The sequence below is a fragment of the Marmota flaviventris genome, chromosome X (genome assembly GCF_047511675.1).
Source record: "Marmota flaviventris isolate mMarFla1 chromosome X, mMarFla1.hap1, whole genome shotgun sequence".
Lineage (NCBI taxonomy): Eukaryota > Metazoa > Chordata > Mammalia > Rodentia > Sciuridae > Marmota > Marmota flaviventris.
The window spans coordinates 60,491,294-60,563,382 of NC_092518.1; the positions used below are offsets into that span (position 1 = coordinate 60,491,294).

Genomic DNA, 72,089 nt, shown 5'->3' on the forward strand with positions numbered 1-72,089 from the left:
TGATGACCAGTAACAGGAATGAAAAGATGACTGATATACTCAGTATCTCTCATGAATCTCACATAGTACTGAGTGAGAGAAGCAAGGCAGAAAAGAAAACATACCATGAAATACCATTCATATAAATCTAAGTATAAGCAAAACTATAGTATTTATATTTAGAGATGGGCAAAAATTTACCATTTATTCTTGTACATTCTTGTTCACATTTCTTTCTTCCCTCCCTGTTTCTTTTGTTTGTGTGTAATATAACTCAAAATAAAAATTTATCCCTACAAGTCCTAAGGAAAGGCCTGTGACTTTTCTGTGAGCAATTTTACAGGCTTCACCTTTGGATGTCCCTACCCCAAGTACAGCCAGGAGGTCTGTGAGAGAACCTAGGTAAGATAGAGGGGTGGGATAGAGACAGTTATTCTGTATGGCCCTACTGTGTGCAAAAACTGAGTTCCAAGGAACAAGTAGGTTTTCAATAAAGCATGTTTCACATGGAAATATATCTCATGATTCAGTATACTCCAAATCCCTATAATGAAGAACTCTAGAAACCCCCAAAGAGGCCAAAATGCCAATGTTGAAACTTCATGTGTATAAACCCCTATTATCTGCTCTAATCCAGGAGTTTTAGGAACCACAGACTGATTCCTGCCAATATTATTGAAAAAAGAACACTGACTTGAGTCAATACCTCCTTGGTTTTGGCCAAACTGTAATTTTGAGCAAAGTACTTCCTTTCTAAGTCTGATTTCTCATAAGCCAGAGTAATGAATGGCTTAGAAGACACTTAACAATCAACAAAATTAAAATGAATTCACAGAGTTGTTTTAGGAAAGCAGCTAGTACATAATAGATGCACAGTAAATAAATGGTTCCTTCATTTTATTACTCTGTGACCTCTGCCAGACCTTAGAAGATAAAACAGAAAACTCAATGTCAGATGACTTGAGAGGATATGTGCTAGTTTATTTTTAGAAGGACATACTTCAAAGCCTACAAATTTATCATTGTCAAAAGATGAAGACACTCCTGGAAACACAATATCAATCTGCCATCTGGTTCAAGTTCTCTATTGAATGAAAGAACAGGAAAATAGAGATCTCCCTGGCTGTGTACCTTCACCAAAATTATATTCTGTCATGTCAAAATCTACTTTGGGTAAATTCTCCCTACCTTCAATTCAATGTGGGACACAACTATATGAACTTAAAGTAATAAAATACTAATAACATTGAAGCAAACACCATTTGGTATATATTAAAATAGCATGATATCTCCTTTAGCTAATATAGTTTAGTAAAATGGTATTCCCATGCTAGTTATTAAAAGTCAGTGTAATATAAGAAACTATAAAAATACCAGGTGACTTCATTGAAACTGATGTGACACCCAAAAGATAATTATGGCTACCTTTCTTTTGTGACCTCAGGTATCAGCTGTTGGTGGTGATGTTGTGCCTGTTGGACTGAACCCCCTCATCAAACATCCAGACTCTACAGATGATATGCTAAAATTAATGTAAAGAACTTTGGTTTGTAATGTAATATAATGTAAAGGTCTTTGGTAAAGAAAGACCTCAGAGAGACTTGTTTGAACCCTGACTATTACACTTTCTGACTGGGTAGGCTTGGGCATGTCACTTCCTCTCTCATCTGTTTCCTCATCTCTCACACTGGAATAATAACCACATCTAATTCACAAAGTCATTGTGAGAAATTAATAAGATCAAAGTGTATAAAACTTGTAGCATCACACTTCACACTAATTAGGGACTCCAGTATTATTTCCTTTTTGCCTTGCTCACTAAAGTGTCTACCCCACTCCAGTGAATGAAGTTAGATGAAAGTTTTAACTCTCAGTATGCAGTTAAGTGAATCCTAAGATGCTTGGTTTCAGAATGACCCAGGCTTGAATCCCTATGGTCAGCTGTGTTGTGTCCAGCCAGAGGCCTTTTGTGGTATGGCTCATGAGCTAAAAATGGTTTTTAGATGTTTAGTGGGTTGTACAAAAAAGAATATGAGGAAGAAGTAAAAGACAGAATGGGGCACACAAAGCTTGAATATACTTACTGTCTAGCCCCTGACAAAAAAGTTTGCCAAACTCTGCACCAGTTTCCAGTTTAGTGAGGAAAGCATATATAGTAGTTAGTCAATGGCCATGTTACTTGTTTAAATACTTTCTTATTCCCCTTCTTCTAGTAACAGGTTCTTTTTAGCCTTGGTAGGCTTGCCATATTAAATATGGCATTTTTTTCAGACAACAGTGATTGGTACATTCCAAACAAGGCCAGAGTTCTTCTCTGAGATACATAGATTCTAGGAAAAAGCTTTTTTTCATTGATGTTGTTAAATCAAAGCTCTTGGCAGTCATAGTTCTTGCTATGTGGACAAAGTCGGTTTAAAGTAAGACATCATAAAAGGAATTTGTATAGATAAGAAAAAAAGAAAGAGAAATCAGAGAAAAAACAAAAACAGAGTTCCTGGTTCTAGGCAAAGAAGTCACGATTCTTGCAACTTTTATTTGAATTCCTTAAGTTGAAGTACCTTCAAGATTATTTTGGTAATTTCTTCCTCAAAGAAAGCCAATAATACCTTTTTTATTTAGTTCATTTTTGCCCAACATATACCAAGTTGGTTTTTTTATTGCTTATAACCAAAAGAATCCTGCTCCAAATAGACTACAGATTTGAAATCTGATACACCTGGTATCAAATGAGTATTCTATTTCCTAACTCTATGACCTTTGGCAATTTACATCATGTCACCATGGCCTCAGTTTCCACCTCTGTAATACTTGGACAATAGTAACTACATAATAGAGTTGTGAAAAGCAGATACAATAGAAACATAAAATAGTCACAGTGCAGTATGCAATCAATATATGCTCAGAAAACGTGAGTTGACTTCCCCAATGACAAGTTCTAATAGGCCTGCTGATCTGCAGGCAGGGAAAACCTTTATAACTCCTAGCTTCTTAGATGTTTTTGGATGACTCATGAGAGTAATAAACCTGACAGAACCCTGCCCTATAAATCAGACCCTGGACTCACCAGTCAGAATGACAGAATATCTTAGCAGCTTGGGCTTGACAAGCAAGCCACTGAAACTTCCCTAATCCATCTTGAAAAAAAGATAGTTTCCCCTTGCCACAACTACCTAGCCTCCTAAACTACATAGAATAGACCTCCCATGTTTTCTGGTAAATGAAATAGGCTTGTCAATTCAGAACCTAGCCCTACATTTAAGGTGTTTCTAGTCTCCTAGAGTGGAAAAAAAAGATCAGCAAAGCCCTTCTCCTTGAGGAGAGAAGCTTCAGGATAATAAGAGACAACTCTATAAGCCTTAAGAGAAAACTAGGCAGAATGATAGTAAGCAGGGAGTCTGTTTTCATGGGACATACACATCAGAGGGAATTGAACCGTCTGATTATTGAACCTTCTTGGTGGTGCTGCAGCATCATGGGATCATTTTTCACCTCACCTCACAAAGGGGAGCCTGACCTGAGGTGAGCCAATGTTACCTATTGGAAAAAGGCTTTAGGGTTGACAGGTGGGAGTAGCAGCTTGAGTCAGGTTAGAAGAGGATAAGCTGGAGCTGAATCTCCCACATCCAGAAACTAACCAGAAGGGTTAGTTTAGGTTCTTCTAAAGGGTGGAACCTATAAATGGAAAGGGCATCTGTATCCAGCTAATGTTATCCTGAGAAGACTAGACACCCAACAGAGAGGATCACAAGTGGGAGCAGTTAAGAGATGTTTGTTCTTACTTCCCTGTTCCCCTCTATTCTCCTAAAACCAAAGTATTTAGGTCTTTAAAGGTGAATCAGAGATAGATAGTGTCTCTAGAGCTTGACACTTCCCTACACACACACATACACACACACACACACACACATCAATTCCAAAATACTGGAGAAGGAGGAGGAGGGAAGTAGCATTCCAAATTATTGTCATAATTTTGGCCTTTCAAGCTACAAACCTAGCCTTTGATTCAAAAGGGAGCATATTAATTATACAAAATAGTAGGTTTCAATGTGGCATATTTCTATATGCATAAAATTCGATCAATGTCACTCCCCAATACATTCCCTGTCTTTCCCTCCTCCCTCCTCATATTCCCTTTCTTCTAGTCAATGGTCTGCCTTCTATTTCATGATATCTCTTCACCCACTCTCTTTTCCCCTTTAGCTTCCACATGTGAGAGAAAACATAGGACACTTGTTTATCTGGGTCTGTCTTATTTTCCCTAAAATGTAGATTAGGTCAAATTTAATAAGAAATGTGACAATATAGTTATGCAATCTGCCCAAGAAGACTTTAAGAGATTTGCTACTCAGCAGAGAGTAGGATTTGACATAGCCCAAAATGGTACTGAGGAAAAGCAAAACTTCTTCCCACTTATACCCTGCTGAGTGACATTGTTCAAATCTGTTGCATATGTACAATCATTTTCCTTTCTTAAAAACCTACACATGCCTCCCATTTCACCCAGAATAAAATAAGAATTCCTTATGAAGGTCCAACATGATCTCTCAACTCTTTATCCATTATTCCACTATGACACTGGTTTTCTTTGGTTCAGTTAGCCCAACTGATTTGTTTCATTTGACAATTGCTATTTTGTTTGTCTGCAGTCTTCTTCCTCAGATCTCAGAGCTATATCCTTATCATTAAGATATCAGTTCATGGGAGAGGTATTTGTGAATCATCCAATCTAAAATGGCCACTTCAGGGCTTTGTAGGTCAGGGGTAGAGCACTTGCCTAGAATGCAAAAGGCTCTGGGTTAATTCCACAGCAGCATAGACAAACAACAACAAAAAGTAATATGAAATGGCCCCTATGGCTCCTTCTTTCCAAAACTAATATTTGAAATTTTCTTGATAATATTTATGAGAATACTTGATAATATTTATTTTCTTGATAATATATATAATGTTTATCAGTCTCCCCTCTCTAGAACATAAACTCCATGAAGAATCATAAACTTTTTTATGTGTCCTTATTCACCAATGTATCCTCAGCACAAAGCACAGGGATCGCCATATAGAAGGCACTCAATAAATACTTGTTGACTAAAAGGATGAAATGCATATAAAATCATACTAGCACAAAATCTATGGATTAGGAAAAAAAACTTTCAAATCTTTTGGTTTAACTCCCTATGTAATATTTACTTCACATCCTTGCATTATTACACAAGTCAATTATTTCTGATTGGTTGAATATCAACACAAAAGGGAATTTTTACATCTCTGGGCTGCCACAAACAGTCATAGCAGCCAAGGACAACTTTGTGACAAGATTAGATGAAATAGACCTAATTTTCCCTATTCCTCCTCTTAATCACAACTTTAAAACTCTACACTTTATACATAAAACAAGTACAAGCAGACATTTTAAAAAATTGGCGAAAGAAAACTAGATCAAATTTTTTGGACCCAAGGAATAACAAAGTGGTGTGTTCCTTGTGCTTTGTTTTTGCCTCACAATGCCCAGATTGGATTCTGCAGAAGCTGACAATCAAAATGTGTCAAAGGGCACAGAAAAAAGCCTCAAGAACAGACAACCAAAGGATTCAGAAAGAAGCATCTCAGCAAGACAGAAAAGTTTTAAACGATTTTAGGTGTACTGTGACCAAACAGAACAGAAAAAAAAAGTCCGCACCCTCATATATGCCAGCAAAGACCATATGGATAGCTTGGACTTTCACCCTTTCCAGGATCAATTAACATACTTTCCAGGCTTTGAAGTGGTACCCCCAACTTCCTCCCCCACTGTTTGTATTTTTAGAGAAGGTTAAATGAAGAGTCTGGAATTTAACTACTACCCATACTCCCCATGCTGATGGGTCTCCCCACACTCTCTTCCTCCACTGCATTGCCAGTGAAAATCATGTGGGTGGCTTTTTTAAAAATTTTATACATTTTTATCTCTATACATTTTAGAGACATTCCTTTACCTCATTCTTTTACCTAAGGCAACACTAAACCAGTCTTATTTTCCCCATTTTTCTAATAGTTCCTCTGATCCATGAAGATAGAAATTGATTTGTTTCTTATACCACCTGCCTCTTGGGTCTTCTCTTCTGTTGGCTTAATATTCCCAGTGACTGTAGTAATTTCTAATAGTAAATAAATTCAGGTTTATTCCCTAATTGAAACTTTACTCTTATAACACATCCTAATTTGTCAATGGAGATTCAAGGTACTACATTACAGAGCTGGGCATGGTAATACATATCCATAGTTCCAACACTTGGGAAGCTGAGGCAGGAGGATCTCTTAAGTCCAGGAGTTCAGAACAACCTGTGGAACACAACAAGACCCCAACACGAAAAAAAAAAAAAAATAAGTGGGCATGGAGTAAGAAAAGGGGAAAGAGAAAGGGGAAGAGGAGAGGAGTAGAGTAAAAGAAACAAATTTTAAAAAAGAAATCAAAGTATGGCATTCCAGATCTGATGTAATACACTAGATAATGTTTAGGGGAGTTTCCACTTTGGATATATTATAGATAAGCATTGATATTGATATATCCTTATAATATGGCAATTAAGACAGGAAATTCTTTTTATTTATTTTTTTAAAAAATAAATGACAGCAGAATGCATTACAATTCTTATTACACATATACAGCACAATTTTTCATATCTCTAGTTGTATATAAATTATGTTGATACCAATTCATGTCTTCATACATGTACTTTGGATAATGATGTCCATCACATTCCACCATCCTTGCTAATCCCCTGTCCCCTCTCTTTCCCTCCCACCCCTCTGCACTATCTAGAATTCATCTATTCCTTCCATGCTCCCCTTCCCTACCCCACTATGAATCAGCCTCCTTATATCAGTTTAAAAAATTTGGCATTTGTTTTTTTGGTTTTTTTTTTTTTTTTTTTTTTTTTTTTTTTGCAGGGGGGATAAGCTAACTTAACATTATCTTACTGATGTCTCAGAAGTCTACATTGGAGAGATTACAGGAGAAATGGGAAGATATTATGTAGGCAGTAGGAAAAAACTTGGTTAATAGGGACACAATAGTAAGGGGCTGCCATATGAATTCAGTGTAGTTTTTTAGGTAATGCAAATAGGTGGCTTCAGAAGCCCATTATTAATCTCATTAGTTGAGATGATTAAAAACTGGATTAATTTGGAGGGACATGTAGATAGGATTCCAACATCAAATGGCAGGAGTATCAGATGTTCTTCCTTTGCTTCTCATCCAAACAATATGATTTGATGGTTCTAACTATCACATGTCATTCTAATGTCCCCTTTTTACTTTTTAAACTCCCTGTACAAGAAGGATCACATCAGTCAATTTCTGATTTTGGGGGAGTTCTTATCTCTTTGACTACTGCTGCTTCCTGATTCCAGTTACTCAGTCAGTAGTCACAATTTCTGAATCAGTGAGTGCTGACCCTCTGGAAAATCTAATAGGTAGATTAATTAATATGTGCAAAACCAGACACTTTATTTCCCACTCCTACAAAACTTGCTTCTCCTCCAGCCTTTCCATATGAATAAATGGAAATTACAATTCATCCACTTACTCAAGGCTAAAACCTAGGAGTCATTCTTCTTTCCTATTTTTCCCTTGAATCTAATACCCATTACATTAGCAAATCCTCTTAACCTTACCTCCAAAGCAAATATAGAATCCACCCATTTACTACTACTTTCATATGAGTCCAAACCAATATTATCTGTTGCTTGTAATATTGTGATAGCCTCCCAGTTTATCTTCTCCTGTTCATTCTTGCCCCCTAAAATTTATTATTTACATATAAACAAGAATAATACTTTTAAAGTGGAAGTTGGATGATGTCCCTTCTCTGACCAAAGTCCTACAGTATCTTATAAATACTCTCACACTAAAAACCATATCCTTTGCATGGCCTATAATATATAAGGCCCTATATAATATACCATCTTCCAAACTCTGACCTCCATTCATAAGATGGGCATCCTTGGGCTGGGGTTGTGGCTCAGACATAGAGCGTTCACCTAGCATGCACAAGGCACTGGGTTTGATCCTCCGCACCACATAAAGTAAAATAAAGACATTGTGTCGACCTATAACTAAAAAATAAATATTAAAAAAAGATGGGCATCCTTGTTACTCTTGAACATCCACCTTGTAAGCCCTGCAAATGAGGTGTTTCTAGCCTCCTAGAGTGGAAAAAACAAGATCAGCAAACCCAATCAAGTAGAGGGGCTTCATTATTCTTAAGATACAACTCCATATTCCTTAAGAGAAAACTAGGTAGAAAGAATATGATCAGAGAGACTTTTTAGTGTTTTGTTTGTTTGTTAGTTTTGACACACTTGGGGCTTTTTCCTTCTTTCTTTATTTTAAATATTATTTTTAGTTGTAGATGGACACAATATATTTATTTATTTATTTATATGTGGCACTGTGGATCAAACCTAGTGCCTCACACATGCCAGATGAGTGCTCTACCACTGAGCTACAATCCCAGCCCCTCCTCCTTTCTTATTGCTCAGTTTGGAATGAATATATTTATCTTGTGCCTGTCTCATGTTGCATTTTGGTGCACATAATTTATTTAATTAAACAAGTTCACAGATGGACAGTAATTTGTCTCTGCTGAATTGATCATGCCTTAAGTCTCACCCATGTTTGATTTACATGACTGGTGGGAACTAGTAGGAAGTTCTTAGTTTATTGGGGATGTGTTCTCAGAAGATACTTCTTGTGGAACGCCTTAGTAGTTCTTGCAATAGGGTTCTTATTAAAGCTTGAGTTTGAATCCATCTAGCTCTCTACTCCTGATTCAAGATGTAATCACTTGCTTGTTTATATCATTGTTGTGTGCTATGATATGATGGAGCTTAAAACTAAGTTGAGGCAGTGACATGCCCTTGAACCTCAGAAACTATGAGCTAAATAAACCTATTTTTTATAAGTAGCCTTTATCATGTATTTTTTTTTAGTAATGAAAAGTTTATTAGTACATGAGACCTTTAAGAGGTGATGTGGCCATAAGGGCTTCTTCCTCATGAATTAAGGTGATTATAAAAGAGGCTTCATGCAGTGTTCTCCAGTTAGCTAGCTGGCTTGCCCTTCTATATAACAAGAAAGTCCTCAACACACATTAGAAGTCAGTGCCTTAATTTCAGACTTCCCAGCTTATAGAACTGTGGGAAATAAAAACATGTTTTTTATAAGTCACCCAGTCTGTGGTATTCTGTTATAGCAGCACAAATGGACAAAGATAGTAAATAATGTTGAAGTTTTTAGTAGTTTTCACTGGTGGTGTGTATGAATTGTCTTGGTACATTTTAAGGAATATATAAATACCTATTATAATGCATAGTTTATATTAGAATAAATGACTAAATGGTAGTTAATCTTATTAAGGGTTTATTTTTTTTTTGTCAGAACAGAGGCTGTTCTTAAATCTTGCCACTGCTCTAACTGCATGGCGTTGGGTAAATTACTTAGCCTTTCTGAGCCTTAATTTGATTATTTTAACTAGGTCTGTAGATAGGTATAACTTAAGATTTCCCTGAGGCTCAGAAAATTCAGGGAAAGCATTGAAAGTTTTATTGTCAGGAGTATGCAATGAAAAAGACTTTAAGATTAATGTCATATAGAGTAGGAAGCTGGTACACTGGTTCCTGGGACTAGTGGTGGTCAAAGAGGGTAAGTGCTGTTCTCAATTCTTAATTTCAGGAATTCCTCAACAGGGGCAACATGTCAACTAGTAGTGTGTGGATGTTGAAGACTGATTTTTAGGTGGGCCTGGAAGAATGATTAGCTAGTGAGGCTGGTTTTTCCATAAGCGAAGGACTAGGGTGAGGGAGATGAATTTATCAGAGGGAAATGAAAAGTATGCATGGGTTTGCTGTTGAAGAAATCTTAAAATCTCTTGAAATAAAATCAGAGGCACAATAATTCGAGAAGGACTCAAAGTAGAGGGAAGCATTCCCCTCCACTCACTGGGAAGAATTTGAATATGTTTGGAATTTGAGGGGTGGGCATAGAGGAAAGATAAATAATAATGATAACAAAAGGGTAGGGATAATTGATGGAGTGTGGTCCATATAGGATAGGAGAAGAGTAGAGGCTCATTCTCTTCACTTCCAAGAAGAAAGGTTTGGATGAGTGAAGACAGAATGACTCAAGTATAAAAGGAGGAAGTAGAGGGAGTAAATGCATAAAATCATCTGCTTTCTTGATGAAAAGGATAAGCATCAATATTTATGGACTGATAATTGGGTGCCAAATAAGAAATTTATTAGGGTGCCAAAGTAGGGATTTTCCCCCTAAAGGTACACATTTTTTTTTTACCTTTCTGCAGAGTTTAGGAGGAACCTCTTCTTGGGAAGGAGAGAAGAGAATATACTACTCAAACTTGAATGGGTATCAGAAGCACTTGAAGCGCTTGATAAAACACTTTTGGGTCTACCTACCTCTGGAATTTTCTGATTCAGGAGGTCCAGGTTTGAACTAGAAAATTTACATTTAAAACAAGTTTCCAGGCAATGCTTCTGCTGATGGTTAAAACCATACATTTTTAGGGCCACTGCTATAGCATGTAGGAACAAGGCACACCAGCATCAAAGAGATCTGCCTGAGATTCTTGGATCCATTATCATTTTTCCGCTACATGAATAAGATCCTTGGCCTGTCTGTATCTTGATTTTCATCTGAAAAATAAGGATGATGATCAAAGCACCTATATCAGAAGACCTCTGTAAACAATTAGATATATGAACCATTTAGAACAGGACCTGATAGTGGCTTGGCAGTAATGTTGAGTGATCAAGAAGAGTTAAAATCCCACAGAATTGGGAAGCCTTTTTTTATGGCAAACTCTCTTCTCTGCCTTATTCTATCCCAAAGTCCAATCTTTTAAATGGCCTCATCCTCATTGACTTTGTGCTGACTGGTTTCTAGGGATATCTCTGGAGAGACCTGATCCTTGATGCTCAGTAGCAATTCTATCTGTGGCCTCTACATTTTAGCCTGCATTCACTTCCTCCTTATATTGTCCATTATAAATATTCCAGAGCAGTCTGTGAAGGCCCCAGCCTGTCTGGTTAACCTCAAGCTTTCCTTTTAGGAGTCAACTTGCATTTTACTGAGTAGAGTCCCAGTCTTGGAAAGAAATTGTGAATCTGAAAATGTAGCTGTAGAGTAGTCCAAGATATAAAGTCTTCTCTGAAGGAATTATTCTGAATCCAGACAGGCTGGAGGCATACACTAAAGAGAATGACCCTGGCTGCCCCACTTCAAGCTGGTAATGTTATATTAGTGAAGATAAATGGAGGAGACAGTTCTCTGGAGCCCTAGAAACTGACCTGTACCTTCACTCTGATTGTTAGAAAACCATCCCTAATATTGTGCCCAAATCTTTCTGCTTTTACATTTTATCTGCAGGTCCTCATGTTGTCCCCTGAAATCACTCATCTGCTCCTTCTACCCTGTGGCTGCCCCTCATATATTGGCAGAAAGTGACCAAGTCCTGCTGAGTCTTCTCAAACCAAATACAGTGGAAGTGGGGTGACAGTGCAATTGGTGTCTGAGTATTCCATCAATATTAAGGAGAATAAGAAATTTAATACCTGCTCTTTGGACACTAGATAAATCTCTTAGATGTGTATGAATCTTTTAGGTAATTATGTACATTTTAATGTTGCCACTCACCACATTTTATTCTTTTTTTCTTTTCCTCAGTTTATATCTGGCTGAGACCAGAGGATTGCGAGTTCAAAGCCAGCCTCAGCAAAAGCGAGGCACTAAGCAACTCAATGAGACCCTGTCTCTAAATAAAATACAACATAGGGCTGGGGATGTGACTCAGTGGTTGAATGTGCCCCTGAGCTCAATCCCTGGTACCCCCTCAAAAAAAGTAATGCTGGAAGCATCACAACACCTGATTTCAAATTATACTACAGAAGTATAACAACAAAAACTGCATAGTATAGGCTTAAAAAGAAATACAGAAACAAATGGAGCAGAGTAGAAAATACAACAAGAAACCCACACATATACAGTAATTTGATCTTTGACAAATGTACCAAAAGTATATATTAAAAAGACAGCCTTTTAAACAAACAGTATTGGGGAAACTTTTTATCCATATATAGTAGGAATAGAATAGATTCTTATCCCTCACCCTGCACAAAAGCCAACTCAAAATGGATCAAAGACCTATGCAAAGTCCTAGAAGAAATTATAGGGTCAACACTCCAACTTGTAGCCACAGGAAATGACTTTCTCAATGGGACGCCTAAAGATCAGGAAATAATGCCAAGAGTTATTAAATGGGATGACATCAAATTAAAACGCTTCTGCACAGCAAATGAAACAAGAATATGAAGATAAAACCTACAGAATGGGAGAAAATCTTTGCTAGCGACTGTTATGACAGAAGCTTAATATCCAGAATATATAAAGAACTCAAAAAACTTAACACCAAAAATAAACAGCCCCATTAATAAATGGGCAAATTAACTAAACAAGCACTTAACAAATGAAGAAATACAAATGGCCAAGAATTATATGAATAAATGTTCAACACCATTCATAATTAAGGAAATAGTAATTAAAACTGTACTGAAATTTCATCTCATCCCAGTTAGAAATGCACTTATTAAGAACACAAACAATAAAAAATGCTGAGAGGATGTTGAGAAAAAGAACACCTTTAAACTGTTGGTGGGATTATAAATTAGTGGGATTATAAATTGGATAAAGGAAATGTGGTATATATATACACAATTGAAGGTTTTTTCACAATTAAGGTTTTTTTTAATATTTAATTTTTAGTTGTAGTTGGACAAAATACCTTTATTTTATTTATTTATTTCATGTGATGCTGAGGATTGAACCCAGGGCCTCACACGTGCTAGGCAAGCACTCTACTGCTGAGCCACAACCCCAGTCCCCACAATTAAGTTTTATTCAGCCACACATAAGAATGAAGTTTAGTCACTTGCAGGAAAATGGATGGGATTTGAGAACATTATGATAAGCAAAATAAGTCAAACTCACAAAGTCCAAGGTCGCATTTTTTCTCTCCTGTGTAGGAACTAAAGAGGACAAAGGAAAAGAAAGGTAGGGGGATCTTAAGAAATTCGAGAGAAAATAGTAGAGTAGAGGAAAGGGATCAGGGAGAAGTATGACAGGAGAGAAAGGGAAACTACTTGGGAATGATATTGGTCAAATTATTATATTGTATGCATGCACAAATATGTAACACAAATACCACAATTATGGACAACTATAATGCACCAATAAAAATGTGAAAAAGATGATTGTCTTGAATTTTTTGTCAGACAGTTCATAAGTCTCCATTTCTTTAGAGTTGGTTTTTGGTGCTTAATTTTGTTTCTTTGGTAGTAACATGTTTACCAGATGAATTGGGATCTCTGTTGCCTTATATTGATGTCTATACATTTGAAGGAATAGACACCTTTTGTAGGAGCCATCATGGTGGGTGCCATGGTCCTTTGCAAACTGTAGTACGTACTTCACTCTCTTTCCTCCATATGGAGGCTGTGTCTCTCTTCACCACTGCTGCCTGGCTGAGGAAGGGGTAATGTGGATAATGTGAAAATTCCTAATACTTCTTTTTTTTATTTCTTCTTTTACATTTGTTTGGTTTTGGGGTTGCTTTTTTGTTTTTGCTGAGGTTTGTACCCAGAGACTCTTTACCACTATACTACATTCTCGGCCCTTTTTAATTTTTTTTTTTTTTATTTTGATACAGGGTCACACTAAGTTGCTGATGCTGGCCAATACATGAGATCCCCCTGCCTCAGCCTCTTGAGCCCCTGGGATGTTAGTCCTCTGCTTTCTTTGCTATGCCACGCACAATAATCTATCACATGGATTATTTAGTTCTTGTGAAGGTGTTTTTGTATATGGACAGTTTTTCAAATTGATGTTTCTGCAAGGGACAAGTTCTGGAGGGTCTTATTTCACCATCTTTATTTATTTATTTAGTTACCTGGAATTTCACTCAGGAGCACTTAACCACTGGGAGCCATGTCTCCAGCCCGTTTTTGTATTGTTTTAGAGACAGGGTCTCACTGGTTGGTTAGGGGAACATTAAGTTGTTGAGGCTGGCTTTGAATTCATGATCCTCCTGCCTCAGCCCGGCCACTATTCCACCATCTTACTGATATTACTCCAATTAATATTTTACATGTTCATTTTTTTTTAGTTTTTGAAATGAAGCTAATCATGAAATGAAGCTCTAAAGTGGGTAGAGAAATAACTTACATAATTATAAACTCCTTAGAACAGTACGTATATATAGTACTCATTTAATAGATAACAATTCTGCACTTCCTAATTAGTAAATTGGCATTATAATAGTAATATACTTTCTCATGATTATAAAGATCAAATGTTATGCCTCCACATTAATTTAAGTAATATTATTAATAAATGCTTATATAGAAGACTCAGGATTTGGGGACATTCTGGAAAATATATGCCAAGCTTCTGGACCTGGGCCTGCTGAAGTAATTTCAGAGAAAACAGGGCTTTAGCCACTTATCTCAGTCAAAATTACATTCTTTAAGATGGAGTTTGAATCAGGCACAGATAGTATATAATGAGAAAAATGTAGCCCAATAAGATTTGACTAAGAAGAGAAAACTTAGTTGTGGAGGTTGTGTCTTAGTTCATTCTGGCTTCTAAAACAAAATAACATAAATTGGGATGGCTTATGAAAATAGACTTATTCCACACACTTCTGTAAGCTGGGAAATCCAAGACTAAGGTGCTGGCTTTGAACTCATGATCCTCCTACCTCAGCTAGTACATTCAGGGTCTGGTGAGGGTTCACTCCCTAGATTACTCTTCTTGTTGTATTTCCATGAGGTAGAAGAGCCAAGGGATCTTTGTAGTTTTTATTAATTTTCTTACAAGGGAATTAGTCCCATTTATGAAATCTCTGCCCTCTCATGATCTAATCACCCCCCAAAACCCAATTTCTGAATACTCTTCCATGGGGAGTTAGGTATAAACATATGAATTCTGGGACAACACAAACATTCAGACAGTAGTGGGGGGATGTAAATAACTATAGCCATAATTATCACCATCATCCTAATGGATCTCAGTTCCGGTGTCTGAAACTGGGTTAGGAATTCTCTAAATGTTTCTCTTCAATCTTTCTAGAAATCCTGTTTCTTTTCTCTTTGTAGATGTGGACACTGAGGTTCAGACATGTTAGATTACTTGTTCAAAAATAATAGTATATAAGCCAGTATGTGATAAATCTGGAATACCAACTCAGAATCCAACATCACTTTACTGCTATGTTATGCCCTTACTTATTGAAGAAAGGTAATATGATATGACATGCTGAGAATCAGATCCTGGCTTTCATTCTAGATTGAGTGTGTACTTACCATATATCCCTAGACATTTCAGCCCACTTCTCTAATTTTGATTTGCTTTCTTCTGGGTGAAGAAAATAATACCTAACTCTTATAGTTGTTATTAGATCTAAAATGTTCCTCAAATGCTCATATGTTGAAGACTTGTTCCCCAATGCAAATGCAGCAATGTACAGAGGTGGGACTTTTAAGAAATGATTGAATTATGAGTGCTCTAGCATCATCAGTGGATTAATCTATTTGATTGATTAATAATTTAAATATAATACTGGGAGGGGACCTAGTTGGAGGAAGTAGATCATAGTGGTATGCCCTAGAGGGTTTATCTTTTCCCCAGCCCCTTCCTCTCTTTCTTCTCACTCTGCTTTGTAGTTGCCATGAGGTGAGAAGTTTTCCTCCACCATGTCATTAGGTCTTAATGTTCAGCCTGATCTCAGGCTCAAAGAAATGGAGCCAGCAGACTATGGACTAAAACATATAAAACTGTGAGCCAAAATAAATCTCCCCTCTCTAAGTTCTTTGTTGTAAGATATTTTGGTCATAGTGATGAAAAACTGACTACCACACTACTTTAAAGTGTTGTTCTATGAGGTAAATGAGTTCATTTAAATAAAATGTGGTGAGGGACCCAGACTCACCAATCATTCATGGCATGAGACAAAGGAGACTATGCTGAGACACAATCTAAAAAGGAAGAGTTTAAGAATTAGAAGGAAACCAGGCAAGAGTTTTTTTTTTCCTTTCCCCAACACAAGAAAGAATTTTTTCCAAAGAAAAGAGTGAGAAACCAACACTGGAAAAAGCTGTGGATAAATAAGAAAATGAGAGAAAATATTCCCTAAAATTTGGCAGTAAAGAGGTCCCTTGTGGCCTGAGGGAGAACACATGGGGCTAGAAGCCAGATTGCAACAGATTGGGGAGCTAGTGGAAAGTGAAGACATGGAAATAATGACTAGTCATGGAATAGCAGACTATTCTGCATAAAACTTTAACTGAGAAAGGAAGAGAAATGAGACTTCTAGTTAAGGAGGAGGAAGTGTAGAGGTACGATTGACTTAATTTTATAGTGGGAGGGATTTGAATGTATTCATAGAGAGAGTGAGCACCAGAGGGAAGGTAAGTAAAAATGATACCAGAAACTCCATGTATGTATAATATGTCAAAATACTGTCTACTAGGCCAGGGTTGCAGCTCAGTGGTAGAGTGCTCACCTCGCATGTGGAAAGCCCTGGGTTCAATCCTTAGCACCACATAAATATAAAATAAATGTATTATGTCCATCTAGTACTAAAAATTATTTTTTTAAAAATATCTTCTACTGCATTTATATCTAAAAAGAACCAAAAAAATGCTGAGAAAAAAATGATACCAGAAAGACTGGAGATATTCCATGAAGCTTGGTCCATTACCTTCTCTTCTCCAAAAGGAAAAACTAGGCTGGGTGTGGAGAAAGACAGAGAATGGTAGGCGGTGGGATGGGGAGAATGAACTTACATGTATATAGATAGGAGGTAAAGAGATTAATTGCTTAATAGCATCTGTTATCTTGATGAACTGGACAAAAGTCCATTTTCTGGATTACAAATTCGATGCCTAAGGAGGGACTTTTAGGGAAAAGGTGGAGGTTTAGAATAGTTCTCCAAGAGATGGTGGAAAGAGTTTCTGGGTTAAAAGAAATTATATCCCATCTATGTATGATATATCAAAGGATATAAGTGCATTCTACTGTCATGTATAACTAATTAAAACAAATAAAAAATTAAAAAAAAAAAAGAAAATGAAAGAAATGATTCACTTTTGCGTGTGGCAGTGAATTTTTCAGGAATTAACAATCCTTAAGAGTTCTATGTCAATTCCCACTTATTGGTTATGGTACCACAGAAAATTAGTTGCCATTTCTGTGCCTCAATTTCCTCATCTATAAAATAGGGATGATATAATGATATTTATTTCATAAGAGTATTGTGATGATTAAATGAGATCTTGCATGTAAGACATTTAGCACAGGGCTTAACATATACAGTTGATCAAGTAATGATCAAGTTTTGGCTATTCCTATTACTTTGTGTATGGCTCCAATATTTTTGGCTCCAATATGGTGACACACTTGAGGCCTAGGAGCACATACAGAAGGGTGTGTTCAAATGTGAACATTAACCTCCTTGGGCTCACTCATCCAGTTATTTATTAATTAATTCATTCAACATATACTTATGTACAGTATAAAATATATAAAAGTATATTGATTGCCTAAGATGCCCTTGGTGTTATTTTGCATGTGGGAATTAATTAGTGAAATGACATAGGAGGTGTCTACCACATAGGTTCACACTCCAATGAGAGAAGTTAGAATCAGGCAAGAGGGACAAACTGGAATGCTCTGAAATACTCCAACATTTGGTGGGCAAGTGGGTAAGGAGAATCTAGAAAAAAAATTAAAGGCCTGAATATAGAATAAATAGCTTCCATGAAAGTCAAAGGAAAAATGAGGGGAAAAAAAGTCAAAAATATGTATATTTTGGAGAATTCAAATGAGAATACAGAAATAATCCATAGGTTTGATATCAAGAAATTCATGAGTGATCCTGAGGAGAGCAGAATGTAATGAGTTTAGAAATGGAGAGATGAATGTGAGGATATGAAAGGACTATGAAAACCTCTTTCCAGAATCTTGGTTCAGAATGGAAAGGTACAGGTTAAGGGAAGGATCTAGGCAAAGAAAGACTATAAAGATACATGAAAAGGAAAGTAGATCAGACAGGAAGTAGTAACACAGATAGAGAGATTAGTTTGGGACAGATAGAGAGATTAGTTTGGGACAGAAAGAAGCTCCAAGATAGAGACAAGAATGATTTTGAAGGTGGAGAAATCAGAAGTTGTTTGGAGAGTTGAAGCCTGTAGCTTTTTTTATTTTCTCAGCAGAACTGGAGATAAAGTTATCTACTAAGAGGTTAAGGGTTGGTTTTGTGCTTGATTAAGAGGAGTGAGCCTGAAACAGTAACTCAGGGCAAGTGGAAGAGAAGCTGATTAAGAATTAGAGACTATTCAGTCTTCTCTAAACTGTATGCAACCCTAGGTAACCTCTGAGAAGAGCTAAAACTTAGCATCAGGGAGCCCCAGATCTCTCACTGGGCTACAGAAGAACCTCTCTGTCCCCAGAAATAGTTGGGGTGGGGGCTGCTGTCAGATTAGGGAAGTTACAACAGTGAAGTCAGAGAAACCCTTTGTTTGGGATTACTCTGTTTTGGGTAAATAAAATAATTCCTTCCCATTATGAAAGGAAATGTTGCAGGGAGTCCCCAAGAAATGAGCTGACCCAGCTTCAGTTCTGATTGACAATGAAGCTAGAATAACTCAGAGCTGAGAGCCTTAATCCTACCCACTGCCACACTGCACCACACATACCTGGGGCTAACCCTGAGGCAAAGTCTACCTAGTGGAGTCCAAAAGTCTCTGGAAATTTCCTTAGCATATATTAGGGTATTCGGGAAAGTATTGTAAGAAATTATAAGACAACATTTGAGTATAAATATGGAGGAAGTGAGGGAAGGAATCATGAAGATAGCTTGGAAAAAAATGTCTAGTCTGAAAGAGAGCAAGTGCACAGACCAGCCTGCAGCATGCTTTGAGTGTTAGAATAAATAGCAAAGAGGCCAGTATGGTTGAGTATGGTCATCAAGGGGAGTGCTAGGAATGAGATTAGAGATATATGGGAAGATTGATGAGCATGGGATTAAGTGGGGCAGGTTGTAGACTCTCATTGATGATAGTCAAAGACCTTGACATATACTAGGACTAACAAAACAGTAGAATGGTTTGGACAGACTTGGACTGATTTATGTTTTCAAAGGGTCACTGTGCTGCTCTACTGAGAATTGACTGTAGTAGTGTAACTATAAGATCAAGAAGTCCTGTAATGATTATTTTCACTAAAGTAATTACAGTGAAGGTACTGAGAAGATGTGGCATTGGAAATATTTTGGAGACAGAGATGATTGGATGTGCTGATGGATTGAATATGAGGTGAAAAAAAAAGAGTCAAGGATGATTCCAATGCCTTTAGCTTGATTGGTTATTTTAAGGTTAAATTAATTAATCCATGCAAAACAGTTGGAACAGTGCCTGAAAAGTGCTCTGTGAGGGCCAGCTATCATAGTATTATTGGACAAGATGTGGTAGAAGGCAGTGTTAGCTTCATATTTTTTGCTTTTAGTCATTTTCAAAATAATCTGACAAAAGCTAGTACCCTCTGAAGTTTCCTTAGTACCTTCATCTCAGGTTGATTTCAGTATTCCAGGCAGTGTCATGAGTACAAGAATCCTCTTTATCCATAAGGAATAGTAATCACTATTTCATAGGACTTTTTTAAGTTACAAAGGGGCACATTTGCATGATTTATAGATGAGTGTTAAAGAATTGGTCACCAGCTTATGCCATAATTGAGAAGTGGTGGAACTTCTAAAAGGTAAGGTCTTGTGGGAGACCTTCTGGTCATTGGGGGATATGCCCTCAAGGGAGGCAATGGGACCCAGATCTCTTCCTCTTTCTCTCTTTTGCATCCTGCCAATAAAGTGATTGGATTTGCCCCACTATATCTCCACGCCCTGTCATGATGCGCTCCTCCCTTGCCACAGATCCAAAAGCAATAGGGTCAACAAAACATGGACTGAAACCTCCAAAACTGTGAGCCAAAATAAATATTTCCTGTATATACATTTGTTATCTCAGGTATTTTGTTTCAGTAATGGAATGCTGACGAACACAACAGATGCTCAGTAAAGGCTATCCCTGACCACCTTCTAGACTCTTGATTTTGAAATTTTCTGTGTCCCAGGAGCATCTGCATCACTTGGGAACTCTGTTAGAAAGTCAAAATTTGGGCCCCCACAGCAGAGCTACTAAATCAGAATTTGTGTTTTAATAAAATTTCCTAAGTGATTCTGTGTATATATTAACATGTAAAAAGCACTGCTCTAGAATTTCAAGGTCATCTATTCTAAGAATCTCTTTAGGTTACAAAGGCTGAGAGAGAAAGACACTCACTTGATTTTTACACATGAAATTAATTTTGCCAAGACTCCTAAATCCAAAGCCAGGGTTCTTTGGGCTGTCTGTAAGCCAGATCTGGGTAGCACAAGATGGAGAAAAAGCAAAGGGCCCCCCTTTTGTGAAAGAGTCTACTCTCTGGGAGATAAAGCTGAGTTTTCTACCTGTAACTCTTCATTTGCCTCCTCTGGGAAGAATTAATAGTTACACAGCACAACTATTTTCATTTTAATCTCACAGATATAAGGACCCTAAATTGCTTATGTGTGTGTGTGTGTGTGTGTTATTTATATCTAATAAACATGTGTATGTTATATTCTATGTCCCACTCATTGTTCTAATTTTCTTATATTTATTAACCCTATTTTTATATAAACTCATGCACTCCCCAAAATAATCCCAAGGAAGAGATTATTATTGTATCCATTTTACAAATGAATATGTTAAGATACAACATGGTTAAGTAACTTGCTGGAGGTCACACAACAAGTAAGGAACAGACTTGAAATTACAACTCTGGCAATTCTCTTTCTATGCCTGAGCCCATAACAGCAGTCTAAGTGATGACCACATTCTGGTCTGATTTTTATTTTTTGATACTGGGGTTGAACCCATAGGTGATTAACCATTGAGCCTCATCCCTAGCCCTTTTTACTTTTTATTTTGAGATAGGGTCTCACTAAGTTGCTTAGAGCCTTTCTAAGTTCTCCTTTTTACTGCACCCCAGTGCCCTTCTACCCTATATCCCATAGTTAAGCCCTTTTTTTATTTTGTATCAAAGACTTAGTTTTCTTAAGCAATTTTTGTTTCACACAAAATTGACAGGAATCTACAGAAATTTTCTATTTACTCCCTATCCCCACACAAGCATAGCTTCATGCATTTTATACTGCTTATTGTTCTCTGTGTCTAGTCTGTCCTGTCTAACCCCTCTTCAAGTTCTTCAAGGTCAGGGACAACATCCCAGGATTTCCCCACTGCTGCCCGCGAAATCATAAACTTATAAACTCCCAAAGGGTGATTATTAGAATGACCCTTAGAGACTAGGTAGTCCACCCTCTTCCCTGTACGGAGACCTAGGGCTCCACAAAGGCGAAGGGTGTGCAGAAATTCAGAGCCAAGTCCAGAAGTCAGTTTTCCTTAATTTTCAGTGGTCTTTCCCCAGCTTCATGTTACCTCTCCTCCTCCAGTCAAAAGTTTTCTGAAGCGTTTTTTTTTTTTTTTTTTTTTTTTTTTTTTTTAAGGCAGGATCAGAGCTGGGAAGTAGCTATTCCGTGTGTCTAAAAATCCTTACTTTTGCAACACTAAGTTTGCCTGTCAATCTCCAGCCTTGCTAACTCATGCACAAAACTTTGAAGAGCAGAGCTCCATTTAGCTGCCTCCAACCACTTGACCCTCCCTCCGTTCCCACAGACTGGGCTGAACCAAACTCCCTGGCCCTCTGCCGTCTCGCCCCCGCTTCAGTCCCAGGAGCTTTGCAACTCCAGCCCAATCAGTGGCTGGGTCACTGTTTACCCCCCAGACTCACAGTGTCCTTTTCAGGGGCGGGGTTTCTTTGCATAGCCACGCCTAGACACATCAGGTAATCCAATAGCTGCCCCGGAAACCTCACAGGGGCGGGGGAAGTAGGCTTAGCATGAAAGGAATAGAGGGTGGATTTGATCCGCTGTTGCTACACGTGGATATGAAATGAGTGGAGCGGAGCTTTGATAGCAACGGATTTCATCTACTGTGAGTGCGATATGCTTGCTGGGGACTGAGGGGCAGGGGCTGAGCGGAATGTTTGCTCTGTGTTGAGGTGCATGTGTCTGGGAATTTCATTGTTGTGATGGTAAGACCCATCCTTCCGTTACTGGGCACGTGTGGGAGCACACCCTGGAGTGGCAGGCCGGCTGGAACCTGTGGCATTTAGATTTGGAAGTACAGGACCAGGTCAGGATTTCCCTCCTTGGGTGCTGCAAAGTCAGAATGGCTGGAAAGGCATCCCCTGGCTCTCTACCAGTTCATCCGTTTGTACAGGGAACACTATTTGAAGTGCCAGGAACCTAGGCTGATATTCTTACAACCCTAGCGAACCAATACCCCGCTGTAAGAGCCTTCTTACTGGACCTGGATGGCCACTGGGAACATGCCCGAACTTGTCAAACTACCTTGAGCATCTGGGCTTGGGAGATAAGGAAGAGGAGGAGGCTGGGAGTTAGCAGAAGGGAGGAGGGGGTGGATCAGATATGTGCAGCATCCCTGAGGGAAGCTAAACTGCTGGCCCACCCACGTGGTCCCTGGGCAAGTCAGGGCTTGTGTAAAGAGCATGCTGGCTCTGTATGGGGGCTTTCAGTCCACCCCCTCACCCGCGCGCCTGTGTTTCACTTGATCCCTCACTCCTGGAAGCTGAGCCCAGGGCAGTGATATTTTGATCCTGCCTCACCCCAAACACTGGCCAAAGCCCAGGCAGCTGTGAGAACTGGGGGGACAAGAAGAGACCCGCCAGAGAACAGGCTGGGAAAATAGACTGAAGGGTCTGATTTGGACAGGTGTTGGTAGCACTGGCCAATGTCATACAGGGTAGCGGGGGTGTGGACCATCTCCTCTAGATAACTCTCCTGACCTTTCCTTCACTTCAATATTCCTCCAATTTAACTTAACGACCTTATTAAGGACTTACTCTGGGCCATCAAGTTTGAGACAGTGAGAAGTGCAAAATCTAGGCTGTGGCCAATGGGGCTTGTCAGGCTCATCATGGGTACAAGAACCCAAGTAAATATAATAGAAGATAGATCTTTAAGGAGCAAAGTGCTCTGAGGTTCTCAAGTAAGGATCCTATCAACTTGAGTTAGAAAAAATCTGAGAACCTTTTGGATTGTTTTTTGAAATAATAACACCTGTCAGCACTCCAGAGGCAAACTCTTTGGATTCAGATTCCATCCCCACCATTTATTAACTGGTGTGCCCTTGAACAAACAGAATTACTTCCCCCTCTCTGAGCTTTAGTAAACTCCAGGCTAAAGTGGAGATAATAATAGCACCTACCTCATTGGGTTGTTGTGAGGATTAAATGAGATAATCCATGTAAAATACTTGCACATGCTTAGCACAGTGGCTGGCCCAAAATAAGCACTCAATAAATGTTAACTATTATTATTTAAGCTAGACCGTGGAGTACAGATAGGATTTCAACAGGTGGAGAATAGGAGAGAAGGCAGTTTAAGCAAAGAAAACAACAGGAACAACTGCTTGAAGACAGGGAAGCTTGGAGCACGTGAAAAGAACACCAGCTGAGATGGATTTTAACTTACAATTAGGAGAAAAGTGGAAGTTAAATTTGCCATGTTAGATTGGTGGTAAACCACAAAAGACTTTGGATATTTCAGTTTCAATTTGATTTGGCAGACAGTGGATAGCTATTAAGAGTTTCTGAGCTAAATAAACCCAGATATGTACTATAGGAAGAATAATCTTATGAACATAAGTCAGCCATATTGGAATAGAAGAAATCAAGAGGTGGATAAACTATATACAGAGAGGGGACAAGGCCTTGGAGCTGAGGTGGTGGCTGTGGGACTGGAAAGGAGGCAGTTCATTTAACAAGGTATCACATCAGTTGAGTCTTCAGAAATTTGAAGTTGATAAATTATATGGGCTTAAAAAAGAAGAGTGTGAGATTCACAATCTCTTGGATTCTGCTCTCTTCCCTGCTCTTTGAAAGAGCCCATTCCATTCAAGGAAAGCCTTGACTGTTAAAGGTTTTCCCTTTTGGTAATCTGGACTTGGTTTACCTATGACTTGACCCTAGATGTCCTAATTATTCTCTCTGGGACCACCCAGAGCAGTCTGCTCTTTATCTTCCTTGAGAGGTCTTCAAAGATCTGAGACCAGAGGCCAGATTACGTACATTTTCTGTCCCTAGGTCAAAACACTCAAATTGCTTCCATTTCTCACATGACATGGAGTCGAATCAGATATGTGTCTGAGGTTTTGAACTATTTAAATTGGGGTGGTAACACCTTCATAATGATGTGGAACACTGCGAAAGTAACATGATGGGTGAATGTGAGAAAAAAATGTGTATGTATTTTTTGAACCATAATCCCAATGACACCTCAACCCAACTAGGGAAGGCAGAGAAATGAAACTTGCCAGATAGTTAGTATGTGTCTGAGCCAAGATTGGAATCACTTTTTTTTTAACTTCAAGTTTGTTTGTTTGTTTTTTGATTTTCAGTAGCTATTTGGGTTTATGGCGACAGCTAAGCAATTAGATCAGCTCTGGCACTAGAGAAGGAGGCAAGAGGAAGTAAGATCCTCCAGTCACCTTATGCCAGACATTCCTTTGAAAGTTCTCTTGAAACCATTCAGGGAACAAAGTTCCTAGACCCAGGGGAAAGGCCTGTGACTGGCCACATGACTCTCCTTCGATGTCTTATTGACCTGCTCCACTTGAATGCCTTCTGAAGATGGTGAGACATCTTTTGGAGCTATTTCTCAGAGCTAACGCTTAATTTTGAAGCAGAAGATATTTTTCTTTGCTCTCTTTATGAAAATCCATGTATTTTCCTTTTGGGAGCTTAACAGGAAGGATATAGGTTATTCTTGCCATCAGTCTATAAAAGGACCGTAACTATTCTGTGCTCCTGGGAGATATGAAGATGGCCATAATCTGTCTTGGATTAGAGTTAACAGTATATATTCTCAATTTCCCCACCAGACATGATTTCCTACAGGTGGAAACCTCTGGTTTTCCCTCCTGTTACTAAGTTCTAATAGAATTCCTAGCATAGAAGGCACTTATCAAGTGAGTTTTGAGTGACTCAAAATCCATCCTGGAGTGTTAACAGGTATTATGTCCCCCAAGTATCCCCAAAAGTCATCATACCATTCTCACAAATAAAAGAATTGCCATGTAATATATGGTGGAATTAAGCAGTAACATGTCATTGCTTCCAGGAGGTTGTTAGTCACCATGGTGGATGAGCCAAAAGAGTGGGCAGCACTGCTTCCCTTCCATGAGCCACCTTTCCCTGACCCAGTCCACCCTTTGGATTTGTTCTGTTTAGGGTAAAATGAGCCAATGTTAGGTTGTGGGTGTGAAGACAAGAAGCTGAAGCCTTGGTAACATGGTCACTGAGTAATCAATCCAGAAGCTAGGCCCATTTCTCTCTTTATTTATGGGAAATAAACAAGCCACTGGGCCTGAACATGGAGACTTGAATTTTAGTCCCAACTCTGCCACTAACCAACTATGTGACTTTGGGAAAATTCTATTCCTTCTCTAAGCCTCAGTTTCTTCATCTGGACCATAAGGGAATTGAATTAGTTTACACTGAAGAATCCTTTCAGAATTCTGTGACTCTATATTTCTAATTGTTTAACAGTTTGAAAAGTTTAAACAGTTTTCAAAGAGAAGGAAAAAATATATTAGAATGTGCTGTTTTGTGAGTACTGAGCTGCCTGTTACTAAAGGAGTTCAAGCAGAAATAGATGGAATTCCTTTACTGGGTGACAAGCAGCTGGGACTAAGATGAGTTTTAAACTCACTTTGACTCTAGATTGTCAGAGGCTGGAAATTATTTCAGAGAATGTGTATTTACATATGAAACAACAAGTTTCTTCTTTTCAGTTTCACCTTACCCTCTCAAACTCACTGTGTTGTATTTCTTTCTTCCTTTTCTTAGACTTCTTTTTAAAGGGCAATAAATATTTTGGCAGAAGTATCACATCCTGTACAAATAGGTCTCATTCTATGGGTTTATTCACCATGTCTTACAATAAGGATGTTTGTTGCCCTGGGTTTTATGCAAATACCCTCCTTCTTTAGGATGTTTCATTCCCTGGCCTATGAGGAAGGTATGGAATAAATGAATTTGGATTGTTAGGGGGGAAAAGGGATTGTTTTATTGCTATATTCAGAGAGATACAATTATTCTAGATTGTTTGGTAAATTAGACAGGGTGGAGACAATGTGGGGCAAGACCAAAAAATTAATAGAAATCAGAAATTAGAACACTCGACTGAATTTTGTCCAGTTCCCAGCTTTGCAAAGAAATGAATTCAAGTCCCAGCTGGGACAACTCAGCCAACAGCCTCCTTGGGAAGTTAATGAATCTCCACTCCCAGTACTGCTGGTGGAGTAACTAATTTTTGATGATACAATAATTTCATGGTGTCTTATGGTGGTCAGTACACAAATAAGTGACTCACTTTGGCTAGGGTGACAGTAGAGCAAAGTGGAGGCTTTGAGTTTTGGCCAAATGTTGGTCTGGCCTGAAGCTTGTCTCCAGTGCCCTTTGCTCCCAAGTTCTGGGTGGGATAATAACAACAATCATAGCAACTCCTCACATGTGTAACACAATCAGGAGTTTCCAGAGTACTCTCACATACATTATCTCATTTTTTCCCTGGAACATCATCCAGGGTATTTTTGGTATCTTTGCTCCCACTAGGGAAGATTGTCTCAGCAATCATTAAAAGGATATTTCTCCTTATAATCAGCTCAAAGTTTATTGGTCTTAATTTCATCCCATTTGTTTTGTTAATTATGTCTCTATTTTCAGTTGCACAATTCTTTTTCCTCCTTTTAAAAAGTCTTTTTCACTCATTGCCAGACTCTAACCAAATATTTATATATATTTAGCTTTTACTTTTACTTAATTTACAGTGCTAAGCTCCATTTGTCTTTTGAGGTTTGTGCTTTCTTTGCAGTGTGTGTGTGTGTGTGTGTGTGTGTGTGTGTGTATTTTGAAAAAGAAGCACTTGACTCATATGGTTAGTGTTTGCCTTTGGTGAGTGAAAATGGACAGTTCAATTGGTTATTAATTCTCTCTGTACTGTGACAACTTCTTTTAATATGATTATTTTTTTCTTTTCTCCCCCAGCTGGGACATTACTTCTCACTTTGTACACTGGAATAAAAGACACAGCAAACAGGTGAGGTTTCTTTAATTTTGCACCAGCTCCCTTCATTTACCCTTGTTGTTATGCTAATCCTGATTTAGCTGGACCAGATGTTACTATCACTAACAGTTAAAATTCTTCAGCCATTTTGGAAATAGAGAGTGAAACCTGTTAAAAACTGTAGTAACCACCTCTGAGTTATTTCTATTCCAGGCACATATTTTAGCATACTTGAACATAAAAATGCAATTTACTTTCATCACACACACACACATGAAGTAAACTTAAAATAACACATCCCCAGTCCTGAACACTCCTCCACCTCCTTATATTCACAACAGCTGACACTATTTCTTACCCTAATTTCTTCAAAGTTTGTCATTTACTATCTTTACTATCCTGTCCCGTTTCTGTTCTTTCTTCCCTGGCTTACCCTACTTGTTTACCAATGGTTGTTATTCCTCTTCTAGAATCAAATATGGGTGTCACTCAATGTTTTGTTCTTAGCGTTCTTCTTTATCTACCTGATCCTCTGCCACAATTTACGTAGGCCAGTGGTTCGTGTGTGTGTGTGTGTGGGGGGGGGGGGGGGCTGGGGTTTGAACCCAGGGCTTTGTGCATGCAAGGCAAGCATTCTACCAACTGAGCTATATCCCAAGCCCAAAGCCAGTGGTTCTTAAACCCCAGAGGTTTTGATTTATTAAGTCTTGGAAACTGGTATTTTTTAAAAAGTCTCACAGAATTGATTTCTGATATGAAGTCATGAGCAAGCATGACTATTCTGGTCTTATACACATGACTTGTCTGTAACTCCAAACTATGTTCTATATACTTTTGTTGCCTGCTGGACATGACCATTGCAATGTTCTTCTGTCCCCTCCAACTCTTCATACTTAGTAAGATTTAAAAATAGTGTATTACCTTTTTCCTACCAAGCAAGTCCCCCACAATCTTCATGACCCTGGGATTCTTATGGTTTCCCATCCAGCAACTCCCAGAAATTTCTCTAGCTAATATCTTTTTCTTGGTGCTCACTTTGTAAGATCTATATCTCCTAATGCCACTTCCTCTCTATTTCTATTGCTACCACCCTTGTCCTGGCCCTCTTATCTAAGGCTTGGATAGTAATCCTGTCAAACCATTATTTAAAGCACAAGCAAATTAGTATTCAAAAATGAGGTTTTTTTGGCCCACACAAAATATCACTGAAGAAAAATGAAATTTCAGTGAAGGCTGGGAAGATCTCTATTCCCTATTTTAGTTCAGTACTACCTTGGAAAGCATGTCTCATTCATAGGCCCTAAATTATCTTTGAATACTTCTTACTAACTAAATAAACTCAAAGTAATACTTTTTCTCTGAACCTCATCTTTTCTCTCTTTGTAAGTATGTTAATTGGTGATAATAATCCTTAGTTTCCTCCTTGGGTAATTGTGAAGGTCTGTTAAGTAAATCAATATGAAACCCCTAATGAACTATGAAATCTTTCACTCAGGCAGAAGATTGTGACCTTTATTCTGTAGATTTCCACCATTTGCTCATCAACCAATATTTATTTAGTGCTCTATATGCCATGCACTGTTCTAATCATCAAATATGAAGTAGTGAACATGGCAGGCATCCCATCTCATGGTGTTTACATTCTAGTTAGGGAAAGCATAGACAATAAAAATAATCAAAATATTTGACAGGCCAGAAGGTCATAAGTGCTATAGGGGATAATAAAACAGGAAAGGGGGATAAGTAGTATGGTAGGAAGTTGCAATTTTAAAATAGTGGTCAGAAAAGCCTTACCAATATAATGTTACAAGGACAAAGAACTGAAGAGGTTGAGGGCACTGGTCATGGGCAAGGATATTCCTGGCTTGAGCAAGTGTGACGGGCCTAAGGTGAGAGCATTCCTAGGAAATTTGAAGAATAGGAAGGTGGCCAGCATGCCTGCAGTGAAGAAAGTAAGGAGAGCAGGGGCCAAAGAAGTAATTGAGGAAGTTAAGGTAGGCAAATTGTCTAAGGCCTCAACATTCATTGGGGGCACTTGACTTTTATGAGTGGAAGCAGGAGTTGCTAATGGAATTAGAAGTTGGAGATGACATGATGTGGCATATTTTAAAATATTCATACCACCATCCCCTTTACCTTTCTTATTTTTCTTAGGACCACCCACCCCCCCCCGAAAAAAATGGGTATGACACAGGTTACTTCTCCATAGAATTCTTTCTGTTATATGGGGGATGGGTAAACCTTTATGACTGCACCTTATATTCAGACAAACAGACATGGTCAGACCCAAAAGAGTCTCCTTATCAATATAATAGTTTCAACTTTAACTACACATGAGAATCACATGGGGAGCTGTATAAATTCCAGATCTTCAGGTCACACTCCAGACTAATCACATCAGATTCTCAGGGTTGAGTCCCAAGTATAAGTATATTCTGGAGCTCCCAAGATGCAGCCAATAGCAAGCACCACTGGTTTAAGAGATTGGCTAAGCAAGCTCCCTCATGTTACAAACAGGAACCTCAGACCTGGCATTGGGTAGTCATATGCTCCTGATGGCAGAGCTGGGCCTGGGACCATTCACCATACTGACTTGAAACAGGAAATATAAAATTCACAAACAGTGGGGCTGGAAGAAGATGTTTGGTAGTTTGGAAGTAGCTTATGAACAAGAGAAGGTTGGGATAGGAGTGACTGTTGGCCAACCCAGAAAGGGGAAGGCTGACAGCCACCAGTAAATGGTAAAGCAACATCTGGCTGATAGGCCCAATATCTGAAAATGATGAAGGCATTGTACTGATAAGAAATTTGATTTTCAAGAAAGGAGTATCCTCAAGGCCAGGTGGAGCAACTGCCTTGATTTTGCCAGTCCTGTGCATGTGGGTGGGTGAGTGGGCTCACAGGAGAGGAATGGGCAGGGCATGGACCAGCTGCTGTCTTCCTCACCCTTTCTAATCCCAGACCTTCTGCACTGTCCAGGCAAAGCAAATATCCTGAAGTCCTGAGTTCTTAATTTAGATTTGTCATCCTGTTCTGCCTACCCATCCTAGATAGAGAGGGCATGTTTCACTCCATAGGCATGTGTGCAAGTTGAGAAGAGCAGCAGCCGCAAGCTGTGGCCAGAGGCAGCTGCACCCCCAGCGCCTGAGCACCTCACATCCAGCAGAAACTTGGCCAGAAGCAATTATTCAGGGCACAATGAGCTAATGTGGGGATTATCATTAATGTCAGCCTCATTGCTTCTCCTCTTTCCTGTCTGCTACATTCTTACTCTTCTAGGTTATCTTTTGGGGAACCAGGACAGAGGTAATGGGCAGGGACAGCATCCACATGACAAAGGCCAAATAAAGATACACTAGTCATGTGGCCACTTGTCAGCTCTCCTGATATATATAATTAACCAGATAGGTTTGGATTAAACAAAACATTACACTTAAAGGCATATAAAAGAATATTCATTGCAGCTTTCATTTTTTCTTTTTCTTTTTCCTTTTTTTTATATTTTGGGGCTAACTTAGATAAGGTGTATTGGAATAGTATAGGATAATTCACAATATTAAACAAAAAATGGAAGAACCATCATTTCTAAAAAATGAGATATAATTCACATATCACAAAAATTATCCCTTTTAAGTGTATAGAGTTTACTCAGTTTACTGAGTTTTGGTAATTCATACAACCATCATACAACCATTACTCCTCTCTAATCCCAGGTCATTTTATCACTACATAAGAAATTCACATCCATTAATCACTCATTCCTTCCTTCCTCCAACCCTTGGAAAACACTAAATCTGCTTCCTTTCTATGGATTGCCTATTCTGAACTTTTTATATAAATGAAATCATATAATATTTGCCCTTTTGTATATGACTTCTGTCATTAGCATAATGTTTTCAAGGTTCGTCCACATTATTGCACCTATTAAGCACTTTATGTTTAGTTTAGTTTAGTCTAGTTTAGTTTTGTTGTATCAGGGAATGAACCCAGGGGTGCTTAACCACTGACCTACATCCCCATCCTTTTTTTTTAGTTTTGAATTTGACACAGGGCCTCACTAAGTTGCTGAGGCTGGCTTTGAATTTTTGATCTTCCTGCCTCAGCCTCCTGAGCCTCAGGGATTATAGGCATGTGCTACTGTGCTTGGCTTTGTGGATTTTCACTTTTGCTGAATAATTTTTCATTGCATGGATAGACCAAGTTTTGTCTATCTGCTTATCATTTTAATTGACATTTGGGGTTTTTGTCTGCTTTTGTCTATTATGAATATTGCTTCTAGGAATATTCCTATATGAATTTAACATGTGCTTTCAATTCTTTGGGGTATATACCTAGGTATGGAATTGATGAGTCATGTAGTAACTCTATATTTAACACTTTGAGGAAGAAAAAAATATACATTTTCTAAAGGGGTAGCACCATGTTACATCTCACAAGCCTTATATCAGGGTGCCAATTTCTCTACATCCTTGACAACAACACTTCTTTGTCCAATCTTTTTATAGCCAGCCTAGTGCACATAAAGTGATACTTTCTTGCAGTTTTAATTTTTTAATCTTTATTTATTTATTTTTATGTGGTGCTGAGGTTGGAACCCAGGGCCTCATGTGTGTGAGGCAAGCACTCTACCACTGAGCCACAACCCTAGCCCTCTTGCAGTTTTAATTTGTATTCCCCTTATTATTAATGATACTGAGCACATTTTCATAGGCTCATTGGCATTTTTATATTTCTTGGATTAACATCTGTTTCAATACTTTACCCACTTTAAATTGTGTTGTCTGTGTTTTAGTTGTAAGTGTTCTTGGTATATTCTAGTTGCAAATCTCCTATCAGGTACAGGATTTGCAAATTTTTGTTTCCCATTGTGTGAGTTGTCTTCTAATTTCTTTTCACTTTTTAATTTTTTAAACATTTTATTAGTATTTTAATTAGAATGCATTAACTATAAATATTAATGATGTTCAGTGTGATATTTCAACACATGTAAACAGTGTCAACTAATCAAATCCAGCCACTCATTATGTCATCTTCCCTCCTCGTTCCTAATCTCTTTATAGTGTCCTTTGAAGCAGAAAAGTTTTGAATTTTTGAATTCTAAATTTAAGCATAAATTTATTTTTCTTCTTTTTCTTGTGCTTTTGGTATTATAGCTAAGAAACTATTACCTAATCCAAGGTCATAAATATTTACACTTATATTTTCTTAGAAGAAAACAATTAAAAATTACAGAATTTTTTAATGTTTCTTATTAGAAAAGCTTTATAATCCAGAAATAAGGGTGTTTCTTGTACTATTTAATTTATATGGAGTTCAAGTTCAGGTAAAAATAATCATAGTGACAGAAACCCAGAGGAGTGATTACCTGGAGAATGGGGTTGACTGGAAAAGGGGCTTGAGGGTGGCTGGCTGAGATAATGAAAAGGTTCTGTATCTTTATCTATGTAGTGTTTCCATGAGTATATGCATATGTAAAATTTTATCAGTTTGCTTCATATTTTATGGATATATGTGGTACATTAATAAAAAACAGTCCCAGTATGTGACCTACATGAGGTTTCTAGAGCACTTCCACATTACCCGTGATGTCCAAACTACTCTTAAACATTACACAGGTAAGATAGAAATATCCCCATTTTATGGATGAAGAAATTGATTGAGCTTCCCAAACTTCCGTGGGGAATTTCTGTTGAGGATAGAGTTGGAATTCCTATCATAAACCATAGACTTTTGTCCACTGCAACTATCTGGGCTTTGTTCATTATCTATACATTTCCTTTGTCTGTTCTTTTCTTGAGTTGTTGGCAAGTTAGAGGCAGTTTTTCAAGATGTAACCTGCAAACAGTACAGTTAAGTGAGTGGAAGTCTTCACAGAAGAACTCTAGAATGTATCATACTCAAAGGGAGGAGAAAATTGATGCCTGACCCTTACCTTATTTCCCTGCCCCACACTAATGTAGTGATAGAAATAATAGGAGAACAAAATCAGATGTCAGAGTTGGAGTGAAAAAAAAATTTTGAGCCTCAGATTGTAGAAGTGGGAGGGATTGTTCTGTTGAAAATGATCCGCTGTTCAACAGAGTCTCTAATGACATCCTCACTTATCCATAAATCAAATTTTATTTCTTTTGCACTTTCATTTCAAAGGCAATTGTCTCAGAAAGGTTTTCAAACTTTTTTCAACCAAGTTCACCCTGTACAAAATATCTTGATCAAAAATATCCAGCAAATACTGAGAACAATGTTCCTTTTAGTCAAAGTGACTTAGGTAACTGAAGGTATTATGGGGAATCTTGTCCTTAAGCTTTAAGTCACTAATGGCAGCAGTTAGTAAGGAGGGAGATGCTGTAATGACACTAGTGTCTTAGGCATGGTCTTCATGTTCCAGCTTCGTGCTTTGTGCTGGGGTGGGTCAATGTAAAAGAAAGAGACCTGTTTCCCTTTTCTTCCCTACAAATCTGAAGAGAGGCCAGTGTACATTGCTCATAGTGTAACCCCACCCTTCTGAAGGGGATGGGGAAAAGGGCCCTTCTAAACCAGGGAGGATTGGGAAGAGAACCTACTAATTATCAATTGTCTCATAAGCACCAAGCCCTATACTAGGGCCTTTAACATGCATTATTGCATTTAATCCTCTAAAATAATCTATAAGGAAGGTATTATTTTATTTTATTTTTTACCTTTTGAAATTCTTTTTTTTATTTGTGGAAACTATTATTTTAAATTGCCATTTTTACAGATGAAGAAACTGATGCCATGAAAGACGGAACCATTTTTTGAGGACACATGACAACTAAATTGTAGAGTTGGAATTCAAACACAAGTCCGCATGTCACTAATTCAGATCTTTGCTTTTTTCTTTTGATAGAATTATTAATCATTGTTTGAAAATGATTAATTTTCAAATTATCTGTGAGAAAAATAATATAGGTGACTAAACACATGTGCATCTTTTACCATAGTCCTAGAAACAAAGCACATTGACAAGCTAACAAATAATAAGGACTGTTGAGGTACCACTCTTTCAGGTACTGGACATGAAATGGTCTCTACTCTGGGAATTTTATAGGTCTGTCTACAATGCCAACTTAGAAGTTTCTGGGATTTAGCTGCATCTTTGGTGATACTTTAGAAGAATACCTACCTACAGATACATGAGCAGCTGATTTTTCAAAACCTACTTATTCTTTGTTCTTTTTCTTAAAATGAAAAGGCAGTTACATTTGTTGCAAGATACTGCTGACCACTGGGGAAAACTTGATATAAAGTCTCACATTGTCCCAGGATAGTGAAATTTAACCCTTATTAAGTAGTTTTACCCATATACTAACTTCTTCAGAATTGTCCAAGATCCATGTGATTTTATTCTCTTTAATAAAGGCAATTTCTTAAGCTTCTAACACAAGACAAATTAATTTATATGGTTTGAATTAATTGTTTGACAAAAAGGAGAGGGAAATAAGTCTTATTATTTATTCCCTAATTCCTTTGGGGATTTGGCAATAGGCCTACTTTGCCTAGGGAGAATCCCAAAACCAGGGTTATAGGGCTGTGTTAAGGTTCATGTTTATTAGGTAGGTAGGTCTCTTGAAACCAAACCAATAGTTTGCCCCAGACATTCCAAGGCCAGCAGCAGCTACCATGAAGATTTCAGATGCCTGTTTTGAGAGCTTATCTCAAAAAGTGGGTTGTTTTGGGGGCTCCTGCCAATATTTTCCTGATTTTCTGGACAAGAAAAGGATACAGGAGAGATTTCCAGACCAGTATGATGGCTTTATTCCCATGGTGCTGAAATACCTTGTCATAAGACTATATGAGACCAATGATGATTTTTGTGCTCAATGAGAAAGGTGGGTAGTAAGGAGAGGGGAGCTTGCCTCCAGAGGCTAACACTATGGGCAAAGTTATCAAACAAAAACAGGAGAGGATATCTTGTGCAAAAATGGATTGGATTTTGTAGGCCAATTCCCTCTAAATGAAATAGTGGGAAAGAATAGCTCACTCTACATAGAGAAAAGTTTTACTGAAGCAAAAATGTTAGTCAGGATGTCTTACCCCTCCTCCATTGAAGACTCTTAGAGGAGTGTTGGCCTTTTTTAGGTACACATGTGCTGTCTTTTCTGATGAAGTACAAATTCAGGACTTTCAGTATTTGAGAAACCACCTGAAATTCACCATGGTATTCAATGAGTGCACAAAGGGACCTGAGAACACCTTGATCTTTAAGAAGGAAAATCCTCATTTATCAATAGTTTTACCCACATTCATTAAAATTCCTCTTTGTAGAAGATTACCTGTCTGAATACTTACCTGTGTCTTATTTTGTATAGTTCTTTAAGGCCTTCAGGATATTTTGATGACCCTGAGCTCATTTAATCCCCTCAAGAGATATTTAATTGAGGTAAGGAATATACTGTGCCTTTTACTCAGATTAAGTAACTGAGGCCAGAAAAGATGAAATAATTCATTCAGATTATAGGTCGAAATGAAAGAGTCAAGTATGTTGATCGACCTTTTCACCTTGCTTGGGAATCTCCGTTTTAGTGCTAAATAAATTTAGCCCATGTCCTGGGAAACCTCTTAGTTCTGGGTAAACAAGGGTTATCCTTATCCTATAGACAAGATTAGAATCCATACATGTCAAATGTAAGTACAATTCAAGTGCTATTGCCCCAGGCCATCTCTCATCTCTCTTCTAACATATTTCTGTTAAAATAATGTTCTGTTCTCTCTACACCTTAGTACACAAGGATATTTGCATGATGGGTCATCTTCCCCTCCCTTTCTACCTAGGACAGGAGCAATGGCAGCTAATGGTCCTCAGAAGAACTGAAGACACTGTTGGCAAAGGAGGATCATGTTTTAGGATTGCCATCCATAAAATAAAGATGACAATCCTTATACTGATTCACTCACAGGGATTAATGTACAGATTAAATAATAAAGTATAATAATAACAGATGTAAACACTTTCCATACTATTAAAACACACATCATAGATTACAGTGCTTATGTCCCCCTGCCCAGACATAAGCCCACTACTTGTGTTATTCTATTTATCAGTTCAGTTCTTGGTAACATCACAACTGTGAAACTCTGGGAAAGTTCTTTGGCCTCTGTGCCTCAATTTTCTCATCTGAAAAATAGAGAAAATAATGATCTCTTATACAATTACTTAAGAATTGAGCTATTACATATAAAGCATTTAGAAGATTTAGAGCTATATAAGCATTAGATGTTTTGTGCTGGCCTTCTTAGCCCCTCTAACTAAGAACATGAGATTAGATAACCCAGAAGTCAAGCATCATGGAAGCCACAACTTATCTTGCTATTCCTTCCCATTATCTTCCTAGTTCTTGTGTTCTGTACCTACAGCCTTCTTACCATGGATTGCCAAGAAAATGAGTACCAGGACCAATGGGGACGGTGTGTCACATGCCAACAGTGTGGTCCTGGACAAGAGCTCTCCAAGGTAAGTCCTCCAAATTAGTATACTGTTTTTTGACATCTTAGTAATCAGTCTCTCAACTTAGAGGGACCAAGATTAGGAGAGTCATTCCCAGCTATGACTGATCCAGTTCAGCAGATAAGACATGGAATCCAGAGAGTATGCATTAGTAGTCATTGTTTAGCAGGAAGTTAGCTAGAGGATCAGGTTACATGAGATAACAAGGTATATCTCAACATGAGATATGGAATGCAGAGGCTCAGGAGGATCCTTAAGCATTAGAGAAATCTGTCAACTAAAGATAGAACTACCTACTTGGTATTTAGGAGCCAGATATTAGGTCTTGGGGATGGAAGTAGAAAGAAGAACCACAAAGGCTAAAGTGTATCCTCTGTCTAGAGGGTCTGGGTTACTGAGAAGGCTACACAAAAGAGGATTCAGGATTGAGGAACCAGAAAAACTCTAGCATTCCAAATAGAGGTAAGATCAGAACAAAATGGCCAGCAAAGCAGAGATGATAAGTGCAAGGATCGAGTTGCTCAATTGTTCCTGCTGTAGGTCTCTTGTTGGTACCTGAACTAGGGGTGATATTAAATTTGGGCTTCAGCTAGAGACTGGGAGAAAATAGCCAGCAGTTTTTCTAGACTCACATTTTGTTTTATGCAAACATGGTTGTTGGCACCATGGATATGTACAATAGACAAATGTGTTTTCTCTCATGAACCTTGGATTTGTATTAGTGATACAAATAAAATTGAGATACATATATAGATAAATAAAGAATATAGACCTGAATCTATGGCAAGAATTAAAGTAGGATGATTTAATACTGAGTGACTAGGTGGCCAGGGAAGGACTCCCTAAGCCTATGCTTTCTGGTAAGAGGATATGGCTAGTGTAGTCCTAAGATGAAAATGAACAGGGTATGTTCAGGGAAGAAGGTTTATGCATCCATTGTATGGTGAGTGAGAGGGACAGTTGTATATAGTGAGAGAGGGGGACATATTAGTGAGAACATGTGGGGACCTGAAGTCTATGATGAGAAATTATCTTTTTTCCTAAGTGCACTAAGAACGCTTTGGAGGGTTCTGAATAGGAGAGTAGCATCATCCTATGTCTGAAAGAAAATAAAGTGATTATATAGCCCACATTCTTCCAACCTCTGTACTTAAAAAAAATGAAGAGAATAAGGCCCAGGTATATCAAGGGTATAAACATTAATTCTAACTTTATTTATTTTTATTATTAGAGATTTCCAGTTAAACACATTAGTTTGGTTCATTTTTACAAAATCATATATGTAAGGTTTTTTTTATTTCAATCCCTATTCCATACTATATTTCCTTCTCCTCCTCCCTACCCCTACTGTATTTCCTCTGCTCTAACAAACTTCCTTTCACTCATTTTTTTATTGATACTTTCTACATATATGTAAAGGTGAAATTCTCTTTGGTACATTTATGTATGTATAAAATGTAATTTTGTTAAAATCATTCGATATTTCCACCACTTTCCTTTTCTTCCTCCTTCCCTCTCTTTACATATAAGATTGTATCCCACAGTGGATGCCCCCATAGTCAATAAAGGGATTCAAGGACCAAGGAAAGTCCACCAGAAGTTAGGACATGCTGGATATTAGAATGGATTCAATGGAAGAAGCTGCTTGCCTTGACAAAAATCTATTTCAAATACCTTCAAAAACTCATGATAAAAAGCCTTACAAATTTTGATGTCATGTACATGACCATTAATTTAAAAGCCATCCATATTTACAAAGCTGAACTTCTTTAAGGGAAAAAATATATCTGTCAAACTGCTCTTACCAAGCGCTTAGAAAAGAAGCCCACCATGAAATGTACATTTGATTCAGCACCTCTATGACATTTACTTCAGCAGCACAAGAAAGCTTATAGAAGAAGAATGAATTGTAATTTAAATACTCCACTAAAAGCTTTATATATAAATAGCTTCTACCTATCTAGTAGTTTGTACTGTCTAAGGAGCTCTCATGTGCATTACCTTATTTGCTTTTACAACAGTCCAATCAAGAAGGTATTATGAGCCCCATTTTATAGATGAGACCACCAACATTCAAAGAGGTTGTGTGACTTGTCCAAAATCACAATGGTACAGCAAAAATAAAAATATAAACTTTGGAGCCAGATACACCTGAGCTTGAGTCCCATCTTTGCTGTGGGCAAATGATTTTGCCTATGAACAAAATAGGGTGTTCTAAGTTGAAATAATATATTTATCAAAAGAAGACTTACAAATGGACAATAGATATATAAAAATGCTCAACATAGGCTGTAGTTGGAGCTCAGTGATAGAGCACTTGCCTTTCAAGTGTGAGGCACTGGGTTTGATCCTAGGACCACATAAAAACAAATAAAGGCATTGAGTGCATATATACAACTAATTTTTTTAAAGGCTCAACATCACTAATCATTAGGGAAATGTAAATCAAAAATATGGTGAGATACACTATCTCAGTAAGAATGGCTATTATCAAAATGACTCAAGAAGCTGGGCATGGTGGTGCACGGTTGTAATTCCCCAACTCTGGAGGCTGAGGCAGGAGGATCATGAGTTCAAAGCCAGCCTCAGCAACTTAGCGAGGCCCTTAGCAATTCAGCGAGTTCCTGTCTCTAAAATGAAATACAAAATAAGGCTGGGGATGTGACCCAGTGGTTAAGTGCCCTTGGGTTCAATCCCTGGTACCCCCCCCCCCAAAAAAAAAAGACTCAAGATAGAAAGTGCTGGCAATAATGTGAAGAAAAGAGGACCTTGCACACTGCTGTTAGGAATGTATATTAGTACAGTTTGAAATTTCTCACAAATGGAAAAATAGAACTAGCATATCATCCAACTACTGGCTATATATCCAAAAGAAATAAAATCAGTATGGTGAAAAGGCATCTGCACTTCAGTGTTTACTGTAGCACTATGCACAATAGACAAGAAATTGGAAACAACCTAAGTGTCCATCATCTGATGACCAGATAAAGAAAACATGCTACATATAAAAAATAGAATACTATTAGACAATAAAAAAGAATGAAGCCAGGCATGGTGGTGCACACCTGTAATCCCAGCAATTTGAGAAGCTGAAGCAGGAGGATTACAAGTTCAAAGCCAGCCTCAGCAACTTAATGAGGCCCTAAGTAACCCAGTGAGACCTTGTCTCTAAATAAAATTTAAAAAAGGGCTAGGGATGTAGCTCAGTGTTTGAGTGCCCCTGAGTTCAATCCCTAGTGCCTATATATATATATATATATATATATATATATATATATATATATATATATATAATCCTTTCATTTGTGTCAACATGGATGGACCTGGAGATAATTGTGTCATGTGAAATAAGTCAGGCACAGAAACACACTACCACTTGATCTCACTCATATGTGAAAATTTTTTTATCTAAAAAATTTGATCTCATAGAAACTGATAGTAGAATGGTGGTTACCAGAAACTGGGGAAAATAGGAAAAGGGAGGGAAGCGGAAAGGTTGACCAATGGTTGTTTGCTAAGTTACAGTTAGATAAGAGCAAGAAGTTCTGCTGTGCTATTGTGCAGTAAATGATTATAGATAATAATATATTGTACACTTCAAAAGCTAGAATAAAGGATTTTGAATGTTTTCATCATAAAGAAGTGATAAATGTTTGAGGAGATACATATGTTTAATGGATTTAAACAGTATACAATGTATCAGACAATAGTGTGTTACCCCATTAATATGTACAATGTTTATATTTTATGTGCTATTCAAAAATGAACTTAATGAGAAAAATTGGAAACAAACTTTTTATCAATATTTTTACCAATATTTTTATCAATATATTTAGAGTGAAAAAATATGACATAAAGCTTCACACAATCTTAAAATAAGCACATATGTAGGTAGTCTGGAGACAGGCATCCTTTTGGTTTGTTGGGCAGATCAACCATGTTATCAAGGATTCAGTCTCTTTTCATTCATATTGGGTACCTTCCTGTTTTGTCCTTATGTTTGTGACATCATGGTTGCCACAACTCAAAGCATAACATCTTCACACCATAATCAAAGTCAGGAAGCAGGGATGGGGGGTCAAAATAGCTTGCCTTTATTTTCTGATTTCCCATTTTATCTTATGGTCCAGACCTTGGTGATACAGCTATCCCTAGCTAGAAGCCAAGACTGGGAAATGAGTATCAGTCCAACAAGAATGGGATAACCATGATTGACGAAGAAAGTTAAAAATTCCTTATTGAGGCTGGTCATCCTGCTATTTAGCATGAAATTGTTGTTCTGTTACGAAGGAGGAAGGTGACCAATGATATTTGGATAAATAGCTAGAAGCATCTGAGATGAAGTTTTTTTCAGATACCTTTATTTATTTTAATATTTCACTTATGAATTATAAATATCACAGTAAATAAATCATTTCAGAAAATTAACACTGTCTCCTCAGGACATTTTCTAGAAGTTTAATTTCCAAGCTAAATACAATTTTAAGATTTTTGAGATATATTAGCAGATAACACTTCTGAAGTTTTTTACTAATTTCCATTACAATTGCATTTATTTTCAACAGTGCATAGAATTCCCACGTCCCAGAAGCCTAACCACAAATGAATAATGCATGTTCCCATTGTCTATTAATTTTATGCCTTCCTCTGTAATATTAAATTACTAATTTATGAGGACTTTATGAGAATTTTGTTTTTACTTTTTATATTTGATAGGGAAATATCCCAACATTTTTTGTTTGTTTGTCCATTTGCATTTCCAATTTTGTGAACTGTTTCTGATTGCTTCTTTTTCTATTCTGAATATTCATTGCTTATTGTTCATTCCCTACTCATGTAAGGCACCTGAATAGACAGACATATTGCAGAGTATTTTTAAAGTCCTTTTTATAATATAAATATGAATATATTTAAAATCAGAAATGATTTTGAATTTTGTTTCATTCTACCATTATCTATGGATTTTTAATATAATTTTCCCTTTGTCATTTTAGATAACATAAAAATCAATACCCAAAATGAAAATTCTATGCATTCCCAAGATAAACCATTCTTTTTAAATATGTTTTTAGTTGTATATGGACACAATACCTTTATTTTATTTATTTTGATGTGGTGCTGAGGATCAAACCTAGTGCCTCACATGTGCTAGTCAAGCACTCTATACCACTGAGCTACAACCCCAGTCCCCCAAGGTAAAACTTTTTTTTTTTTTTGGTGGTGCTGGAGATTGAACCCAGAGCCTTGTGCATGCTAGACAAGCACTCTGTCAACTGAGCTAGATCCCCAGCCCCAATAAACCATTCTTAATTATAATTAAGTATTCTTTTTTTACATTGTATAAGTTATTTTTTGACAATAACTATTGTTTTACTACTGTCAGCAACATTTCCTATCAATGTAATGCTAGCATTACAAAATTTTAAAAAATCAGTGATTTCTGGTTGTAAAACTGATTAATAGCAAAAGCATTTGGGGGTCTTGATCTAATTAGGGCAGAAGAGTCTCAATAATATTTTCATAATTTGCTTCTTTTTAATTTATTAAGAAATTATTTATCCACCTATTCAAGAAATGATTGTTGAAGGCAATTTAATAGTCTTTGGTTTTATCCATTATGTTAATCACTGCCTTCAACTGGTTTACTTAGATGATTGATATGTAAGATAATTACTGATATTTTGGAGTTTAAGTCTGCCATATTATTGTTTATTTTTCTCTCTGCTCCTTGGTCCCCTCTTTGTCTTTTCTTGCTTTCCTGCAGGTTACATGGACATATTTTTAGAATCCCATCTTTATTTATTTGTAGTTTTTGGTATATTTTTGTATTATATTCTTAGATGTAGTTTTGAATATTACAATATTCACATTTGACTTTTCAGGATTTACTGGTTTCAGTTTTTTATTGTTTGGGGTGAAGTATGGATATATCCCTTCCATCTAGTTTCTTTTACTTTCCCAGCTTTAAATATCATTTTAAGAGTATAAGACATAAGGGCTGGGATTGTGGCTTAGCGGTAGAGCGCTCACCTAGCACGGGCGGGACCCAGGTTCCATCCTCAGCACCACATAAAAAAAAAAATAAAGGCATTGTGTTGTGTCCATCTACACCTAAAAAGTAAATATTTTTTTAAAAAGAGTATAAGACATAATATTTTGTTATATTCATTTTAATAATCAAATATGATTTGTAAAATTCATGAAAGGGACAGTTCATTTTATATCCATATTTTTGTATTTCCCTTGTTCTTTCTTTTTTCCTGATGCACCATGATTCCCTATTCTATTATTTATTATTGCTTGAAGAACTCCCTTTAGCTATTATTTCAGGGTAGGTCTACCAACAACATATTCTTTTAGTTTTTCTTTGCTGAGAATATCTTTGTTTCTCTTGTACTCCTGAAATATACTTTATCTGGATATAGAATTTGCAGTAGACAGGATTTTTTTCTTTTTTCAGCACTTAAAAATGTGGTGCTTGCTTCTGGCATTCGGCTTTTGATAGAAATCCACTGTCATTTGAATTGGTTTTCTTCTATAGGTAATGTCATCTCTTTCTGGCTATTTATAAGATTTTGTCTTTTGTTTTTGTAAGTGTCATTATGATGTATATTTCTTTGCACTTACTGTATTTGTGATTTGCTCCATCCTCTTGAGTCTGTATGTCTTTGGACAAATTTATAAAGATTTCAACTTTCATTTCTTTGAAAAATTGTTCAGACACATTTTTTTTTCATGAGACTCTGATGATATGATTGTTTGATCTTTTCCATAGTCCCACAGTTCCCCAAAGCATTGCTCATTTTATTTTTATTCTACTTTCTCCCTGTTCAGATTGTGTAAATTCTATTGTTCTGTCCTCAAATTCACTGATTCTATCATCTATCATCTCTTCTCTAATATTGAGAACAAGCAGTAAGTTTTCATCATAACTTTTGGTTTTTTGCTAGCTGTTCTAATTTTTCTTTTGGTTAAAAAATTTGTGATTGCATGTGAAAGCATTTTGGTTATGGATGCTTTAAAATTCTTGTGAGGATTTTGGTGTCAATTGACTGTCTTTTCTCTCTCATGTTGTGAGTGGCTTTCCTGATTATTTTTATGATGGGTATAATATTTTTCCATTGTATCCTGAGTATTTGGTCAATTACTTTATGCTAAGAAATTCAAAGTTTTATTAAATCCTATGTTTTATCAATCATCATTTAGGTTTAACATGCAGGTCCTGGCCTTCTTTTGTTGGTGGCAAGCCTAAAGACAATTTGAGTTTTAGAGACTTTGTGATACAATTTTTGATTTGGGTGGTGCATCTAGTGTTGCTTGGGCTCCCTCTGTTCTTTGCTGAGGGTTTACCTTGGCCAAGTCTCCTGATTCATTTAGATTTAAGGAAAGAAATCTCTAAGTTGTAAGGAGGAAGAATACTTCCCAGACTTCTAGTTATAGTAGTAGGATACAATGTGCCAGTGTAACCCAGTCACCAGACAATGCAGTAGTCTTAAGACTCATAGGACAAAGAGGTTTCTTGGGCAGGGTACTTAATTAACTGGCAAAGTCACTCTTGTGAGTGCTCTGTGAAGCCTTGTATCTCTGGTTGTGGATGTGTGTGTAGTCTCAGGCCCACAGGGAAAGGGTTTCATAGGCTTGCCAATTGTTCTGACAAAACCATTTGCACCTCAAGTTTTATTATTTGTAAAATAGGGTTGGTAATGCAACCTTAGAAGATTTATGGAGTACATAAGTCCATGAGAATAGGGATTTTTATGTGATTGGTTCAATCATTTAGTCACACTATCTAGAATAGCATCTTAGCATATAGTAGTCACTTAATGAATGCTTCATGAATTAATATAACAAAGGGGAGTGTCAATTAATCAATCAATTTATTAGCTAATTCTTAGTAAATATAAGCTAGCCGCCACAATTCCCTTTTCTTTTTTTTTAAAGAGAGAGAGAGAGAGAATTTTTAATATTTATTTTTTAGTTTTCGGCGGACACAACATCTTTGTTTGTATGTGGTGCTGAGGATCAAACCTGGGCTGCACTCATGCCAGGCGAGCGCACTACCGCTTGAGCCACATCCCCAGCCCCAACATTCCCTTTTCTAGCAAGTGAATGAGTAAGGAGTCAGGCTCAAGTCTTCTGATTCTAGTACACCAGATATTGCAAAACTTGGCTTTCCATAAGAACAATAGTTCATTCATTCATTAAGGATTTACTATGTGCTAGGCCTGGTGACAAATACTGCATACACACATATTTCAGAGAGATATATATATATATATATATATATATATATATATATATATATATATATATATACACACACACACACACACACACACACTCATGAACATATTCATTTTAGATTAATTTTTTGCATTCAGTTTTAAAATTTTAAGGATTGCTTTATTTTCAATTTAATCTTTTATACTTAATGTAAAATATTTGCAATCTCTCAAATTCAATTCTATAAAATAAAGTGCATATTAATGAAGGTCTCATTGTCCCATTCAACATATTTATCTCTTTGCCTTGTAGGTAATTCTCCTCCCTGTTTTCTTTTTTTGTTTGAGATTGGTGCTTTATCGTTCTATTGTTTGTGTGTATGTATATGTGTGTGTGTTTACATGCATGTGTCTGTGTGTGTGAAATTGGGACAGCCTACTCCTTTCCTGGATGAAAGCATACTTGATTTCACTTACTATGTCTATTAGATCTTTCCATTGTAGATAGTCCTCATTCCTTTTTATAGCTACAAAATACATCATTATATGTATTCCACAGTTTATTTAATTAAATTATTTTTTATTGTAACAAAATTTTTATTTTGGGATAATTGTAGACTCACATACAATTATAAGAAATAATAGATATCTTATGTATACTTTTCAATTTTCCCCTCTGGTATCATATTATATAACTAGATTACAATACCACAACCAGGATATTGATATAGATAGTCAAAATACAAAACATTTCTATATGACAAAGTTACCTCATGCCGTCTTTTTATAGCCACACCCATGTTCCCTAACTTCCATCTCCTCATCATTAACCACTGGAATCCTCTGTGTCCTTGTCTGTCATTTTGAAATTTCATAAATAGTATATATGTGGAATCATACAATATACAACCATTTAGGATTGTTTTTTTTAAACTCAGCATAAATCTCTAGATATTAATCAGATTTGTTGCATGTTTCAATAATTTGTTTTATGTTGTTTTAGAATAGTACTTGATAGTATAGATGCATCACAGTTTGTTTAAACATTCACTGAAGGATATTTGAATTGTTTCCACTTTGGGGCTATTAGGAACAAAGCTACTATGAACACTTCCATACAGCTTTCTGTGTGACCTTTAAAAAAATCATTTCTGTGGAAATGACCAAGAATGTAATTTGGTTTATAGTAGTTCAGGTTTTAGTTTTTTAACTTCCAGGCTGCATACCTGTCTTCCTAGAGGCTGAGAAGGCTTAGGCAGGAAGATTGCAAGTTCAAAGCCAGCCTCAGCAATGTAGCCAGACCCTGTTTCAAAATAAACATAAAAAAGGGCTGGGGATGTTGCTCAGTGATTAAGCACTTTATGTATGTCAGATAGTGTCTTTTGTTGTATACATGGTTTGCAAATTAAATTCTTTTTTTAAATGATGGTGGGGATTGTACCCAGGAATATTCTTCCTCTGAGCTGTATCCCCAGCCTCTTTAATTTATTTTGAGAGATGATCTTGCTAAGTTTCTGAAGTTCATCTTGAGCTTGTGATCCTCCTGCCGTAGCCTCCTGGTTGCTGAGGATATAAATCTTAATCTGAGATACAAATGTATGTATTTTCTTAGTTAATTGTTTGATTTTTATTTTGCTTATTAAATACTTGACCTCCAAAAATTTCTCTAAATTTTATGTAACTAGGTTTATCTATCTTTCCCTTATAGATTCTGGACTTTGGGGTTATAGTTAGGATGTGTTTCTTCATTTTCATATTAAGGAGAAGTTTGCTTATATGTTGCTTTCAGTACTGTTGGTTTTCATATTTTATTTGATTTTACTATACTGGGAATTAAACCTAGGGGTATTCTAAAATGAGTTATATCGCCAGGCCTTTTGATTTTTGTATTCTGAGACAGGGTCTCCCTGCTTTGCTCAGGCTAGCCTTGAATTTGCAGCCCTCCTACCTGAGCTTCCCAAGTTGCTGGGTTTACATATGTGAGCCACCATACATTGCCATTTTTTTATATTTAAACAACTGATGCATCTGAAACTTTTTCTTCTTTAGAGTGTGAAGAATGGATTAAAATTTATTGGTTTTCCCATGGCCATCCAGGTATTCAACACAACATTAAAAAGTTCAGCTTTATTCAATTGATTTGAGGTACTCACTTTGTTCATTTGTTCGGCTTATATAATGTTAACATGTTTATCAGTTAAGTAGCACTATTTCCTATTTTATTTACAAGACAATTGAGCACCCCACCCCATTGTCTGAGGTCATATAGCTGGTCATTGATAGAAGTGAGAGTTAACTTGAATCAAATGTATGAAATATGATATGTCAAGAGCTATGTAATGTTTTGAACAACTAATAATAATAATAAAAAAGACTAAATCTCTCAGACCCTGGATCAGGGCATTTCATCACTACACTGTATTTCTTATTGCTTTCATTCTAGCACACTCTGTATAGGATATAGGCAGCTAATTATGATTCAAATTCTGCATACAAGGTATCAGAGGTTCCAAGAAACTCCTTATCTCCTCAAGAAATCTAGACTATAAGCAAAATGCTGAAAACCCATGTTATACTTTCTAATATGCATCAAATTTGGGTTATGGTAGATGGGATCATTGTGAAGGGGGTTGTGAGGCATTTAGTAAGGCCAGAGTGGGCAAATAAAAACACAGCATGGCAGGAATGTTTAGAGGCTGGCTGATGCTCATTTTTTCCATCTCATGGGAAGATAAAATGTATCTATCCTATTAGTTCAGATAATGCTAGCTGCCATAACAACAGATTAAGAGTTTATTATTGATTCTAACTGTAATCATTGTTAAGAGTGATAGACTTCATCTAAGTCATTCAGGGATCCAGACTTATGAAGGCTTTCATTTTTCTAACAGCTTTATTTAAATATAGATTACATACCATACAATTCACCCATTTATTTGATATATTGTGTTATTAATTTTTAATTTTGATAAAATAATTTAACATAAAATGTGCTATTTAACCTTTTTAAATGTACAATTCAGTGACATTAATCACATGCATAGTGCTGTGCAACCATTATCACTATCTATTTTCCAACACCTTTTTATCACTCCAAACAAATTCAGTATCCATGAAGCAATAACTTGAGAATGAGCTATGACTGTTATCAGGCTGCAGCCTTGTTCCTATTGAAGATAGGCTGTCAGAGATGGAATAGTCTTTAAAGACTGGCTACTTCAATCTTTTCAGATGTTGGAGCCTCTGATGCCCAGAATGTACTATGAGCTAGAGTAAATAATAATTTTTATCACAATTCAACATATACTTACATATATTTTATCTGTAAAAGTTTTATAAATCAACGATGGTTAGTAATTTCAGCTATTTGTCAGATATTTCTGGTTCCCCACCTTCTGGCACACTGTAGAATTGCACTTTCTCATAACCTTGTAATTACTAATTATAAATTGATATGTGTGGCCTAAGACAAATGAGCAAAAGGAGATGGGTCATTTTTGTGGGGGAAAATTTTAAAAGCCAGTTCACAGTTCACAATGATCTCTTTCATTTGTTGTTCCAATCATGGCAGCACAAAGATGAAGCCTCTGTTACCCTGGGTACCCTATGGAGTAGAGCAGAGCCCTTGGGAAATTCCTGGTGGCAGATAGTATGAATAGGAAATAAACTTTTATTCTTTTTAAAAATGTTTTTATTAGTGTATTATAGTTATACATAATATTGGGTTTCATTTTGATGTAATCATACATACATTGAAATATTGTTTGTTCCACTTAGGTTCTTCTAAGACATTGAAATTAGTATATACCAAAGTATATACTAGCCTATGCTGACTAATAGAAAATACACAGTTTTACAACAAGCTATGTACTATAATATTTCATATTATTATTCTATTTGTTCTATTTCAATTTTTTAATGTTTTTTAGTTGTTGATGGACCTTTATTTAATTTATTTATTTATATGTGGTGCTGAGAATTGAACCCAGTGCTTCTCACATGAGTGGTAAGCACTCTACCACTGAGCAACAACCCGAGCCCTCTACTTCAATTTTTAATGATAGATGCAACCTAGTAAAAATTTTTATGATCCAATAATGGGATTGCAACTAGCAGTTTGAAAAATGCTACTTTATACCATGTTCACTTGTTTCAGAGCTGATCCTTTCTCCAAGATCCTATATAGCAATGTTGATGACTCCCATCTGTCTGTAGGATTGTGGTTATGGAGAGGGTGGAGATGCATACTGTACAGCTTGCCCTCCTCGAAGGTACAAAAGCAGTTGGGGCCATCACAGATGTCAGACTTGCATTACCTGCGCCATCATCAATCGTGTCCAGAAGGCAAACTGTACAGCTACCTCTAATGCAGTCTGTGGGGACTGTCTGCCCAGGTAAACCCACTATATTGGGCCAAGCTCTTCTGAGCCTTTTTTTTTTTTTTTTTTAGCTCTTCTGTTTCTCTCATCCTTTCTCTGAGAATCTAGTTGAAGCATTGTATCATACTATATTCCACTTAAGTTCCCCCAAAAGAGAAAGAGTGTCTTCCTAGGATCCCTATATAAAGTGCCCAGCACATTGTTAATCTTGGATGAATTAACAGTGTTTTTCATCATGTTGGCACTCTTAGCACAGACCAAGGTTTAAAGTAAATTTCACTGTAGACTTAAGTCACAAAGCAATTGATATCAAAGCAGTGCTCCTCGTTCTTGTGACATTAGCTGTCCTTTTGACTAAATGGTCTGATTAATGGTGGAAGAGGTAGGGTTTCTGGGCCTCAGTGAACAACAAATATGGAGGCAAAGAGCCCATGAAGAGGTATTGGTACTGGCTCCCAAGAAGAACTACTCTAAGTGCATTGCTTATTTCAACACTCTGCCATACTTTATGATCTGACTACAGGTTCTACCGAAAGACACGCATTGGAGGGCTACAGGACCAAGAGTGCATCCCATGCACAAAGCAGACCCCCACCTCTGAGGTTCAGTGTGTGTATCCACTTCTCTTTCCTTTTCATTAAATCATTATGTGACAGCAAGTTATGGTACTAAAGACTTCTCTTTTATTCCTGGAGGGAATGAATACCCCTTCATGCTCCTTCCTGTGGAGTGTCATAGCAAGGCAATCAGTTAGGTTTGTATGCTGGTTTTGCAACATTATATATATGTAAACTTCCACAAATCATTCAAACTCAGTAAAGGTCATTTATATCATCTGAAAAAAATGTGACTCATTATAAATTGTTTTTCTACATACCTTTTGGGATGGTTTTCTTGGTTTAATGAAATAATAGATGTTAAAAAACACTTTATAAATTATAATATTTAATTGTAAATTATTATTATTATTATTATTATTATTATTATTATTATTCAAGGTGTATAGGAGTCTCTAGATCTTAGGAATCATCAAAAGCTAAATAAAGAAAGTCTAGACTATGTCTGTACCTCTATCAATTTTTATCTGTTTGTGTGTCTAGATATGGCATGGAAAGACCATAGGATATGTACATCTTCAGTTAATTGTATTAATTTATACCATGCCTGCAGTATATGTGAGTTGTTCTGTTTTGATCTTTAAAATTTGCCTGCTCTACAAAGAAGTAAAACCAGCATCCTTAATTGGGAAAGGCCTTAGGGAGAGGGTGATGCCCTGAGGAATTCCAGGACCAGTGTCAGGATGACTATTAACTACCCACAGTGACTGACTTGCCCCATATTTTTGTCTCACAGGTGCCTTCCAGTTGAGCTTAGTGAAGGCAGATGCACCCACAGTGCCCCCTCAGGAAGCCACACTTGTTGCACTGGTGAGCAGTCTGCTAGTGGTGTTTACCCTGGCCTTCCTGGGGCTCTTCTTCCTCTACTGCAAGCAGTTCTTCAACAGACATTGCCAGCGTGGTAAGGGTGGCTGCTTCACATTTGACATGAATCAGAAATAAGATTCTTATTGATAGAAAAGAGGAATTTTCTGGAGTTGAGAGTTAATGGGCTTTCCTTTCCATGCTGAAAAACCCAGGGATGGCCTTGGAAACTATATTAGATGGCATGGAACTTTAAAGGTGACTGAAGAGAACCCTAAGAGTTTAGGGGACCTGGCTTATTAAGTTCCTGGCATTCATAACAGAGCATGACATAATGGTAACTGAACCCCTTGGAAAAAGAATATGGAAAACAAGTTTCTAAATCTACCTCTGAATCACTGTTGTAACATTAAATAAGTCATCTAGATTTTTGGGGTCTCTTTCTCCCTAATCTTGAAAATGTGAGGTATGATTGGATTAATTGATTTTTAAGTTCTCCAATTCTGCTTATCTATACTAATAAATGTGGGAAAGGTCTAGGGTAACTGCAATCAGTGTGATAATTTCCCAAAATGAGGTAGCAGAAAATGCAGTGTGTAATTTTCAGATTTAAACTTATTTTTCCCAGACCATGCTGGTACCTAATGAGATCTACCACAGCCTACAGGAGATGGCCATGTGAAATTCCAAATAGAAGGTCATATTTAAAGTCCCAATAACACTGTGATCTGTTTTCAGCACAAATTCACCCTTTAGCCAATAATGTGGGACTTAATTATGTGGGCAAATATGGAGGAGGTGAGATGGTGACTGGTCAGGATCTAGCAAGATATTAGAAATCCAGCCAAGAGCTGAACATTGGACATATGGTTGTAATCTCAGCAATTTGGGAGGCTGAATGGTCACAGGTTTGCGGCTAGCATCAGCAACTTAGCAGGGCCCTAAACAATTTAATCTCAAAATTTAAAAAAAAAATTAAAAGGGCTATAGAAGTAGCTTAGTGGTAGAGTTCCCTTGGCTTCAATCCCCAGTTCCAAGAAAGAAAAAAAATAAAGAAAAAGAAATCCAAACCACAGTTTAGTACAGCTTCAGTGCTAAGCAGGGACACCAAAAGTGGAACTCAGAACTAGTGAATGGTATTGAGTTAGTAAGGGGGAAGATAAAGTTTTCTGGATACTAGATGCTCAGGACTCCTTAGCCCCTTGATACTGGACTCAAAGCAATACTACTTTTTTTTTCCTCACTCTATGTATATTGGAAAATCTCCCTTTTATAGGGTGTCTGTGGTCAATTTGGCTGTGGGGCCTGCCAATTATCTTGAAAAAGACCAATAGTTATACTTGGCTGTGCCCCTGGCTTAAGTAGAGACAATTCTAGCATTTAACAGGCTGCAGTGTTTCTCTGTTGTCTCTTCATAACTATTGTGAAGCTCTACTTCAAATTCCTGTTCTCTCTGGTAGCTCCTAGGCATTGTGGCTCAGGGTGAACAATCCTCTCTCTGACTTCAGAATCCAGTGTCTCAAATAAGAGTGGTTTCCCAATCCCTGAGCATGAACATGAAACAAAGGCAATAAGGCATTTGGTCCCCAGGTCTCAGCAATATGGAATATGAAGGAACATTTCAGAACTGCCTGTCTCCCTTCTCCTCCTTCAGGAGAGAAATAATGAGTAACTCTCTTCTGTTCCTCTTCTATCTCCAAGATAATAAGGTGGTACTCTTCAGAGAATATGAAAGCAGGTTGCTTCCATATTCATGGTTTCCATAAAGGGAAGGAAGGCTAGGCATTTCCTCATTCAATGAAGAATTATCAGCAGTCACACACTTATGTAGGTGAGGTCAATGTGTGAATTAGATCCAATATAAGGTGCAAGACAAATGGGCAGGAGCTTTAGGAATTGTGCCCTCTCTAAAGGGAAATCCACTACTCAGCTCCAGCTCTTTCTTACCATGTGGGACTATTCAATATGGTAAAAACCTTCCAAATTTTCAAAAGAATACAGAAATCCGGAGTTTGGTATATGAAAATCATGTTAAATAAGCTCCTAATGTTAAATCAGACTCATACATGAAAGGTGTACTACTTTTCTGTCATTGCCATAACAAATTACCACACATTTATTGGATTATTATCTCATAGTTTACATAGGTCAACAGTCTTGACTGGGCCTCACAATAAATAAAGATGCTGGAAAGGCTGTGTTCCTTTCTGGAGGTTCTAGGGGAGAATCAGTTTCCTTAATTATTTAGGCAGATGACTGAGTTTGGTTCCCAGCAATTATAGAACTGAGGTTCCATTTTCTTGCTGGCTATAAGGTGAAGAGCATTCCTAACTTCTAGAGGCATAATCATTTTGACACATGGACTCATTCTATTATTAAAACTAGCAGTGGTGGGGTGAGTCCATATCTCTCTAATACTCTCTTTGTCACTTCTGCCTCCTTCTCCTGCTTTTAAGGACATGTAATTAACCTTGGACCCATCTGGGTAATCCAACATAATCTCCCTATTTTCAAGTCCATCATCCTAATTCTATCTTCAGAGTCCCTATTGTCATATAATATAATGTACACAGACATAACACCCAGGTATAAATATAATGGTGGGGCAAGGTTTGTCGAAAATTATTTTCCACAAAGTATTTCTTATTCTCTGAACAATTGATTCATTTCTCTAATCCAGAACCAGGTAGCCTCTATTTGATACCACAATGTAAGTATATGTCTCAAGTGTGTCACCTCAGTCTGATGCAAGGTGCTCTGGTCCCCAGGGAGGGGAAGGTGGACACTGGCTCCCAAATCCCCTCCTGCTCTTGTGCTGAGGACCAGATGCCTTGCTGAGAAGAGACCCTGCTTTTTGGTGACTCAGCTTTCTGCTTCGAGTTGCAGGAGGTTCGTTGCAGTTTGAGGCTGATGAAGCAGTGGAGGAGGAATCTCTCTTCCCCGTGCCACCTGGCCAGGAGACCAGTCCTGAGTCCCCAGTGAGTGAGAGCATTTTTGAGACCCAGCCACTTAACCCCATCCTGGATGACGACTGCAGCTCGACTCGTGGCTTCCCCACACAGGAGTCCTTTACCGTGGCCTCCTGCGCCTCAGAGAGCCACTCTCACTGGGTCCACACCCCCATCGAATGCACAGAGCTGGACCTGCAAAAGTTTTCCAGCTCTGCCTCCTGTACTGGAACCGAAAACTTGGGTGGGAATACAACTGACAGCGCTGGAGACAGGCGGGAACTCAATGTGCCCTATGAAGTTCCTAGCCCTTAACTCTACTGAGGTGAGCTGGAAAGGTGGAGCAGAAAGACCAGAAATTAGGGGCCACCCTTAATGAATTTGCCATGTACTACTATCATTCAATAGGGCTAGGGGTAGAGAAGCAGCAAGCTAGGGACATTGGTGGGTTTATATGCAATAAGAGTGATACTGTTTTCAGCCAGTCAGATGTCACACTTTTGAGCTTACAATTGTCAGGAAACTGGCCAGGTTGTCATGACACCAGTCTCCATCTTGGCATTTTTTCAAGCTCTCTCAGGATCCCACTATCTAATAGTCATAGTTATCATCCCTCATGTGAACAAGCAGCATGGTACGATAGAAAAAAATATATATAGAAGCCTTTTCATCTGGCAGCCTTATATTTCAAACATCCATTCCCTACTAGCTATATGAACTTTGTGAAAATTCTTTTCTGTCTGTGAGTCTCAGATTTTTTATCTATAAACAGTGGAAAGTACTATCTACCTTGTAAGTTATTGTGAGGGTTGGATTAAAATCATATGTGCAAGTACCTTTTACAGTGTCTGATGCATTAGAGATATTTCAGCCATGTTAGTTTTTCTTTCTCTCACTGCCCCCAGTCACAATTTATATATATCCCTTCCATATCCACTACATTTATCTGATTATCATAACACCAATCCTTTGTAGTAAGCAGATCAGGCTATCTTAGCCTCATTTTACAGAGGCAGAAACAGAGACAAAGAGAGGAGAAGTAATCTTCTCAAATTCATAAGTGCAAACCAGTGTCAGAACTAACTAAGCTAGAGCCCAGGTTAAGGGGTCCATTCTAGAGCTCACCCTACTCCACTATTGCAACTAATGTCAAGCCAATGTTGCTTTTTCATAGGCTTAAGTATGAGGCAGGAGGATGGGCAGATTTCTAATTTTCAACTAATCAACTACTTTTCACCACTAATTTCCATGTTTCTTCAGTTAATATATTGTCAGGTCTGCTATGACTTCCTGTTCCCTACATCCAACCTAAAAATGTGAATAGTGAATATTTAAAACCTTGACTGGTATAAAACCAGTCAGCTTTGATACCTTTATGATCATCCAGTTCAGTTTTCCCTCTAAGGTATTCAATCCATTATTTTTTTTATAATACAGGTTGAGTATCTTTTTTCCAAAATACTTGGGACTGGAAGTGTTTCAGAATTTGTTTTTTTTAATTTGTAATATTTTCACATATATAATAAATTATCTGGGAATGGGACTGAAATCTAAACCAAAAATCATTTGTTTCATATATGCCTTATATGCATAGCCTGAAGGTAATTTATACAATATTTTTAGTGTGCCTGCATTTTGACTATGACCTGTCACTTGAGATCAGGTGTGGAATTATCCAATTCTGGTGTCATGTAGGTGCACAAAAAGTTTTGAATTTTGATGCATTTAAGATTTTGGATTTTTGGATTTGAGATGTTCAATCTATTCTTCCACCAAAAGTATATGTAGTCGCCTTACTTGCCGTGTCAGAGAGTTTACTACCACCAAATGTGTGGTTCAACTATGACTGATAAATTTGAAACAAATATAAAGAAAAAAAACCTTTCTCTTTCCTTGTTGTACTGGTCCTAGCTCTGTTTCATGGGCCACACAGACCTCATCTGCTTCTTCTGCATTGTTATCCCTGCAGAAGCCCAAATGTAGCATTTCTGCCCTGGAAGGTACCACTTTAGGTTCCTCTTAAGTATGTGTGGATTAGAACTAAACTCAGTTTCATGAAGGATGGTCTCACCAGTTTAGAACAGGATAGAATTAGATTAGTGATGCATTTATGTGATTGTATCCTAATTCACTGGTATAACCCATGATTTGGGTGAGGGGGATTGGGAGAGAAGTGAGCTAGTGAGATTGTCTCACAGGTTTCTAACTTGCTTTGCTATTTCCCTAGGTATCTCATGCTCCTGAAAGCCTTGTCCAGTCATTCTTTGATTCTCCTGCCTTGTTCCTATACCACAACAGCTGCAGGGGCCTGGGATGTGGTATCTACAAATGGGGTATTTCCTACCCCATACTAACAGCGGATTGATCCTGTACCATCTTCCCAGAACTGATATGACTGTGTTTGAGCCTGGAGAGCCTGAATCCCCAGCCATGGAACTACTGGACATGTTCCTAGCTCAACTTGATTGTAGAGAAAAGGGCAGGGAATGACAGACAATATGTGTGGTAGGGTTTTCCTGCCTGCATTTTTGGTCACATGGGCCTGAAGGAAGGACCTTTGAGAACTTTATTGTCATTTTCCTAGCACTTTAGGAGGAAAACGAAACCCTTTTCCTTCTAGATCCTCTGCACTGCCTCTCTCCCCAGCACACACACACACACACACACACACACACACATCTGGGAGGCCTGGTGCCATGATTCCCCAACTCATCCTAAATTTCTGTACCTGTGACAACTCTGGAACCAGCACATTTGTCTAGGTCTTCCTCCTCACAAATAGGTCTCTAAACTTCTTCAGTGGAGATTCAAATCAGTGTGTTTTTGATTTTTAAAATGGACTTTCTTAAAATTCCTTTCAGTTTAATTTATCTTCTCTTGCTTCTTTTGTTCCTTTATGGGGCATGTTCTCTAGCTTCTCAGGGCCAAGTCAGAGCTCAGAGCTTTGGTCTTTGAGGTGACAGTGAAGTTCCTGAGGTCTGCGATAGGGCACTGCACTGAGGAGCTAAGTTTCTTAATGGGGCCTGGCCCTAGGGCAGCTCAAAGACCATTTGGTGCTTTCTTGGTTTAGAGAAAAGCCAGTCAATTTCTCCTGTGTGTTCACCACCAGTTTCACATGCTTCTCAGCATGAAATGGAACTGCTTTCTCCATGCTTTCTAGTGGAACAGTGTAGATAAGACCCTCAGGACTCAGGGGTGAATACCATGGGTTTTAGGTCTCCTCTAATGTCCCTATTGGGCCACTTGGACTGCTGTCCATTCCTTCATAGTGGGTCAAGTTTGAAAAAGAAAAGTGCTCAAGTGAGTGAAGAACCTGGCTCTTTGCTTGGGAGCAGCATTTAGAGTTCAGGTTGTTGGAGGTTAACTTAATTAGCAAAAGTCAAGACTGAAGATAGAGCACAGTTATTCTGAGTTAAGAATGTTGAAATCCACTACATTAATGGGTGCTGCACTTAATATTTTGCAATGTGCTTTCACAGTCATCATCTCATTAGATATTTACACAGACTCTGAGGTGGGCAAGGCAGGGATTATTATCCCCAATTTGCTAATGAGGGAACTAAAACTCAAGAGATGGAAAGTGACTGGTCTTAAGTTACTCAGTGACATAGGTGTGAATGTATAGACTAGAATGCTTTCATACCCTATCCAATATCTTGAAATCTTTATTTTCTAAAGGACAGTGTTTTTTGATAGGAAGATTTTTTCCATATCTCTTCCAGCAAACAACACTTTGGAAGGAAAAGTTCCTGATATCTGTATGAGAATGAAGTACGGTTATTGCCCACCATGCCAAGACTGACCTCCCCACTTAACGGCCAGTTTCCCCTATCTGCTACCACCAGCCTAGTACATTTTCTGCTTGGTCTGTTCCTAGCAAGAAGCCAAGACTTTAAATTTTGCACCACCTTTCAAAAGCTCAGAAATTGAGAAGGGTTATAAGGCTAGACAGGACTCTTCCTGTTTGTCTTACCTTCTTTTTGCCCCTGAGGTATGGAAGGGAATAAAGGCTGGAGTCAGATTATTTTTAATCCTTCCACAAATAGATTGTGTATATTTAACCAAACCTATCAATAATAACACTTCTGTTCTTTAGAGTTTAAAAAGGATCATTCATATGTTATGAATATTTTAAAGATGACAAAACTGAGGCCCAGTAGTGCTTTACCCAGAATAATTCATTTTTGAGAAAGAGCTTGCCCTGCAAATCAACCCCCAGGCCCAAGTGTGGACCCCATGACTGAGAGTGGAGGTCAGGGAAAGGCAAATAGAGCAGAAACTACTCTTGGATATAGCAGGGGGGCAGGCAGGGTTATTGAATGGCCTCTTATGTTATTTCTGTTTGTCAACACTGCCTAAATGGCATAAGACTGGGGCAAGCTTCAGGAGATTGATTAAGGCAACCAAACTCCACCACCAAGTAAGGCATTTGGCCCCATAGTCTGTTAAGTGCTACTAAGGCAGTAGTAGAATATTCTATTGAAAAATAGCACATGATTCACTTGTATCTTAATCCATCTGGGACAGGATAGAGGAACTTTTAGCTTTTCTCTCCCTGTAACTTTCACCCCTTGATGGTCTACAAGATTTTTTCTGCCTTCTTCTAGGTCCCCTTAGATTCCTGGCATTCTCTGGGTTTTCTGAATGTTTGAAGAGCAATGGTACTGAGTTTGTAGCATAGGGCAGCACACACAATTTACCTCTTGATCTCCTGGGCCTCAGCCTCTATTTGAGGTGCTATATCTCTCTACACCCAGCAGGGAGCAGGGCTGGAGTTTGCCCACTTACAACTTTACATTTGTAACATTTTTGAGCCAAGGTGGCTTTCCTTCTGGTGCCTGGGTTCCTCAAACTACCTCCCAGCCATTCCCCAAAGACACTCCCAATTCATATAGGCTGAGTGAGGAGGGGAAAGTGACCCAACTCCCTCTTTGTATTGACATGTCAATTAGATCCCAGCTGTCCCAGCACTCTTTTCCATTTGATACTTTTTTGAAATGTCTTTTTTTCTTTAGTTCCCACCTATACATCTCATGATCAGAGAAGCATGCTCCTTTGAAGGTTGTATTATTCTTCATTATCTGAGAATCTTTCTGAAGCTTGTACAGCTAGTTCCTATTCCACAAGTACTTAGTGGTTAATTCAGTACCTTTAGGCAGAATGTGCACTTCATCACCAGGTCCTAGCCCTGACAAAGAGTGTTCACTACAGCAATACTACTTCTATGATTTTATTAAATGCATCTTTGAGAACAGTCCATCTACAAACACTGATTAAGGGCCCCTTGGCAGCCCATTGATCAGGGTGCTAAAAGCACCTAGGTGAAAGCAAAGAGGTCCCATTGTACTGGATGGAGGATTAGAAGCAATTGAATTTCAAGTCTGCACCAAGCAGCCTGGCCTCACCAAGGTATTAACAAATATGTGTGAGCCATGGTTTAGACCTTGGCCTTTAGGTTCTCTGTTCTCTTTTTCTGGGACAGTTTATTCTTATCTCACTGGCTTTAATTAGTCATGTCTACACCTTCTGGTAGGGGAAGAACTAGTACCCAAACAGAGGGCGATTCAGCCTAAACAGGTCCCAGGTGTTTAAAGGTCACCATATGCCTGGTAGTGGTTCAAGCCCAAGTCTAACACTGCCACTCTGTGAGAAAGATAGAAATTATAACACAATAATATTAACAGTTACCCTACTTCACTGTCCCTGCCTATAGTCTGAACATTGTATGACTATACTAAAATCACCTTGCCACTTTGATTCCAATTTTCTGAAATTTAACAATTGGATTTAGCAACTGGAATGGGACAATTAAGTTTTGTTTTGCTCTGCTTTTTAAGGTACATTGGATAGACATGAAGTGAAGGATTTTTTTTCTTTATAATTGCTATTTGGCCACAGCCAATATTACATTTGGGTGTTTGGTCCAAGATAGTCCTTTTAAAGGTTTCCTGATCATTGTTTTTAAAGCGGAAGCATCTTTGAGCACTCTACTTTTAAAAAAAAAATTTTTTAGTTGTAGATGGACATAACATCTTTATTTTGTTTGTTTACTTTTTCATGTGGTGCTGGGGATCAAACCCAGTGTGTCACACATGGTAGGCAAGCACTCTACTGCTGAGCTACAACCCTAGCCCCTGAGCACTATGCTTTTTTATATTTTCCACTTGAGGGTTGTTGGTCAGTGAAAGCAAAAAAGTGCACATGATAGAATCATTTTCAATATACCCCGATCCTAGACAATAGTTGAGTTGTCCATATTTTAAGTAGCAAAGAACATTGGTTTTTGTTTGTAAAGGAGAGGGAAATGGTTGCTGTCAAAGAGTAGGCATTTTTGGTTGATGTGGATTTTGACCAGAAGTAGTCTGTGAAAGGAACTTTTTCCTCCAAGGTTCTCAAATCCAGGCTTGGTAAGGGTGTCTGATACTACAGCACTATTCTCGCCAACACACAGCCCTGCCACACTGAGGTCATCAAACCTTCTGTTCCCCTCCTACTCCCCACCTCACTACCAAGTTCTTCAGTGTTTTATATTGAATGTAGGTTCATCTTAATTACCTTTTCCCTCATGAATGAGTTATTTATAGAGATTTTGTTAAATCTTGAGCCATATGCATGTGTGGATATTGGCAGGGTTGTGTTTGATTTATGATACTGTGCAAACATTTCATATTATCCAATAAACAGAAATACATACAAATATCTTGTTTATTCCTCTGCTTTCAGTAAACCAGGGTTTCTCATTTGGCTGGTATGTCTTTGCTCAATGACTACAGGGAAAAATGTGTTTCTGATCACTGGATATAGCACCAAGAGTAGAAGGATTCATTGAATTGTAACCCAGGAGATTTGGGTTATAGTCCAATCTCTCATTTATTTTTTTGATTGTTTATGACATTTAGATTCTTGTCTGAGCCACAAATCTACTAGAAACTCTTGTTGTTTAAACCAACAGTTATCAAGCAGTTTTTCCTAGCCCTAAGAGAACTGTGTACCTATCTTCTGAGGTCTTCAAAATCTCTAAGAATTTTTTTCATATTTGTGTAGGTTTTCATTTTGATCATACTATTTAAAAAATCACAAGCTTATTCTATATAGAGCACTGCATTTTTATTTCAGGGCAAAATGTGTTTACAATCTCATTGAATCCAAGGGACCACTAAAAAAGCCTCATTTAATTTTGAATGCTGTGCTTTATTATAATTTTATCTAAGAACTAGAAAAAACAAGTTTCCTCTCGTTTAATATTCTCTGATCTTGACAACAAAGCATATTGATAAGGATGTGGGGAAATGAGAATCCTCATACATTGCTGGTGGAATTTCAAACTGGTACAGCCACTTTTGAAAATAGTCTGGCAATTTCTCTAAAAGCTAGAGTTACCATATGATCCAATAATTCCACTCCTACGTATATAACCAAAATAATTAAAAATATGTGCATATAATATCTATACATACATATCCATACAAACACCATTTACAATATTTAAAAAATAGAAAAAATACAAATATCCATCAATAAACTAATGAATAAACAAATTGTAGTATATACATATAATTAACGTTCAGCAATTGAACTAGTGGCACATGGTGTGCTGTAGTTGAACCACAAAGCAGGCTAAATAAAATATATATGAGATATCACATATGGTATGATTCTATTTACATAAAATTTTCTTAAAATGCAAGCTAATGGAGACAGAAGGTAAATTACTGGTTGCCTAGGACTGGGTGTGAGAAAAGGGATTAAATGTTAATAGGCATGAGGGATCTTATTTAGTAGAGGAAATGTTCTAAAATTGAGTTATGGTGGTAGCTGCACTACTCAGTGAAGTTAATAAAAATTTTTGACTTGTACACTTGAAATGGATGGATTTTATAATATATAAAAATATACCTCAATAAAGCTGTTTTGAAAAATGTTCTATGATAACTGATTTTAGAGTAGACTAGTTGGTTTATCAATTTACTTATCATATATCTTTATTGTCAGGGTGTTGATTACATAAATATCTCCCTCTCTCTTTCTCCTCCTCCTCTTTCTCCTTCTCCTCCCCTTCCTCCAAAAGCTGAGTCAATCAAATGCTACCAGAAATATTAAAGGAAGTTTAGCACTCTGAAAGTAAGTGACTGCAGACTATAATTGAAATACACAGAATCAATAAATAAATACATACATGCATGCATACATACATACAATAAAGGCAATGTATATAATTACAAAAGATGGCATAATTCTTTTGTATATTTCTTCTTAAAATTTATTTAGAATGCAGTTGTACAAAACTATATATGCACACATATATATTTTAATTATCAGTCTTAAAACAGATATGTAATATATTTCACTGTAACAGAAGAAAAAAGCAAAGCTGAGTTGACATGAGGAAATTATACCAAATTAGTACTCATAACTGGATTAGTATAGCCAAATCTATAAATGTATACATTCATGATAGTATGGCGTAGGGATCCCTGTATTCTTGGCTTCAAGTACTTGAAGTTATTTTCTTTTTGCTGTGCTGAATGTAATCTGGCACAGATATCATAGTCGTTCACATTTTTTTTTAACTTTCACAGTTCTTAACAATATGTACTAATTGTCTTGAATAGATGTTTCCCCATTTGTGGAATATCCTTTTTTTAATGTTTACATTTTAGATGTAATTGAACACAATGCCTTTATTTTATTTATTTATTTTTATGTGGTGCTGAGGATCTAACCCAGGGCCTCACATGTGCTAGGTGAGCCTTCCATCGTTGAGCAACAACCCTAGCTCCTGTGGTATGCCCTTCTTTACACAATTTCCAGAGACTTCAAAAGGTGTGGATTTAGGGGTGGGGTTATGGCTTAGCAGTAGAGTGCCCGCCTAGAACGCGTGAGGTGCTATGTTGGATCCTCAGCACCACATAAAAATAAATAAATAAAATAAAAGTATTGTGTCTAACTATCTATTGATTGTTTATGGAGTTCAAATTGATAATTCAATACAGGCATACAGAATTCACTAATTAAATTCAGCCTCCCTTTATCTACCCCTTCTTCCCAACCTTTGGTAATCATTGTTCTACATTCAGATGGACTTTTTTAAAACTTCCATATATGAGAGAGAAGAGATGGTATTAGGATTTCTGTCTTGGTCTTATTTTACTTCACATAATATCCTCCAATTCCACACATTTTGTTGCAAACAATGAAATTTCATTATTCTTCATGGCTGAATAATATTTCTTTGTGTGTGTGTGTGTGTATATATATATATCACATTTCTTTTTCCACTCATCCTTTGATGGACTGCTAGTTTGATTCCATAGCTCAGTTTTTGTGAAAACTGCTACAATAAACATGGATGTGCAGGTATCTCATTGACATGCTGTTTTCATTTCCTTTGTATGCATATCCAGAATTAGGATGGCAGGATCATATGGTAGATCTATCTTTAGTTTTTGAAGAACCTCCACACCATTCTGCTGGGAGCCATTAGCCAAGTAGGTATGACAATTTCCTTGCCAGCGTACCCCATGTTGCTGACATGTTGCAGCGACATTGAATGTAGGTGACCTTGCTCAAGGACCAAGGTAGATTAGGGCGTTCCCAGTTTAGGTTCCAGGTTTAAGGTTTAAGATTATTCCTGCTGGGAATAGGGCGTATCCTGCTGCCTGAGTTCCCCTTGAGTTCTCACGGGATTCAGACAGTATATTTTGGAGATAGAAGCCCAGTGGAGGTGGATTTGGGCAGAGAACGTGGATTTGGGCAGAGAACGTGGATTTGGGCAGAGAACGTGGATTTGGGCAGAGAACGTGGATTTCCCCAGAACGTGATTGTAGACAGCTGGTGTGAGCTCGGGAATAAAGAGTTGCTGTTTGAATCTACAAGCTGTGTGGTGGCTCGTGATTGTGTGCCTAGCCAGACTGCGGCATTTGTGCCCAGCCAGACTGTGGCACCATTCTCCATAATAGTACTAATTTACATTCCCACCAACAGTGCCTTGAGAGTTTGTTTTTCTCCACATCCTCACTGGTATATTTGTTTTGTTTTATTTTATAACCATTCTAATTAGGATGAGATAATACTCATTGTAGTTTTTTTTGTTTTTTTGTTTTTTACATTTTTTTAAAATTTTTTATTGTTGGTTGTTCAAAACATTACAAATTTCTTGATATATCATATTTCACATTTTGATTCAAGTGGGTTATGAACTCCCATTTTTACCCCATATACAGATTGCAGAATTACATCAGTTACACATCCATTGATTTACATATTGCCATACTAGTGTCTGTTGTGTTCTGCTGCCTTTCCTATCCTCTACTATCCCCCCTCATTGTAGTTTTGATTTGCATTTATTTGAGGACTAAAGTTATGGAACACTTTTTTTCATATTTCTGTTGGCTATTTGTATTTCTTCTTTTTAGGAGTGTCCATTCAGATCATTTGCCCATTTTTTCAAAAAAAAATTGCTTGTTTTTTGTAACATTTCCTAAATTCCTTTGAATTCCTTATATATTAGCCCTTTTCCAGATGAATAGTTGGCAAATATTTCCTCCCATTCCATAGGTTGTGTTTTAATTTTACTGATTGTTTCATTTGCTGTGAAGTCTTTTTTTAGTTTCATATAATCCCATAGGTTGTGTTTTGCTTGTGTTTTTGTGCTTTTTGAGGTCATTTCCCAAAATTATTGACAGAACAAGAAAAAATAATCTTAAAATGCATATAGAAGTACAAAGCACCCAAAACATCCAAAGTAATATTGAGCAAAAAGAATAAAGATGGAAGCATCATAATACCTGATTTCAGGACATATTGCTGAGCCATAGTAACCCAAACAGGGTGGTTATGGTATAAAAATAGACATACAGACCAATGTAACAATAGAGATCTCAGAAATAAACCCACACATCTACAGTCAACTGATTGTCCCTAGGGGTGCCAAAATCATGCTGGGGAAACTGGCTATACATATGTAGACCCTGATCTCCTATGCATCAGAAAAATCAACACAAAATGGTTCGAAGATAAAAAAAGAAACCTGAAACTATAAAATGAGTAGAATTAAACATAGAGGAAATACTTAAAGTATATATTTTTTAAAAGTTAATTTTACCAGTTATGTTTGTTTCCTTGGGAAGAGGTTCCACACTGCTTTTCATAATGCCAATTCACAAATGTCCACCTACCTTGATTGGTTTCATCTTGTATAACATTTCATTTCAATGTGTTATTTCTTTCCATTTTCCAATACATTTCTATTCATAGTTTAATTCACTCAATTAATATTCAATTCTATTTCATATTCAATATCATTTCTCTTGTAATATATTACCTTTCACTCTAATTAGTGGTTCATTTCCCATCCCAAACTTTATCTTATTTTAATCCTTCTTGCATTTTCCATTCCATTATATATTTCTTTTCCTCATCCACTATATTTCCTATTCTTTATTTATTCACTCCCACATTTCATATCTAATTTAATAGTACATATTCTTTTTATCTTTTTTATGTTAAATTTCATTTAATTGCAATTTACTTTTTATATTTTATTAAATTTCATTTTGCATGCAAAATCCATCATTCTATGTTACGTTGAATTCCACATTGAATTCATTATTTACGATGTTTCTTTCCAATCTATATTCTCTGTATATTCTATTATAGTGCATTGTCTATTTCATTCAATTTAATGTTTCATTCTATTCCATTTCCCTATCATATGCCATTTGATTATATATTCCATTCTGTTGAGTTTTCCATTTGATGTTCCAATCTATTTCAGTACATTCTGTTTTCTATAATGTACATTCAGTTTTTTCCACAGACATTTCTATTCATATTACATAATAAATAATATTTTCAATCCGATTATATCCCAATCTAAATTCATATTTATAATACATTGCATTATATTTTGAATTTCATTACACTTCACATTTTACTTTATTTTTCTGTTCCATATCCCAGTCTTTTTCATTTCTATAACATATACTGCTTGGTTCTGTATTCTACTTCAACCCATTTTCCACTTCATATTCCCATAAATTTCAAATCACTTGTGTTTTTTTCAACATTTATTTATACATTTTATATCATAATAAGATTCAGTTTCTCCTCCAATGCCTATACCATTCCATGTTCCACTGCATATTTTCAAAATATCAACTCATTATATTTTCAATTTATATTTCATTCTACTCCATATTTCGTTTCACTTCATATTTCATTCCATTCTGTTTTTTACTGTGTACCACCATTTTCTACTTAATGATATTCCATACTATTTTTTTATTTTTATAGATGATTCTGTTTAGATCATATTTTGGTTTTACATTTTCTAATCCACCTCAACTTTCAATTTTATATTATTCTATTATTTTCTATTCTGTTTAATATTCTGATTCTTCTTTCTTTCCTTTTTTCTTTTTTTGTACTGGTGATTAAACCCAGGGGTGATTAGCTACTGAGACACATCCCCAACCCCTTTTATTTTTTATTTTGAGTCAGCGTCTTGCTAAGTTGCTTAAGGCCTCACTAAGTTGCTGAGGCTGACCTTGAATTTGTGATCCTACTGCTTCATCATCCTAAATCCCTAGAATTACAGGCATACATCACTCACTGCTCCCAGATCTATCTTTTGGAAATGATAATCTATTTCTTAATATATTCCAGCTTCTATTTCTATTCATTCTATATTCCATTAAATTATGTTGGTAAATCTATTCATTTAATTTTAAATCCACACTTTAATCCACTCTATATTCCATTTAATCCCATATTTTATTTGTTCCTTTCTCTTCCAATCTATGTTGCATAGCCTATTTTATCACATTTTACCTCCAAATTATCAATTATTATATAATTATATATAATATAATTATCAATTATGTTATGATCTTCCTTATATTTTACTCCATTTCATTTGGTTCCATATGCCATTTTCTTGCATTGTTTCATTCCACAATTCATTTTTAGTACATTATATTATTTGCATTCTTAATTTCTATTTCAATTTGTGTTACATATTTTATTCCATTCTTTTTACCAAACCAGAGTAAATTCTATTTTCTTTTCCAATCCATAACCTGTTCAATATTCCATTTCCTGTTCAGCTCCATTTTATTTTATTTAATTTGATTTTCAGTATACATTCATTCTTACTTTGTTCTCATTTCATTTCATATTTCATTAATTTCAATCTGTATTTGAAATTTTATTCTGTATATTTTAATACCTAATGAACTTTAAGTGTAATTCAATTCATTATAGCATCATATTTTCTTTCCATGTTGTATTTTTTCCCCATGATATAGTTTTTTCCTTTCACTATTTCTTACATTTCTGTGTAATATTCTAATAGAATTCATTCAAATTTCTACTTAATTTTATCCCAATTTATTTATTCAATTCTATTTCATAATGATTTAATTTCCTGTATAATTCCCTCCCTCATTTTTGTTCACCTTATTTCACTTCCTAAAATAAGAAGATTTAGATTCTGTCCTGTATTCCAATGAATTTCCGGAGATTATTTTGATTTTATATTTCATTGTTTCTCTTTCTTTCACATCCATTTTATTACATTGCTTTGTCCTATCTGTATTCCATTTTTTTCACATCTTATATTCTCCATTTCATAAGAAATTCCATTTTATATTTAAAGCAAAATCTGTTAAATATTGCATTGCATTTTTTCATTCTTCTCATAATCAATTCAAATATATCAATCCATTATATTTCATCTATTGATTTTAAAATTATTCTCTATTGCATTCTTCATTGCATTTTTACATTTACTTTCATTTTATATTCCATTCCTTTATATTTCCATGGTGCATTCATTGGATCCCTTATTTCACCTCTTCCATTTGCCTTTTGATGTCTCCATTTCATCACTTTCCATTCTATATTCTATTCTGTCTGGTTTTATCCTTCATTTAGTCTTGTATTTCATACCTCAATAAATACTAAGTTTCAATACAATTTGCATCTATTGGAATTTCATTTGAAAATCCATAGAATTTTATCCAAATTTATAATACTCATATTGAACTTTATTGTGTTTCTATATTACATTCAATTTTTACTATATTTCATAATTAATTTCATTTTTAAATTTAATCCATAACCTTTTATAGCATTTCAGATTTTATTGTTTTCATTGAAATGTCTATTTCTTTCTATTTGGATGAGGCATACTCTATTTCATCTTTCAGATCATTCCTTCATTCTATCCAATCTGTATTCCACTTGATTTATTTGCATGTTTCATTTTGTTCCATTTTTATTCAATTTGCCACTCCATTTACAGTATAGTTTTTATTTTCATTAAATTTTCTTATGATATTTTATTCTACAGTTAGTCAAGTTAGTCATTATATAATAAATTCTATTTTCCATGGTTTTTTTGGTTTTTTTTTTTGTACAAGGGATTGAACTCAGGGGTGCTTCATCACAGAGCCACATCCTCAGCCCTTTTTAATTTAACTTGACACAGTCTCGCTAATTTTCTTAGGGCTTCACTAAATTGCCGAGACTGGCTTTGAACTTGAGATCCTCCTGAATCAGCTTCCCAAGTCTCTGGGATTATAGACATGAGCTACATTGCCTGGCCATTATATTTAATTCTTATTTCCTTTTCTTCTCATCTTTTTTTTCTTATGGGTTTTCCATTATGTTCTACATAATTTTTACTCCCTACTTTATTCTATTTCATTTGAATTTTCAATTTGTACAATTTTGGTAATCCATGTTCAACTCCTCTCCATATTTTAGTTCATGTTTAATTCATTTGTATTTTTTATAACTTTTCATTCCAGTTCACACATAATGTATTCCATCCAATTTTTAATTAATCAATTAATTAATTATTTTGCAATGGTTGGGATCAAACCTAGCACCTGATGCATGCTAATTAGATACATTTTATTTTAATTAAATGTCATGTATTTTCCCCTTCCAGTTCATTTCTGTGACATTTTCCATTAAGTTTCATCTGTTGCACTTTTCCATTTCATTGCAATTTATGCCTCATTCCATTTTATAATCCAATTTATTCAATTTCCAATATCTATATACCATTCCAGTCCATAGTTCAGTTCTATATTTCATGACATTTTACTTTCTCTTTTAATGCATAAAATGTTTTGTATTTCATTTCTAATTTCTTTTTTTTAAATGCCCATTTTATTCTACTGGACAATACATACTCTATTTCATGTTTTACTTCATTCTTTGTCTCATTCCATCCAATATATATTCACTTCATTCTGATACATACATTGTCCCATTCTATTTTCTAGTTAATTTCATATTCCAATGAATTATATTCCCCAGATATATTCAATTTTACTTTTAATCCTTTTTGTTTTGAAATAAATTTATAACTTCATAAACATTTTAAACTACTACACAGTTTGCATGTATTAATCACCCACATTTCACCAGTTTTTACATGCACTGCTTTGTATTATGCATGTTTGTGTGTGTGTGTGTGCATTTCCATAAACTTTATTACATACATAGATAGATCCATGTAGCCACCATCCTAATCAGGGGGGGCAAATTGTTCACAGAAACTTCCTGAAAGCATCCTGCATAGTCACATATGATTCCCAGAATTTTATATTTAGATACATAATATAGATTAACTTTTGTGTGAGATTTACATCACGGTTCATATTTGTGTGTAAGTGAGTTTGTCAATGAATTTTTAAGTGCATGGACATCTAATCACTTTTGGTTGAAACAGCTATCCTTTCTCCATTGGATTGTTTTTGCATTTTTGTAAATATTAGCTTGGCTATACTTGTGAGTCTGCTTTGGGACTCCATATTCTGTTCCACTGATCTATGTGTCTTCTAACCCCCACCAATAATTCTGTATTGATTAATATGTTTATACAATAAGAACTAAAAATGGAAAGGTTTCTCCCACTGTATTCTTCCTTTTCAAAATTTTCACAGCTATTTCAGTTTGACTTATCATATCTTACAATTTTATATTAAAAATATCAAGTGGGTAAAATAAAATCCTGTTAGGATTTTTGTAAGAAGATATTGTGTAAAATTTATAAATCAATTTGGAGAGAACTGACACATTTCTTCAGTTTTTAAATCTACAAAACAAGTATTCTTCTCCCTTAGTTTTCTTTAAAATGTCTACCATCAGGCTTTTATAGTTTTCAGCATTTAGATCTGGTACATATTTTTTTAGATTTCTACTTAATCATTTTATATTTTATTTGCAGATATTGTAAATGATATTGCACTATTAAATTGTGTCCAGTTATTTCATTGGCTAGGACATATAAGATTGTCTATTATGGCAGTAGTAGCAGTGAACAGTTTTGTGTTGTTCCCAGTCTTAAGGAGAAGGCATTAAGTTTTCACCATTTAAAAAATCAAAAGGAGATCAGTAGAGGAAATTTAACTAATACACCATTTGAAAGGGATGGGAAGCTGGGAGGCAGGGGGGAAGTGCTAGGGAGTAATATTGACCAAATTTTATTGTTATATGGTAATGAAATAACAAATTCCATCATTATGCACAAGTATCATGCACCAATAAAAATTTGGGAAGAAAGAATGGTGTTAGCTGTATGTATTCTGTGGGCAGTCCATATCATATTGAGAAAATTCCTTTTGACAGTTCTTATCCTGAAAGAGTGAATTTTTAAAACAATTCTTTTGCATGTTTTTTTCTTCTTTATAATGTTAATATGATATATTTTTTCTTGAATGCTGGAATAACCTTACATTTCTGGAACAAACTATGATTTGTCATTGCTAACTTCTTTTTAAAATATTGATGGATTTGTTTTGGTAATAATTTCTTCAGCATTTTTTTTTTCAGATGAAGTCTTGCTATGTTGCCCAGGCTGGTATACAACTCCTAAGCTCCAATAATTCTCCATCCTCTGCCTCCTAAGTCACTAGGACTGTAGGCAAGCACCAGTATGCACAGCTTATTGAATTTGTTTGTTTGTTTTATGTTTATGAATGGTATGTCACTGATCTACTTTTTCGTAACTCTTTTAATTTTGTTGTGATATCAGAAAAATACTAGTCTCAAAAATTGAATTACCATATATTTCTTCTTGTGGTATTGTTTGCAGAAAATTATGTAGGATTAGTACTATTTTTTGCAACTTTCTAATGCAATATCATGTTGATCATCTTTTCACATGTTTGTTTGTCATTTGTATATTTCTTTGGTAACATCTATTCTGACCTTTAACCCATTTTTAACTTGGTTTGTTTACATGGTGGAGTTCTTTACATATTTTGGATACAAGTTCTTCTTTAGATATGAGTTTTGGATTCATTTTCTCTGTCTGTGTCTTGTCTTTTTATTCCCTTCAGTTCTGCTTACTTTTAAATTTCCCTTGAAACTTCTTCCGAAGTCATTAATTAGTTTCCAAAAGTCATTAATTACTTTGGAAGGTGTGCTTTCTTTTTTTCTCTATTTATTTATTTATTATTGATTTTAAAAAAAATAAATGACAGTGGAATGCATTAGAATTCTTATTACACATATACAGCACAATTTTTCTTATCTCTCTTTGTATATAAAGTATGTTGACACCAATTCGTGTCTTCATACATGTACTTTGGATAATGATGTCCATCACGTTCCACCATCCTTGCTAATCCCCTGCTTCCTTCCTTTCCCTCCCACCCCTCTGCCAGATCTAGAATTCATCTAATCCTCCCATGCTCCCCCTCCCTACCCCACTATGAGTCAGCCTCCTTATATCAGAGAAAACATTCAACATTTGTTTTTTTGAGATTGCCTAACTTCACTTAGCATTGTTTTCTGTAGCCAATATGGAAGGCAGTATGGAGATTCCTTGGAAAACTGAGAATAGAGCCACCATTTGACCGAGCTATCCTTCTCCTCAGTCTATACCCAAAGGACTTAAAATCAGCATACTACAGGGACACAGCCACATGAATGTTTATAGCAGCACAATTTACAATACGTAAATTGTGGAGCTAACCTAGATGCCCTTCAGTGGATGAATGGATAAAAAAATGTGGCATATATACACAATAGAATTTTACTCAACAATAAAAAAGAATAAAATCATGGCATTTTCAAGTAAATGAAAGGTGTGCTTTCTAAGTGTTGCAGATTTTCTTAATATCCTTATGTTACTAATTTCTAGTTTGATTCTATTATGACCAAAGAACATATTTTACATGGCTTCAATTATTTTTGGTTTGTTGAGGTTTGTGTTCTAACTCAGAATTTTCTGTATTTTTATAAATGTACCATGGACACTTGAAAAAAGTGTATATTCTGCTGTTTTGGGGTGAAGTATTTAATATAGGGTCAATTATATCC

At 36.6% G+C, this 72,089-nt stretch overlaps 1 protein-coding gene across 2 annotated transcripts; it reads left to right on the plus strand.

Annotated features, from left to right (window-relative positions):
* The first annotated feature begins 22,100 nt into the window (after window positions 1-22,100).
* On the plus strand, window positions 22,101-56,101 carry Eda2r (ectodysplasin A2 receptor). Of its 2 annotated transcripts, none has more exons than XM_027935880.2 (8): window positions 22,101-22,155; window positions 27,293-27,344; window positions 36,687-36,783; window positions 49,215-49,393; window positions 49,902-49,987; window positions 50,732-50,896; window positions 53,680-54,072; window positions 55,975-56,101. In XM_027935880.2, the coding sequence occupies exons 3-7, from the start codon at window positions 36,697-36,699 to the stop codon at window positions 54,060-54,062; spliced, it is 900 nt and encodes a 299-aa protein (XP_027791681.1). In that variant the 5' UTR covers window positions 22,101-22,155; window positions 27,293-27,344; window positions 36,687-36,696; the 3' UTR covers window positions 54,063-54,072; window positions 55,975-56,101. The 2 variants fall into 2 exon arrangements, with proteins under 2 accessions (XP_027791681.1, XP_071462603.1); XM_071606502.1 differs by having other exon boundaries at window positions 53,686-54,072.
* Window positions 56,102-72,089: the final 15,988 nt, after the last annotated feature.

Excerpts from the sequence above, each read along its gene's own strand:
- Eda2r (XM_027935880.2), top strand. The coding sequence starts at position 36,697 with ATGGATTGCCAAGAAAATGAGTACCAGGACCAATGGGGACGGTGTGTC. Across the intron at positions 36,784-49,214 it reads CTGGACAAGAGCTCTCCAAG|GATTGTGGTTATGGAGAGGG; the intron begins GTAAGTCCTCCA and ends ATCTGTCTGTAG. Across the intron at positions 49,394-49,901 it reads TGTGGGGACTGTCTGCCCAG|GTTCTACCGAAAGACACGCA; the intron begins GTAAACCCACTA and ends ATCTGACTACAG.